Below are 72,089 nucleotides of genomic sequence, written 5' to 3'. Positions count from 1 at the left end.
AGCCATGGCAATAGACCAGTTATATCTGGTAGCATCTTTGGAGACGGAGTCTAATGATCCGATGCTATATACTTTCCTTACTCTGTACACTACTGGTTGTTAAATGAAGTACTAAGTCGACCCACTCCTTCCTTGCAATGACATTCTTACCCAGCAGTTTGTTCCTTTTGTTCACGTGGCTGTTCAAATTGATCATGAGCTTCTACAGCTCCATGATTGGCGACTAATATAGTGTCTTGCATAGTTGCGATTTACTAAATCTTCCAAATAGCACACCATGCATGGCCAAAAAGGCTCGGTATGCTCCTAATAATTGGCACGTTTTGACTAGACATTCATGACCTCGTGCTTCTCTCCAATAAGCTGACACTCTGAAATATAGATCAATTGGAATGTGATGAGGTGCTCATTCTTAAGCAATGCTCAGGCCCCGTAGTTTTAGTGTTGCACCCTTAACCTCCAAGAGATCTTGAGTTCTCTTTACGTGCATGACATAATGTATTCAAGCTTTTGTCAGTGCACTATAGCTCACGGTTGACGAGACACTATGGTATATACTGTTGTCATAAATTTGGGCCAACTACGTTTGGCACTCGTCTACATAAGGTAGAACTTTGCCTCTATGTGATTCCATAAAATTACAATTGTATGGATAGATTTCCCAACCCAAATCACAGCGCAGTGCAACGTCTACTAGATGTATAGCTGTAGCTCTATTCTAGACATCTCTGGCTGAGTGACATTAGAAGAGACATATTAGCAACTATAGTATTGATTATGATGGCGGACCAATACACCAATTGGTGTTGAACAACTTTAGGTCTGGCATCTTTCCTAAAATTTCTCGGAGACCTAATTTGTTTTAAAATAGTTTCGATTTCGAATTCTTAAAGGACAATGGTTATTCGTAAAGAAATATTTGGATCATAAATATTTTCTAGTGCCTTGCCTAGTCTGGGTATTTAAAAAAATCATGGATAACCGGCTAGTTACCTGTAGAGCCACTTTTCAACTTTGCATAACCAAACAACCATGGATTGGAATGTGGTAGAGTTGCTTGTGTCATGGCAATTCAACACTATTGGCCCCGTGTTTAAACGATGAATTTTTGGGGGTAGGAATATATATATATATATATATATATTCCCTACCTCTTCGATGAGTTTGGAGGAATTTATCACAACCACCTTTCTAAGATGAAAATGGATATAGATGTCATGACCTTTTTGAAAACCCTTCAATTAGAAAATAGAGTTATAAGGACCTTGCCTAACTTGTCATTACAACTATATATATGAGGGAACAACTTGTGTAAGCTTGTTCCTTGTGTTCACGTGGCTGTTCAAATTGATCATGAGCTTCTACAGCTCCATGATTGGCGACTAATATAGTGTCTTGCATAGTTGCAATTTACTAAATCTTCCAAATAGCACACCATGCATGGCCAAAAAGGCTTGGTATGCTCCTAATAATTGGCACGTTTTGACTAGACATTCATGACCTCGTGCTTCTCTCCAATAGGCTGACACTCTGAAATATAGATCAATTGGAATGTGATGAGGTGCTCATTCTTAAGCAATGCTCAGGCCCCGTAGTTTTAGTGTTGCACCCTTAACCTCCAAGAGATCTTGAGTTCTCTTTACGTGCATGACATAATGTATTCAAGCTTTTGTCAGTGCGCTATAGCTCACGGTTGACGAGACACTATGGTATATACTGTTATCATAAATTTGGGCCAACTACGTTTGGCACTCGTCTACATAAGGTAGAACTTTGCCTCTATGTGATTCCATAAAATTACAATTGTATGGATAGATTTGCCAACCCAAATCACAGCGCAGTGCAACGTCTACTAGATGTATAGCTGTAGCTCTATTCTAGACATCTCTTGCTGAGTGACATTAGAAGAGACATATTAGCAACTATAGTATTGATTATGATGGCGGACCAATACACCAACTGGTGTTGAACAACTTTAGGTCTGGCATCTTTCCTAAAATTTCTCGGAGACCTAATTTGTTTTAAAATAGTTTCGATTTCAAATTCTTAAAGGACAATGGTTATTCGTAAAGAAATATTTGGATCATAAATATTTTCTAGTGCCTTGCCTAGTCTGGGTATTAAAAAAAATCATGGATAACCGGCTAGTTACCTGTAGAGCCACTTTTCAACTTTGCATAACCAAACAACCATGGATTGGAATGTGGTAGAGTTACTTGTGTCATGGCAATTCAACACTATTGGCCCCGTGTTTAAACGATGAATTTTTGGGGGTAGGAATATATATATATATATATATATATTTCCCTACCTCTTCGATGAGTTTGGAGGAATTTATCACAACCACCTTTCTAAGATGAAAATGGATATAGATGTCATGACCTTTTTGAAAACCCTTCAATTAGAAAATAGAGTTATAAGGACCTTGCCTAACTTGTCATTACAACTATATATATGAGGGAACAACTTGTGTAAGCTTGAATAATTCAAAAATTGGATGGGGCACGTTAATATATCATAAGGATGTAGAAGAAAAGTTTTTTAAAGAACGTGATTACCCTCAACCTTATTATTTTGGATTATCCCTAGACTCCCCTTTGTAGGAGTACTTCTTTAAGAATGATCTCCATTGCTTAGATTAGTCACTAAATAGAGAGATTAGCATTTGGGAACTCTCCCTTGGGGTAATATAATGTCTTAAGGGCAAATGAGTTAGATCGCATATATGAAAAACAATTCTTGAATCCCCTTATAATCCCCTTGTTACTTTTCCATTAATATGTGTTTAACTTTGCCTAACCGTGTATGCCAAACCTTTATATATTATTTAAAACATAAGAATGCCAAGGTTTGGCATAAGCACATCTAGAGTTTATATCATCTATTATATTATTCTTTTAATGAGGTGGATTAAGGGAATGATACGATTTATTACACTTTGTCACTATGTATAAGGTTATGACTTGGCACGATGTTAGAAATATACATGAGGCCATAGCTTGGCTTGATGCAGATAATTGTCCAGGGAGATTCATTATTTGGACTCCCAAGGGCAATGGTTTGACAAAAAAGATAGTAAGATAGAATATTTTATTTTGGAACTTGTCTTTAAATTTGCGCAAGGAAATTGCAGACACGAGGAGAAGGAGCAATGCCTTTGATGGTTATTACTATTCGAGGATTTCTTTAGCTGAGTCATGACATATTCTACCCGTTGATCTATATGTAGGTTTCTATGCATCATTTTTTGTGTGTAGGCCTAACATGATTCAACATCATGATGGGTTGAGAATTGATTAACGGACAACAAGGCCTTTAATTAATCTATATGACCCCTTTGGAATTTGCCCTAACATTTTATAAACATTTCATTAACCGTCTACATGCCAACCTCCGATTATTTTCCAATACGAGAATGCCAGGATTCAATTATGCTAGTCTAGATAGAGTAACATGGATAACAACTATGTGCCAGCATTGAAGCCTCTTGGCTACCATAGCTTGAATTAATTGTTTTAATTTTCATTTGGTTGTGATGGTGCTAGGTGACTCGGCATAGCTCTCCATCGGATTAGCATTAGAGAATCGTTGGCATGCTTTGATGGACATTAAGTATGACGTTGGCAACTTCAAGCAGTACCGTTGTGGCGGATTATCTCCATCTATTGTAATGTGGGAACAAATTACTTCTTAGAGATTACTTTTGACTCTTTTTGTCTTTTAGACATTGTAATAATATGAACATGGATACTTATGATGAATCCCACTTTGATACTTTGTATGAAAAAGTTGAATATTAATGGATTACTCTCACTTGTCGTTTGAAAAGGCCAAAGGCATATGTTTGCATTTGGATTACTCTAACATTGCAAAATTGGTCCATTAGTGTAGTAGGCTAGATTTTTTTGTAGGAAACACACACACTGATATACCCATTGTAAGATAACAAAAATCTTACAAGTAAATAGTATACTTGATTTGTTTAAGTTTCAGGTCTGATTATGGCACGGGGACCTCAAGACCAGCTCCTTTTCTTGGTTGCTAGGCTGCGATGCTTATACCGACATCAAGTTGTTGGATGGAAACATTGCCCATGGGATGAAAAGTTTATGAGAGGATCCATATCCTTTTTAGACATTTGATTTTTGAGAAAAGTCTCCACAAACCAAGGATAATTGGTTATATGCTCAAAGTTTTAATTCTATTATTAAGGATGTTCTTTTGATACTTTGTACTGATAACCCCAAAAAATTGGTGGTCGGTGGAAAACAACACACACACATACACATCCCCTTGGGGACCCTTGTAGTCCTTGAGGTTTATGAACACTTTAATGATAATGATAACCATTACTCACAGTGCAAGATCTATCTAGATGATGGATGGTGCGGTAACTGGTACCAATCTCTCCCCTTGAGTTTCATTGTATTAATTGAATGTGTTGATAATTTGGCACCCTTTAAGACACTAATGGCAATTGTTTAAAAACTCCCCAAGGGAGATAAGGTATATATTTTTATTAATGTTTGCCACCATAAAAATGTGAGTTGGGAGGACCATTATGGCTACTTCGTTATTGGAAGAATGGGAGCACCTAATCGATGATTGATGCCTCTATGTCCTAGCGTGAGTATCAAAGGAGAAAGGGATGCCATGAAGTGGAGTGAAATTTCTAACATTATGGTCTAGCCATTTTTATTTGGCCGTATAGCTTGGGGTTCCCTGTCGGGATTAATATTGATTGGGAATCCATGACTTATATATTGATGCAACGAATTTCACACCCCTAACCACGGTAAGGTGAACCATAATGGGTTGGATTTAATTGGTTTATGTTTTATTCAAGAAACTGAAACACGCACACACATACACACACAAGTACCTCCTTGGGATCTTGTGAAGGGTCTGTCCCCAATAGTATCCTGCCTTGGTACTAGGGGGCATTTATTGTATGGGTGTAGTATGGGATTCCAATAAGATTGTGTAAGGGATATCACTAAATATACCATGAAAAAAGGTTTGGGTGGATAGGGACATACTTCGTAGTTGATTGTGTAAGGGATATCACTAAATATGCCATGAAAAAAGGTTTTGGTAGATAGGGACACAGTTGGTAGTGGATCATTCTACAACTAAATGCGCCCACTTGATGCGAATTCTATTCATAATATCCAAATTAGGTTGTGTCTTTTCCCAGTTTTCTCAACATGATGTTGGGGGAGTACTTATGTGCATTATATTCTTAGAAGTGGAGAATTTATTAAGGGAAAAGGATGGAAACTACCGAACTTCTTCTGGAACGTATGGAGCAGGCTTCTCCCACTAGACATTGGAGTCCGCGTGGATCAAGGAAATTCTTGGAAAGATAGGAGAGCTTGCCTGAAGTTCGAGCCCGAGTCTCCAAATGACCCAGCAAGCAGGAGGTTGGTTGAGGGACACATAGTTTGAAGGGATGGAGGAGCACTTGGCACGCACGAGCGAGGCTCTCAAGTGAGTCCATAACAGTGTCCTTGCATGCTGTTACCATTCCTTTCTCCTGACGTTTAATCAAATAAAACTTCATGGGAGAAACGCATTTCGACGAACGTCACCTGAATTCACCTAATTTGAAGTTCCCTATGTGAGCGTGGATGACATTCAGGTGACAGGTACTCGCTGGTCTGAGATCAGGTCTTAAATCACGACTCACGACCTGTATCCAGAAAAGCTTCATTGCAGTCGTGAGGCCCGGCCTTCCACCCTTCATGTGCGCTTAGGGACGACAATAGACAAGGTCATGATGGTTTCTGGCTAGAGCCATGCATACTTCTACTTATATTGGTACTCAACAAGACGAATGGAGGCAAGCCAGGTTCCTCTTGTGTTCGACGGCTCTGGCTATTTGTGAGACGTTCTCTACACACTTCTGGAACCTTGGCAATACTACGTTTGCTTCACAAGATCTATTTCCTCTACTTCTATCAAACTGGCTGGGGGTCAAGAGTAGTCTTCTCAATCACTTTGTTCGCTTTGGGCTAGTTTTTGGTTACCTCAGTCTTGGAGCGTATGCTGGATTTTTGGTTGTAGCTCTGTGCTAGAGATCTTTGGCTTCTGGGGATACAGAACTACGCTAGAAATCTCTGGCTCAGTAGGGAAGCATGTAAAATGCAAATATGGTTGACAACGGCCAGTATTGGTCCCCTATTGTGTGATTGTTTGTGGGTGTGTGTGTTCATTGGTGTGTGTTTGTTTGTTTTCATGTGAGGCGTCTTTGTTTGTATTTGGGTGTACGTGGTGTCGAGCAGCAGCAGAAGTATTTAACTTTGGCTCTTGAGCTGCAACTCCTTTTTTTTAAAAAGCCAAATGGGAATCCCCTATATTGGTTTTTTTTTTTTTTAAAGTACAAAACTTGACCTCTAGTTGGGCCGGAGCCCTAGGCCCATGCTAAGAAGCGGATGGGAACCTACTCGGTGGTAGAACTTAGAAACTGTTCGTCACAGCTGTCAGTGCCTGGCTCACAACTGGATCTGATAGCTCTAGCACTTTGGCTGTGTCTGTTACAAGCTGTTTCACCCATCTTCGCAGGGCATCATCCCTAAACCCTACCATCCCTAAACCTTACCATCCCTTTCCTCCCAAAGACAATCTGGTTGCGAAAATTCCATACCCCCAACAAGACTGAGACCCGAATGTATGGCCCGCACGCACTGACAGTGGATGTGACTCTTGTCAAGTCACCCAAAAGACCCATTCTCCAATTTTGACCCAAATGAAACCTCCCCATCAGGCCACTCTTTCTCACGGCTGCTTCTATTCGTATCCAAACACGGCGAACCAGAGTACATCTCCACATTTGATGGACTACCGATTCTATTGCTCTATTGCATAGTGGGCATACAGAATTAACTTCAAACCTTTTGGCCAATGTAGTGTGCACGGGAACCCATTGCTGTAGAACTTTCCATGCCATAAAACTGACTTTACCAAGCCTGCGCCCCTTCCAGATCTCTTTGAGTCTTTTTTTCCACCAACCGACTGTACGACGGAGGTGCCATTTTCTGTTTAACTCTAGGTATAGTGGTTGTTGGGTTTGCAGATTTCTGTAGATTACTCCTGCTGCAAGCTTTTTTACGCAAGTTTTACCCATATACCACTGGGAAGACCTCCGTCTTTTCTACTCTATGCAATTTGATGGCCAGCATTTTGGAATCTCCTTGAGAATCCTGTGCATCAGGGTAGTCTCTTGGACAGAAAGAGAGAAGGAGCAGCTGATCTCTCCTAGAGGCATCCAACCCCCCTGTGACCAGTATCTCAACCCTTTTCTGCATCCTCTTCCCCAAGTTCCAAAGGTCGGTGACGAGCCCTTCCAGTAACCATATCTATTTCTAGGGATGTGGATCCCGAAGGCAACCGAACTTCATCACTTGACCAATCTTGAATGGCCCTTGCTGACCGTAACCATGGTCTACCGAGAAGTAGAGGATAAGTCTGCTCACCCTTTGTCATATCAAGTACGATAAAATTCGACAGGAATGTAACTCTCCCAATCTTCATGTGAACACCTTTCACAGCCCCCATAGGCTTCACCTTGCATTGATTCGCCATGCGCACTTGAAAATGAATGTCAGTTGTCAATTTCAAACCCAGTTGTTGAAGCATACCTCTCGGCATGATGTTCACTGCTGCCCCACCATCCAAGAAAACATCTTTCAGCTCCACCCCTTTGATTTCCACCACGATCTTGGGACTTTGTTCACACATGAGGGCAGCATAGGCTGAGCAGTGGTCTGGCATCAACCCGTCTTAAGAACCGGTACTATTTCTAATATTGGCCTGCCTTGAATAGATTCAAGAATGCAATAGTCTGATGCTTGATTTGTGGAGACAATAGACAGAGTGGTCATAGGGTGATGTTAGGCTTGAATTCCATCAAATCTTCAATCAAAGAATAGGGCTGTCTAGTAGCAGCCTTTTGTGCCCTCATCTGCCGAGCTTGTGGCCGGGGGTCGAAGCTCACGCGAGGGAGAGGAGGTACCTCTGAATTCTCAATCAATGTCTCCTATGGTGACTTTTCCATCACCTATTTCCCCTTTTCTTGTGCACCACTGGGCTTCACTCCCATCTCCTTCTCTTTGTTGGATGGGCTTCCTAGGGGGAAAGTAGATGGGCCTGCTTGTGACTCCTTCTCACACTTTTGTCCTAAAGTCGTCACCTCCATCACAAACCTCATTGTTTCGGACTTACAGGAGAGAAACTGAGGTGTGCTGCCTTCATCTTCAGAACTGGATTGAAGATCTTTGGTGACACTCCTAACCACCTCCTCATACCTTGAAGGCATAGATTGCTCACTTGGAAATGAGGTACTTTTAGAGATAGTGATAGGTCTTGATGGCTGTGAAGCCCTTCTAGTTCTTTCTAATCCACTAACAGGAGAAGACAAGGGTGATGCACTCCTATGCCCACTGTCCACCTTGGAGGAAGGAGGTGGGGTTGCTCCTCTAGTGACTAAGTTGGTACTAGCTGGTGATGAGGCCCCTGATATTGATGTTGAGTCATCCTTACTACTATCACCTTTCGTTTGTGACCTTGTCACAGCTACCAACATGGCACCAATCAAATGGAGTTTGTCACCCTCCCCCGCCACTACGAGGTCAACCATGTTGACTTGGGATGTTGATTCCCCTCTGCCATTGGGACAATCTCTGGTGTAGTGGTTGTTTGTGTTGCACTGTGTACAAGAGGATCCCCTGAACGGTGGTGTACAATCATCTTGGTCGTGGTCGTACTCACCACATCTATAGCACATGATGGATCTACGAAAGTTGGTACCTCTACCTCCACATCCACGTCCACCTCGGAACCCACCCCATCGACCGTGTTGATAAGGGGATCCATATCCACCCCCTGACATAGGTGGTTGATACTGTGCATAGTAGGGCGGAGGATAGAAGTATGGAGCCCCAATCTGATTGGGGACAGGAGCTTGGAGAAAAGGAGGATTAGGAAGAAGTGGAGGTGGAATGGTAGGAGGGGTAGGTGGTTCAGGTTCCTTCATAGGGGCTGAAACTAAGGGTAGTGGCCCCGAAGTGGTTGGCGCAGCTTTGTTGACTGTAGCCACCAAAGGTTCCGAATTGGATACTCTGGTAGAAGCTTCCTCAACCCCCTACGATACCTACACTCGGAGGCATCATGTCCATGAATTTCACAAAATGTGCAAAAGGAGGTCGGAGTGGGTACCTTACGCTTCGATGGACATTCCCAGTAACCATGGCCAAAACCCTTGCAGTCGGTGCACCAGAGACCACTTCTTATCTAAGCTTCAAAGGGTGACTGCCATCCCCCCTTGTTCTATCTTTCAGACCTTCTTTGATTTCTTAAAACTCCTTTTTGAGTTGCTGCTAAGCCTAGGAGCCCTCTTCTCTCGGAAGTTGGGCGGTCTGAGTGTGTGTTGAGGTGAAACTTAACTCGGACCGTTCCATCTTCACCGCTTTCCTCAGGAAGTATTGTAGTGAGGCATGCTCAGGGAGTTTGTCAACCAGACTTATAGCAATGGTGGAAGGTAAAGCCTTCAAAAACCACCCCTTCATGACGACGTCATTGGGTGGCACAGATATCTTCGTGGCCAGGACCCTCATCCTTGTGTACATCTCCGAGATACTTTCGTCAGGCTTCATGGTATCAGTGGATAACTCCTGGACAATCATGTGCTTGAATTTTTTCAACTTGAAAGTGCGTAAGAATTCCTCCCTTAGGTCTGTCCACGTCTGGAAGCGATCAGGGGAAAATTGAATGTACCATACATCTGTGGCATCCTCCAATGATGAGGGAAAGATGTGAAGGAACACATGCTCATTCTCCACACCTTTAGCTCTACATGCTGAGGAATTTCCTCACTTGAGCTTCCACATCCTCATGGAGGTGGCCTTTCAACTTTTGAGTCTTCACATGGACCTTGTTGAGTAGCTCGAGAAGTCTAGCTATGTCTGCAGGACTGAGAACGGCCATCCCCACCCGAGAGTCTGAAGCAGATGCAAGAGTTGGAGGGAGTCCCAATGGAGCCGTAATGAGTGTGGGTGCTCTAGAGGAAGAGACAACACCGACAACACCTCTTGTAGAGGACCACAGTGGGGAAGTCACTACTGATGTAGCTGTAGAGGAAGTGTACAAAGATGGTACTACATACGTAGAGGGCCTCGTTGTTGCAGAGGGAAAGGGTGAGAACATAGAAGATGTGGGGGTTAAAGAGGATGGGAGAGCATTTGGGAAAGAGAGGGACGGAGTTGAAGTCATGGATGAGTAGGTAGTAGGGAAGGAAGGAGGTGGTGGAAAAAGCCGCACAGGTGTGGATGGAAAGGGAGATGAAACCTTCATGGCACATAAAGGCATGGCCATAGCAAAAGTACCCCCAAGTGGGATAGATGTGAAAGAAAGATTTGCTAGGATCCCGGAGCTATGCATAATAGATGAGGTGGCAGTCTGTCCAACAAAGGTCGAGTTGGGAGCAGAGGGAGTCACCACTCCTGCAGAAGTGGTGGTTGATGAAGACATCGTTGCAAGAGGAGGAGAGGGGCTGCCTTGACCTTGATGAGTCCCTAAGGAGCCTTCGTCCTTTCTTCCGCAGATTCATGAGTGTCTTCTTCAATACCGTCACTGTGCTCAGCCCGTTCCTGTATAGCATCCTCTTCCTCTGTTGTTACCCATGGTCTTTTTCCTGGTATGAGACATCCATGTCGTGTGTCTCCATTGTTGCTTCATGGTCTTGTCTTTGAGTCACCCCGCTGACCTCTCCACCACCTTGTCTCGTACTTGTGGTCATAACCTGCTGGTACATGTGGGGATAATTACAAAGACCAAAAGGCATCTGTTCATACATTAGATCAGCCAAACCAGGTGCAGATGCTTCCTGGCTCACCTCTTGCGCTTTCCTTGAAGTTCCAAGATGGGCTTCAGGATCCTCTTATGGGCATAACTCCACCATGTTGATTCAGGGCCCCCATCCAATCCAAGATGACAGCTTCTTCCTCGTCTGGTCTAGCATGTTCCAACAACTACATCAAGCTCTCACCATCATCTCGTGCTGCTGTTGCATATGTTTCATCTTGGAAGGGTGAGTCCTCCACGTAGGCCAGCTCTTCTTTCCATATGGGCAAATCCCCAAGTGCCCATTGCTCCTCCTCCACGCCTTCTTTTCATTACTTAAAATAACTCGTGCTCCTTGCGAGACTTTCTTCATTGCCGTTGAAAACTTTAGAGAGCCACAACAAAGACATTCAAAGCTAGGCGTGTCCAAGATCTACTTTGCAAATGTTGATTGTGTTGAAGACGTGCCTCTCCTTTGATTGCGATTGAGACTTACCGTGTTGTTTGTGACTGGAATACTTTCTGTGGCCATTGGCTATGTGCATAGGGTTGCCTTCCCAAGAGCCACTCGTGAATGTGTCGGTCGGTAGTTGGATTCTTTTGGAGATCCTGTTTGGCAATTGCTTGGCCCAAAGTTGCAAAACAAATTGATGGATATGGAAGTCCCTATAGGCATGACACCATGCAAACTTAGTCTTATGCTTGGTCATGGAGCTGGTGTAAGTTTGGTTGGGTGCATCAGCAATCTTATCTTGTTTAGGTCTACAAAAAAGCGGGATGCAAGTAATTGGTAAACCCTACAAGTTGAAAAGCCCAACATTGTGGGGGTGGAATGGCCCCGAGGGTAGGCTTATTGTTGTTAGCCTATGTTCTTGCTTCTATCATTCCTTCTACTCCTTGCATCTCCCCCTCACCCTCATTACTGAAGCTTTTTTTAGCAAGGTCAAACCAAGAATTGTCCAAATCTACTACATCATCAAGCAAAGCTTTGTACACGCAATGACATCTCGTGACTACTATATCATCAACCAATGCTATTATGCAAGCAACAATTTATGGTGACCTTTTCATTTCTTTGTATGTAGTACTAGAGGCTAGTATAAAGTGCACCACATGCATAGAGATTATTGATTGAATGTCATCATCATCTACTTTTGTACACATGATAGACATTGATTTTCCCATGCAATGAAAATGCCTTAGATATTATTGGTTGAATGGCATTTTATACTCAAGCTCTATGATTAACATAAAATTTATCATGCGATTAACAAAATCGACACCGAACAAAGGTTGGTAGAGGTTCATTTTTTTGTTGGTGCTTGCGGGGCTCCTCATCTTCCCTCCATGTGACTATTTTTGGGATGAATAGTAGCATAGATTAACTCCTTGGTTGTTTTTGTACATCGTTGAGGATAAGGACAACTGAGTTACTCTCCAACATCATGCGTGACTTCTTTATGCTCGAATGGTATATGCTCCCTTTTTAAGGATAAATGAAAAATAATTTTCAGACACTAAACTTGCAATTTGTGATAGACACCATTAAGGTCATGGTTCAAACTTGCAATAGCTTGTGCATTATGTGGAATTGCAGCTGCATAGAGATTGATAGCTTTTTCATAATTTTCAGCTGCTTGCTGAAGCATGCCTTGTTTTGTCAAAATCTGTATAAAGCAAGGATAGGAATAAGCATAATGGTAAAAAGATTCGAATCCTTTTTCACAATTGATAATGGGAAATGTTGATACTTGACACATAGTATCTCTTTCTACAAACAAGCAACTCTCATAGATCATTCTTTACCTTACAATAAGGAAATGCAAACATATATTGACTCAATCATGTACACTTGCTATTATTTTAGTAGCATCAAAATTAAACATGGTATCCAATATGATGCTCTCTCTCTCTCTCTCTCTCTCTCCTGATGGCAGATGCTGAAGCGCTGATCACCAAGATGGGTGTGAACCTCACCTTTGATGTAGCTTGGAGAGTGGTCAAGGCCAATGCACAACAAGTGAAATTCTGGATAGCGGCAAATAGATCCACCTTCATAAGTATGAGGGCAACAGTGAAGGGGAATAGGACATGATGATCTCATGCTTCTATAGCAAGAGGGAGGAGATCATCTAAGCGATAGCAACGAAAGTGGGATGCATATAGAGATGGCAAAGTAATTATCTGAGGAAAAGGATAGTGAGGAGAAAGGGATGTAAATAGCACGTGATGGTGTCAGACCCATGGGACATGGGTACATAACAAATTGGGTATGGCTATATGGGATTGCAATGTACACTTTGGTCTAACCCAAGTGGTTTCTTAGAGACCTACAGTGACAAAGATGTCATCTTCTATATTGAGACACATGAGAGTCCAAAGAGAGGACTACCCATGGCACCTGGGAGTCGACTCACACGAAGGAGATGAGGAGAGACAGTGAGATACAAGGTTCTTGGGGGTGTAGATGTTCTTCCTAAATCCTACTTGAGGCCATTCATGTCTATGATGTGGAAGGAGGAGCATGCACGACACACGTTAATACGAGTTTAGTCACTTGATGCACAAACAATTTTCATTGTTGTGTGCTATTTTCCCGTGGATACATCAACCTATGCACGTGAGGTCACCACAGAGGGTGATAGGCAGGTGGTCCTACTGGATTTTGGATCGAAACCTTCAGAGTACCAAAGATGGATCTAGCAAAGTTTGGGATAGTGAGGCACTTAGAGTAGACACTACATGAGATAGGATATTGGCAGACTTATTGGAGAAGGGAGTAGTAGACGACTAAATCATATATAACGGTCTTTAGAGATGGTTGTTTCATAGAGTTGACTTGTTTTCCTCATGGAGGGGGGACAAGTAAAGAGGACTATTTCATGGGTTCCCTAGCCTTTGTGTCATGAATACATGAATTTATTGTCCCTTCCCCCCCTCCTCCCAACTCGGCGCTAACCACTCTTATCTGGCATTAAGCATCTTGACTACCACACCATCCCCACGGAATGGGATCATTCTACCCCCACTTGTGTCCAAATATACTTTGACCATGCCCTCGATGATGCAAGCGACTTGTCTCATGAGCTATCGACCTCCCTTGGAGATGATGTAAACCTCGCTCAAGCCTCAAACACCCTTGTCTTAGTGGTTCAGGATGCCACCGCTAGGTCATTCCCTACAACTTGGGCCACAGCATGCCCCCCAAGCTAGAAAGATGACCTAGAACCCATACTTTTTGAGTGCCAAGAAATATGACGATGCTCAAGCATAGAAGATATCATGCCCATCACACACGGTCATAAAGCGATGTCATGTATGTGTGCAAGAAATTTGGATCCATAAAGGGGATAGGTGGCTTTCTCAGAGAGGAGCCCTCATGCAAGAGTCGAAACCCCTTCTTCCAGAAAGAGTGGATCACATCATCCAGTATATGTGAAGAGGAAAGTTCACCTCTTATGTCTCAATCTAGGTACCACCTAATATGTCCTCCTTGCCCAAGCTCATCCCATCCATCTTGTTTGTTGAACCAAATCTGCGAGCTGCGTTGCAGTAGCTCCACAGCAGGAGAGCCTAAGACCATGAGGGGCCATGGACCAAGCACTTTGCACATGGACACGAGGTCTTCGCCCTAATCATAGTGTAGATGCTCAATCACGTTGTATGCCACGACTTCCCCTTGCTTAGTACCACCACCATCGTGGCAATTTACAAAGCTGGGGACCCCATGGACACTGGAAACTATTGCACTCTCATGATTGGTAACACAATGACCAAGATCTATGGGTCAGTACTAGAGAGGGAGATCAACTCCTATATAGAGGCACAGGGACAACAAGCTTTGGGAGAATCTTCGTTTTTGAGGTAGCACTTTACTCCTGACCACATCTACACTCTACAAGTCATCATCAAGGAGGCAAGATTGAGATCCTAGAAAGTCTATGCTTTGCTTTGTAGACTTCTGGAAGACCTTCGACACAATCCTTCAATCCCGTATGATTAGGAGACATCAAGAAAGATAGATCCTAGGAGTCATGATTTGGGAGGTTAGCAGCCTATATGAGTCAATCAAAGGGAGAGTACGTCCCACGATCCCATATGATTAGGAGACTTTAAGAAATGCAGATCCCAAGAGCCATGATTTGGGAGGTGATTAGTCTATATGAGCTAGTATGAGGGAGAGTACATGCCCTAGGAGGTCTGTTAGAGTCGATTGAGAGCATGATCGGGTGAAGTAGGGATGCCCCCTCTCACGGACTCTCTTTGGGCCGACCTTCATTAACTGCCTAGGAGGTGAGGGATCAGTGCTAGCTCATTTGATGATACAAATATTGTTATAGGCAGATGATGTAGTCATCATATCCTCTTCAGAAGCAAGCCTACAAAGATACCTAGACGCCCAAGAGGTGCTTTGTAGGGAAAGAGAATTGACAGTCAACTGGCAAGACCAAGCTTATGATTTTCAACACCTCATGGGCAGTACTTCATCGACACAGTTCGACTTATCGAGGGGAGCCAATAGAGATCACTACAGTCCTACACCTATCTACGGGCAATCTTCAAGGGGCCAGTGTTCACAATGACTCATGCATCTAGGACACCGCTTACACGAGGTTAGGGTGCTCTGGCCCCGGCTAGAGTAACTGTGCTTCTAAGCACACTTCCAGGACCCCTTGACGAAGGGATGGCTGTTTGATACACTCGTGTGACGACAACCATACCCTTCTAGGGTAGTGATCTCACAAGAAGAGATTTGAGTGGCTACAAGTGATTATGAGATCGCGGATGATTTGAAGCAAGCCCTCAGTCCCTCATTAGCTAGTATAGGTATAGTTCGCCACCACGATACCAATTCAAATTAATGCTATCTTCCAAATGGTGACATATCTTCATAGGGTTTGGGCTTTTCCTAGCTAGAGACAACCAAGGTTGGCACTAGAGTCATCTTGATGACTAGCAGATAGAGGGGTTAGCACGGCCTAGTATGCACATATATTTAGATGGTTTGCCAGTGAGGGTATTCAAATGGACCGACTTTCTTGGTATAGCTTTGATGCCTCGTCCCCCCTGATCCCATGAGATGAGATCAATCGTATCATACCGTTGGATCTACTACAGCTTCGTATGTCACGGACTTAGGGGAGGAACTACAACTTCCCCACCAAGATCCAATTCTTAAGAGTATCATAGCATGAGTATCATCAAAGCCCAGTACTTGGAGGACCAATTCTTAAGAGTATCATAGCATGAGTGATCATCAAAGCCCAGTACTTGGAGGACAAATGCGTCTCACATGCACTAAGGATCGCCATTGGACAGATGCGGGTCTTGTCCCATGAGCTGAGGATCAAGGTAGGAAGAGCCATATGCATACTTAGAGAGCAGTGGATCTATAGGCTATGCTCATTGGAGGAGGTCCACAGAGGAGCATTTCTATGTACTTGCACATTCTATTATGAGAGCCTGGAATATTATCGCCTCTTTTAGGAGGGGCATGGCTTTGGGCCAATCTCTGGATTGATCCACTTTCATGATGAGGTTTGCGTTGGTCTCTAGTGATTGAGAAGTGATGACATGGAGAGACCACATACTGAGGATCAAACAATAGGGCAAGAGACTGAGATGAATCGAGCACCGTGACATGTCACATACTTCTACGCGTTTCAGTCAGCCCAAGGATATAGTGGAGTGGAGGAGAAGGAGGAGCTAGCTAATATGAGGGCAGAGTGGATCAGTGGGAAGAGATGATGTAGAGCTATGGATCCAGAGACACAAATATCGCACAGGGTACAAAGGTTGACCAGAGCAGGGACGATGGAGGTCCAACCTATCTTAGCTCTCCCCAGAGGGAACCGTTAGAGTCGAGGTGTCACTCTTGATATGGCTCACCGAATATAGAGATCATAGAAACCACGACCTCCATTGCAGTGAGAGACAACCCGATGGATACACATACGAGATATCTTTGCATCCCACCTTAGACATAGATGACACTCGATCACATCTTTTGTCATTCCAAGATTTTTGAGTTTTGTATTTTGAGGACAAGTTTTGAACTTTTGAGCTTTTGAGCTTCTTAGTAGCACTTAGCAAGGGCCCTAGCAAGCCCTTTGCCTCAGCCCATAGTGGCTTGTATGAGTTACTCTTTTTTATAGTACTTTATTCTGTGAGGCCTTTCAAATATATTAATACATCTCTCTCTCTCTCTCTCTCTCTCTCTCTCTCTCTCTCTCAACCCACCCCGCCACCCTCAGCCCAGAGTTCCTACAGAAGAAGCTAGGAGAATCCAAAAAAATGAGCTCTCAAACCTCCATGCCCAAATGCAAGATGACATGAAGAGATGGCAAGGAGAGATGCAAACAAAATGGGCAACGGATATGGCTCAAATTGTGGATGAGAAAACCAGCAATCTTGCTTCTTAAATTGGAACATTGGAAGCCCAAGTTGCTACTCTCAAAGAGGAGAATGAGAAACTGAAGGAAGGTGCACATGGGGAGGAAGGAGAGCTTCAGCCACCCCTAAAAGTGGAGCTGAACATCGTCAAAGAGCAAATGAAGCAACTCAAGGATGCAAAGGGGACTTCAGCAGAGGGATGCAAAATCATAGATGAGCTGATATCTGAGAATGAGCAAATCAAGAAAGAGATGGCAATTTTGCAGAGCACATCACAAAGGGGAAGGCGGATATGGTTGCATGGAAAGATGTACTAAAAAAGGGTACAGCAGCACCCAAAAAGGAGCTCATCTCTGAAACTCTGGAGGCAGAAAAGAGGTGTTGCAGCAAGGCTTTGAATGTGCTGGTTGGAAGCCTAACAGGCAACACCCCCATGTCAGATGCCCAAGCTCTATTTGTCAAGATGGGAGTCAAAATCACCTGTGAATCAGCCTAGAGAGTGGGTAAGGTAGAGGTACCAACAAGGCCCGTGGTAGTGAAATTCTGGACAGCCACAGATAGATCCACCCTCAAGAGCATGAGGGCGACACTGAAGGGCACCAAAATTTTCTTGGATGATGACCTCACCCTCCTACAGCAAGAGCATCGGAAGGAAGGGATGGTACGAGTTATGGAAGCAAGGCAAGAAGGGAAATAGACAGCTAACAGAGACGGGAAGGTGATTGTCAAAGATGGGAAGAAAGAGGAGAGAGGCGAGGAGAAGAGGAGAAGGAAGAAGGGGAATTATGATGGTGTTGAGCGCAGAAGGATAAGTGCACAATGCCAGCTGAGAACGACTGTGTGGAATTGTAATGGTACCCTCTGGTCTAACCTGGGAGGCTTCTGGAAGAGATACACAATTAGAGACATTGTCTTCTACACTGAGACACATGAGAGTCCACAGTGACAGGATACACACGGGAGTCAGCCCATAGGAAGGAATTGAGGAGAGAGAGTGGAGTAGTGTGGCTGGCCTTTTCAAAACACACCTGAGACCACTCATATATGAACCAAAGATAAGGTGGAAGTTGATGGCAAAGGTAAAAAGTATATATGCGCATGCTACAATTATCAAAGTGGTGCTCGAGCATGCATTAAAACTAATGGCGAGGGAAGGGAATGAGCTAATTAGCAGGTAGCTACTACCAAGGACACCTACGAGAGGTTGATGAACTAGTGAAAGGGGGATGGTACGAAAAGAGGAGCATGCACGCCATATGTGGATACGACTCCAACTACCAGATGCCCGACTGATCTTCATTGCGGTGTGCTACCTTCCCCCAGACACGTTATCATATGCACAAGAGGTCATACAGAGGGACACAGCCCATATGAGATGATACATGATGACATTACAGAGTTCTCCAAGCAGGGAGACACTCTCCTTTTGGGGGACTTCGTTGCACGAGCAGGAGATAGACAAGTGGGTCTGCTAGACTTCATATATGAGAAAGAAAGAAAGAAAGAAAGAAAGTTTATTAAAGTCTTCGGAAGACCGACGGGTCTATGAGACTGTGAAAAACCCGGTACAAACGAGCTGTGGTGGTGGAGCTACTAAATGAGCCTCCACACCAATGCAAAATGCAAAATGCAAAATGTAAAAAATGCAGAATGGTAGTACTAAGTCCTAAGTACAACATAGTCATGTCGGTTGCCGACTATATATCAATCTCATCATCATCATCATCATCATCATCATCAGGACATCAGGGTGGATGAGGCAATGGAGACATGAAATTGGCGATAGATTGTTGTCGGCCACTCACATGGTTCCGGAGCTAGATGCAAAAGAGCTCGGGATGTTGAGACACTCCGCAGACGCCTCAGGATATGGGCGACATTTAGTTGAGTTGGGGGCAGTCCGTGAACTCATATCTATAATGGTCTTCAGAGATGGCCATCATCTGGGGGACTCACTTGTTTCCCACATGGCAAAGGGACAAGTATAGTTGACTACGTACTAGGCCCATTAGCCTTTGAATCACAGATACATGACATCATTGTACACCCCCCCCCCACTCAGAGCTGATCACTCATACTTGGCCTTTTGTATTTTTTTCACAATGCCAGCCCCACGAGGAGAGCCCCTCCCACGCTTGCCCGTACCCAGATCCACTTTGACCATGCCCTCGAGCCAGTATATGTGAGTCACTTAGCCAGAGAGCTTCTGGCCCTACTTGGAGATGATATAGACCTTGCCCATGCCCCGGCAGACACCCTAGTCTCAGTGGTACATGACGCTATCATCAGATTCTTCCCCACGACCCGATCCACACGGGCCCGAGATGGGAAGATGCCTCAAAACCATTGTTTTGATGACGAGTGCAGAGAGGCGAGAGCCCACCTCACACGCGAGCAAAAGCCTTGGGCCATTTGATGACATCTGTGGCACAACGGGTCTTCTGACGACTAACACATCGTAAGAGGCGGGCCTTTCTCACACATAGGATGGATGAGATTAACAGATCATTTCGAGGAGTAGACCCGACCATTGGATGGGGGATTCTATCAAACAGAGGGGAAGCCACCTGTTCCCGTCACCACTGATCCCGATGTGTGGCACACTTATGCACACTCTCTATATGATGTTTGGATGCAGGGGGCCCCCGGACATGTCCTCTATGCCTAGGCCCACTACGTGTCACTATGTCATGGGGGCGTGAAAAACTAAGTACTTCAGTGTGCTACAAGACCGTGACCAAAACATTCATCGAAAGTCCAAGCATAAGCTTGGCAAAGAGTAATTAATGAAGTGCAGTGGTACCTAGTGCATTAATTAATTCATTCTCTAGGCCTAAAGTTTAATGTGCATTAAAAGAGTGGGTTCGCCCACTGGTGACGTGGTGGGCACCCAGCCACATGGCAACTTTAGTGGCCACCCTAGAGGGCTAGGTGGTTTGGTGTAGTCCAAAACCACTCTAGGCCATTCTAGACCATTTAAGAGGTGGTTTTTGACTTTTCTAGATGTTTTTGGGTGTTTCTAGTGTTTTTGAAACCTCCTTCTTGCAAAAACTCGAATTTCTCATGCTTTTTCACCCTCCACACAGCTGAGTGACGATTTTTGCCATTGCTCCTCCCACACTTGGATTCCAGGACCTTTGTTCGTTGCTATGGCTTCCCCTCGGGCTTCCCTACACACTCATACCTCTTTCTCATGAGGCGTTTTGTAGAATGAGCTGTTCCGAGCACTTCTTTTGCTGGTCGACTTTTCCAAAAGACACTTTTTGAATCCCCTCTGCTCCCTCAGCCTCCAGGACATCTTCTCTTGCCAAGCGTGACACCTTTGCTGAATTTTGGGGCCTCTTTTTTGCTGGTCAACTGGTTTTTCTCAATTTTGGAGCACATCCCGGCAATGGAACCACTGAAGCCGGCCTCTAATATATTGCGGTAGAACTCAACTAAACACAGCATATATCCAAAAAGTATAGCCAATTATCACCATTTGCAGCCATCATAAATATTCAAAAGCATTTGAAACTGAAATTTTACACCACTTAGCATTCACACTGAGAATTAATTGCAAGCAATGAAAGATGGAGGTTAGAGTGCTTGAAACCGGCCTCTAATCACTCAGAGGGCAGTGGAACTAAACCTTTAATCACTTCAGCACTTATTTACAGCTCACAAAGCATATATCACAACCATTAACCATTGCATGATCACCATTTGGCATTTACCCATTTGTTCACAAACAAAACCACTGAAAAAGGGATGGAGGCTAAAATGCCCCTGCTCAACAGACATAGACAAGTGCACCCGATTGGCCCCAAACACCGTGGCGCCCCTTTCGGTATTTCTTTATATTTCACAGTGAAATGATTACAAGTTACATCTGGGAGACCTTCCCTGCAATCGAGCACGCAGCCCCAATTCACTAAGCCTTCGCAAGGCTTTCAAGCATATAACACCATCACATAAGTGCACTTAACCCGTAGGCTCAACCCAAAGGCATTCTCTTTTCCGAGTGCAATTCCATTGGCTGTCCAGATGCAATCACACTGCACCCCAGCTGCACTCTCTTTGAGTGGTTTCCAGATGGCATTCACAAAGCTTTTCAAAGCTCCAAAATAAAATCAGCAAAGTACCCAACCAAAGAATGACTCATATAGCACTGCCTGGGCACCTGTGAGCCAAGAAAGAGGCGGCACACGAGGCCAACCAATAGCTTATGGCAAAAAGAAATTGCAGTAGCAAAATCACAACTCACCAAGCCCTGAAGACTCGAACCAAGTCCTCAATCGCCAAGAGGACATAGTAGCCAATGCCCAATTGCATTCTCAGCCAAAGAGGAGTGCAAAGGCACGAAGAAAGAGCATTTACAAGAGCCGACCAGCAAGAATTCCAGTGAAAAATGCGAAAAGAAACCTTTCTGTCGCGAAGAAGTGGGAGTTCTTGGGCTCAAAAGAAGCGTGCTTCAGAGAGGAATGCATTGAGAAGGTTTTGGAGAAGTTTCATCGTCGGAAAGTCCTCCAAAACTGAGAAAAACCAGTCAACCAGCGCGTCGAACCACTCGAAATTCAACAGAAAGCTGTAGCTTTGCAAGAGGAGAGGCCCAGGAGGCGGTAGAAGAAAAAAGGTCCAGAAAAAGCCACTTTTGCAAATTCGACCAGCAAAAGAAGTGCTCAGCTCTGCCCGTTCTACCAAACGCACGGAGGGAAAAGCATATCACTACGAAGGGGAGGCAGAGGGGAAGCCATCGGGCCAAACGGAAGTCGAGGAATCCAAACAGGTGAGGAGTTATGAAGAAAAACGGAATTCAGCTGAAGGAGGCTGAAAAACCAGTCCAAAATCTCAACAAAGGGAGAAGATGAGAGAGAAAACCACACATGTGAAGTTTAGAAGGCCCAGGAAGGTCCAGGAATGGCAAAGGAGCATGTAGAAGGCACTAGAGCCACCTGGAACTCTAGGGGGGCCACTGAAGGTACATGGCCCTCTAGGGGGCCCATTAAAAATGCCACGTCATCATTTCCCAACAACCACTCTTTTAATTCCTTGGAATGCCTTTGGGCCTAGGGATTAATTACGCTTATGTGCTAGGCACCATGCCGCGTTTAATTACACATTATTAAGCCCACGCTTGGACTTTTAAAACCAAAGTTGTCACGGTCTTGTAGTATATTAAAGTACCTAGAATTTCACGCCCCCGTGACAATGAAACCAATGAAACCGGCCTCTAATCACTCAAAGGGCAGTGGAACTAAACCTTTAATCACTTCAGCACTTATTTACAGCTCACAAAGCATATATCACAACCATTAACCATTGCATGATCACCATTTGGCATTTACCCATTTGTTTACAAACAAAACCACTGAAAAAGGGATGGAGGCTAAAATGCCCCTACTCAACAGACATAGACAAGTGCACCCGATTGGCCCCAAACACCATGGCGCCCCTTTCGGTATTTCTTTATATTTCACAGTGAAATGATTACAAGTTGCATCTGGGAGACCTTCCCTGCAATCGAGCACGCAGCCCCAATTCACTAAGCCTTCGCAAGGCTTTCAAGCATATAACACCATCACATAAGTGCACTTAACCCGTAGGCTCAACCCAAAGGCATTCTCTTTTCCGAGTGCAATTCCATTGGCTGTCCAGATGCAATCACATTGCACCCCAGCTGCACTCTCTTTGAGTGGTTTCCAGATGGCATTCACAAAGCTTTTCAAAGCTCCAAAATAAAATCAGCGAAGTACCCAACCAAAGAATGACTCATATAGCACTGCCTGGGCACCTGTGAACCAAGAAAGAGGCGGCACACGAGGCCAACCAATAGCTTATGGCAAAAAGAAATTGCAGTAGCAAAATCACAACTCACCAAGCCCTGAAGACTCGAACCAAGTCCTCAATCGCCAAGAGGACATAGTAGCCAATGCCCAATTGCATTCTCAGCCAAAGAGGAGTACAAAGGCACGAAGAAAGAGCATTTACAAGAGCCGACCAGCAAGAATTCCAGTGAAAAATGCGAAAAGAAACACTTCTGTCGCGAAGAAGTGGGAGTTCTTGGGCTCAAAAGAAGCGTGCTTCAGAGAGGAATGCATTGAGAAGGTTTTGGAGAAGTTTCATCGCCGGAAAGTCCTGAGAGTGCTCTCTACGGAAGCAAGAACGGAAGAAGGAGAGAGAGAGATAGAGAGCCACACAAGTTTTGGTGGGTGCAGAACCACCCTAATCTTCTTTTTCATTCATTTATATATGTGTTTGAGTACTGTACATAAATGGGGTTAAGGCACAGTGAACTTTAACCCCACAACCTCCCACTTAAAGGACAATGTGCCTTTAAGGGAGAACAACCAGTGAGCATACTATCCAACGCCCATCAATACACGACAATACTCAAACCGCTGACTAGGTAGACTCTTCGTCAGCATATCTGCAGGGCTATCATCTGTATGAACCTTGACAAGCTCTATGTGCTTGTCCTCAAGTACCTCCCTGATGAAATGGTACCTGACCTCAATGTGTTTGGTCTTTGCATGAAAGACCGGATTCCGTGCTAGCTGAATAGCACTCATGGAATCACTATGCAATGTCGGTACACCTGTATGAATCCCCAAATCTCCCACTAGCCGATCAAGCCATATAGCCTCCTTGCAACCCTCTGTGGCTGCAACATACTCAGCCTCTGTGGTAGACAAAGCAATGCACTTCTGTGCACGAGACATCCACGACACTGCACCACCTGCAAAGGTGAACACATAACCGGAAGTGGATCTCCTACTATCCACATGCCCTGCATAGTCTGAATCTGTGTACCCAAGTACACGCATGTCTCCTTTACCAAAGCAAATGCACATCTCCTTGGTACCCTTCATGTACCTCATGATGCACTTAACTGCCTCCCAATGCCTCTTTCCTGGATTAGCCATATACCGGCTAACAACTCCCACTGCAAATGCAATGTCTGGTCTAGTAGCTATCATAGCATACATAAGACTCCCAACTGCTGATGCATAAGGAACCTTGGCCATCATGGCCCTCTCCTCATCTGATTTGGGACTATCTGTATGACTCAGTTTCACATATGGAGGCAATGGAGTACTCACTGCCTTCCCCCCCTCCATATTGAAACGCTGCAATACTTTTGTAACATACTCTTTTTGTGAAAGCCAAAGGAGTTTCCTACTCCGATCACGCGTGATGCGCATACCAAGAATATGACCTGCAAGTCCCAAATCCTTCATATCAAAGGCCTCATGCAACTTGGCCTTTAATGCATCTAGCTCATAAGTATTCTTGCTAGCCAATAGCATATCATCCACATATAGTGCCAGGATTATCAGGCTATTATCCTTAGCCCTTTTAGTGTAGAGGCAGTGATCAATTTCACTCCTTCTAAAACCCTGGGATCGAATGAAAGCATCAAACTTCTGATACCATTCTCTAGGTGCTTGCTTAAGACCATAGAGACTCTTCTTCAGCTTGCAAACTAAATGCTCTTTGCCCTTTTCTTCAAAGCCTTCCGGCTGAACCATGTAAATTTCCTCATGCAAATCCCCATGCAAGAAAGCTGTCTTGACATCCATCTGCATAAGCTCCATATCCTCTATTGCCACTAGTCCAAGCATGCATCTAAGTGTGGTCATCTTCACAACCGGAGAGAATATCTCATCAAAGTCCACACCCTTCTCTTGCTTGAACCCTTTAGCAACCAATCGGGCCTTGTACCTAGGCACATCATCACCTGTGACCTTCATTTTGTAGACCCATTTACATGGCAATGCTTTCTTTCCATGTGGCAAAGAAACCAAGTCCCAAGTCTTATTCTTCATAAGTGAACTCATCTCTGATTGCATAGCATACTCCCACTTGCGTTGATCCTCACGTATCATAGCCTCTCTATAGCAAGAAGGCTCCCCGCAATCAGTAAGCATCACATAGTCTACCCCTGGAACAAACCTATCAGGCGGTCTAGACACTCTAGATGATCTTCTCAAGGGCATTTCAGCTTGCTGTCCCACTTGCATATCAGCCACATTTGGCTCATCATTTCCACCAATAGATGATCCATCATCTACCCTTGATTGTATACCTGTGGGAGTACTTGGTTGTACCATTTCTTGCACATTTGGTGCATGGACAGCTTGCTGTCTATCAACATATGCAGGTGGATTCACATCCTGGAAAGTGATTCTCCTCATTTCCACATCCCTCATGGGTGCCTTATGCATCTTCTTCTCATTGAAGACCACATCATGGCTGCATATGATCTTCTTTGCTTCTGGATCCCAGAGACGATAGCCCATCTCTCCACTTTCACCATAACCTAGAAAGATGCATTTCTTAGACTTAGGATCTAGCTTCTTTCGAAGCTCTTTTGGCACATGTGCATATGCCTCACACCCAAATATACGCAAATGAGAGTAATAGGGCTTCTTGCCACTCCATGCCTCTTCAGGAATACCACCATCCAAACTCTTACTAGGTGATCTATTGATCACATGCACTGCAGTCTTCATTGCCTCAGCCCAAAAACCACCAGAAAGACTTGCATTGGAAAGCATGCATTGCAACCTTTCTTGAATGGTACGATTCATCTTTTCTGCAACTGGATTTTGCTCTGGAGTACGAGGGGATGTGAGCTCCCTCTTAATCCCACGTGTATCACAGAAATGCTGAAAGTCATGAGAGAGATACTCTCCACCATTGTCAGTCCGTAGGCATTTAAGCGTTCTACCTGACTGATTCTCAACCAAGGCCAGCCATTTCTGAAATACCTGGAACACATCACTCTTCCGAGCTATAGCATAAGCCCACACTTTCCTAGTTGCATCATCAATGAATGTCACATAGTATTCAGCCCCGCCTAATGACCGTGTAGGCATGGGACCACATACGTCTGAATGCACCAAATCAAGCATTTCAAACTCTTTCTTTCCCCTTCTTTTATGGGCTGATTTAGTCTGCTTCCCATAGAGACAGTGCTCACAAAATTCAAAATCAGAGAAACTCAAATGCGGTACATAACCCAAACGGCATAAGAGTTTCATTCCATTCTGGCTCATGTGCCCCAACCTGCAATGCCACAAAGAAGTGCTTGGCTGCTCGGTTATTGCAACAACATGATCAAATACCCCTGATACATGTAAGGGATACAAAGTCCCACACTTGGCACCCCTGGCCAAAAGCATAGAGCCCTTCTGAATTTTCCAACTCTGAAAGCCAAAAGTGGTGTGAAAACCACCATCATCTAGCTGACCCACTGAAATAAGACTCTTGGTCAGCTTAGGCACATGTCTCACATGTTTCAAAACAAATGCAGACCCATTTGCAAAAGAAAACTTTATGTCACCTGCTCCCACTATGTCACATGCATAGTCATTTCCAAGATGCACACAACCTGTCTTTCCACTGTCATAAGTGGAGAACCATTCCCTATGGGGAGTAACATGGAATGAAGCACCAGAATCCAAAATCCAATCCTGGGAATATGCATCATCTGAAGTGGTAAGCAACTCTGCAGATAAACTAGACATGAAGAGAACATCATTGTCACTATCACGTGTGACAGCATTGATCTCCTCGATCTTCACTTTTCCTTTGTCCTCCCTTGGACTCTCTTCCTTTTGATTTGCACCCCAATTTGCATTCTTTTTCTTATCCCTTTGCTCTCTTTTTAGCTTGTAGCAATCCTTTTTCATATGGCCCTCCTTGCCACAGTGGTAACACTCAATGTTCCGTGCCCTGGATTTGCTACGTGACTTCCCTCTTTCTTGGGACTTCCCCCTAAACTGTGATCTGCCCCTTTGCACATTTAAGGCTGCATCCTGCTTGTTGCCATCCATAGACTTCCGTCTAATCTCCTCGGCCAACAAGCTACCCACAACATCATCAAATTTCAGTACTCCACCAGGTGCAGAGTTACTGACAGCTGTACGGAAGGTATCCCATGAGGATGGCAATGAACATAAGAGAAATATTGCCTTAGTCTCCGCATCAAAATTCATTTTCTGAGCCTGAAGCTGGCTGAAAATAATATTGAATTCATTCAAATGAGAAGCAATGGAGACCCGTTCCTTCATCTGCAGCTCAAACAACCTCTTCATGAGGTAAACTTTATTAGAGGCAGTTTCCTTCTCATAAGTGGCACACAGTTTCTTCCACAAATCTTCCGTAGTCTGCTCATTTACTACTGTGAAATAAACTGACTCTGCAAGATGAAGCCTAATAGTAGACTTTGCTAATGCATCCAACTCATTCCAATCATCCTCAGACATATCCGCAGGCTTAGCTTCAATACCTGCCAAGGGTTTAATCTGCTTCTTTTGAATAAGCACATCCCTTATTTGTTCTTTCCACAAAGAAAAGTTTGTCCCATCAAACTTTTTAATGCTGAAAAACTCCTTTTCAGACATGGAAGAGGATGCCATGATGCAAATAAAGCAAAATCCCAAATGCTAGTGCCTGCAAGAGAGAATCACACCAAATACCAGGTGCACCCAAATGTGTATGCCACAATAGACTGAAATATCACAAAAGACTCAAACCTCAAAGCATCAAAAGATGCATCTGACTCATGTGCATATACTATGCATCCATATGAGCAAATCTGGCCCAAAAGAAAATGCCAATAAGTGCCAAATGACTCAAGCATAAACACCGTCCACTGGCATATGCATCAATAATATCTCATCCAAGAGAGCATAGCACTATTAGTGCATCGCCTGCAATGTGTCAAAGTTGTCCCTCAGCATAAAATAGCATCCATGTGCAAAGCGTCCATAAAAAATAGCATCCCACAAGGCAATTTGGGCCTATCAGCGCATCCAACAAGGATCGCAATGCATCCAAATGGCCTATAAATCATCCACTGCAACCCAATGCATACCACGAATGAGCGCACACTGCTCAAACTGCAACCAGAGTGATCTGCATAAGGTATGCTCAAGAAATCATAGTCCCACGGTAATGAGCGCTACTGAAAATAGAACCTGAGATGCTTCAAAACATGGGCGCCATTGCATAATCGGACTCAGCAAGAAAATCTGCAAATATCTCTCTTCTGCCAGAACTCCAAAATCTCAACCGATGAGTGAGAAACGGGAGTCAATACTTATCCACTGCCATGTGGCATAAATCTAAGGTTTCAAAACCTTAGTATGAAAAATGCATAACAGAGAGACGAAATCGAATACACAGAGATTTATAACTCTGAAAATCCTCCACCGAATCGCGCAAGAACTGACAGGTAGGGGTTTTTGGGCGTCCGGAACGCAATGGGACAGACGGTTTTGAAAACCGTGGTCTCAATCACTGGGTCCAACACATGGACTGAAAAACGTTTTTGGAAACAGAGCTATCTGTAAACTCCACCGGAGTGCGAATGATGAGCAACATAGAAGTTTTAGGACCTCCTGAGTCCACCTGAACTGACAGATCTGCAACTGGTTACTCCAAACTTGAGTTCCAACACCCGGGCAAAAAACGCAGGAATTGACACAGTGACTCAGAAATCCAATAAAATGATCCCAGATTCAAGAATGAAGGTGTTTCCAGGCTCCTGAAGTAATGTGGACACCAAAAGCAAGCAATAGTTGCCTCTACAAGTCAATACGGAGTCTCTGTCATCGAACGGAACAGGGAAAAGCTCAAAAACGACTTTTTCTTTGAAAGCTCTTAACAGGCTCTCAAAACCACTTCGTAAAGCCAAAGTGACTTTTCCAAAGGTTCCTCCAAGGTCTCTGCACACTCGGATGCAAGTAAAGTCACCCACAAAGCTTTCCACAAAGCTTCTCCTTCCTCCCACAGAGCTGCTGAGCTTCAAGCATTCACGCACGCTCAGCTAGATCACCCGGGCTCTGATACCAGTTGAGAGTGCTCTCAACGGAAGCAAGAACGGAAGAAGGAGAGAGAGAGATAGAGAGCCACACAAGTTTTGGTGGGTGCAGAACCACCCTAATCTTCTTTTTCATTCATTTATATATGTGTTTGAGTATTGTACATAACTGGGGTTAAGGCACAGTGAACTTTAACCCCACAAGTCCTCCAAAACTGAGAAAAACCAGTCAACCAGCGCGTCGAACCACTCGAAATTCAACAGAAAGCTGTAGCTTTGCAAGAGGAGAGGCCCAAGAGGCGGTAGAAGAAAAAAGGTCCAGAAAAAGCCACTTTTGCAAATTCGACCAGCAAAAGAAGTGCTCAGCTCTGCCCGTTCTACCAAACGCACGGAGGGAAAAGCATATCACTACGAAGGGGAGGCAGAGGGGAAGCCATCGGGCCAAACGGAAGTCGAGGAATCCAAACAGGTGAGGAGTTATGAAGAAAAACGGAATTCAGCTGAAGGAGACTGAAAACCAGTCCAAAATCTCAACAAAGGGAGAAGATGAGAGAGAAAACCACACGTGAAGTTTAGAAGGCCCAGGAAGGTCCAGGAATGGCAAAGGAGCATGTAGAAGGCACTAGAGCCACCTGGAACTCTAGGGGGGCCACTGAAGGTACATGGCCCTCTAGGGGGCCCATTAAAAATGCCACGTCATCATTTCCCAACAACCACTCTTTTAATTCCTTGGAATGCCTTTGGGCCTAGGGATTAATTACGCTTATGTGCTAGGCACCATGCCGCGTTTAATTACACATTATTAAGCCCACGCTTGGACTTTTAAAACCAAAGTTGTCACGGTCTTGTAGTACATTAAAGTACCTAGAATTTCACGCCCCCGTGACAGTGCCTCCTCACAATAGCATACACAATGACATAGATTGGCCCCAATCGCTTTGGCACCCCTTTTGGTATTTATTTATATTGCGAGTGATAAGTTTACACCAGGGACCTCCCTGAACCTCAGCACGCTGCTGGAATCACTCTCTCAAGCCATGCATGCTTCTATTGCATGTGCATACCATTGCATCAATTTATCCATTCTCAAAGCCATCCAAAGCATGTGCATATTCCAGAGAACATATCCATAGCTTCCCCGAAGCTTTCACCAAGTGCTTCTCAGCTGTACTCAATCACTAGCATCCAATTGGCAACCTCAGTGCTCAGAACAAAGTAAAAGCATAACAACCAGCCAAGTACCCATCCAACAGTGACTATCTGACAACTGTAGGGTACGTGTGAGCCAAGAGAATGGCGGCGCTTTGGGCCAGCCAATAGCAAATAGCAAAATAGAGATAGCAAAACCAAAATGTGACTCATTGAGACACCCTAAGAAGAAAATACAGCTCAGAAATGAAGAGTCCCTTCACAGAAGCTCTTCTGCAAGTCCCAAGGAATAGAAGAATCTCCATGAAAATGAGCCAGAAGTAGCCGAATAGCAAAGATTTGGCGAGAAAACTCGAAAAACAGCACTTTTGTCACGAAGAAGTGGGAGCTCTTGGTCTCAAAATGACCGTGCTTCAGAGGAGAATGCGCTCTTGGTCTCAAAATGAACGTGCTTCAAAGGGACTATCCGACAACTGTAGCGTACCTATGAGCCAAGAAAATGGCGGCACTCTGGGCCAGCCAATAGCAAAATACTGAAAGGGGCGCCAAAGCAATTGTTGTCCAATCCAGATGGACAGACTTTGCCCCTTCCAGTAGCCTTCCAGTAGCCAATGGTGCATGTATATCCACATGGTTTGATAGGCATTGTATCCAGATGGACAGACTTTGCCCCTTCCAGTACAACATAGGCCCACCACCTGAGTTGATCCCACGAGATGAGATCAACCGTATCATACGGTTAGACTCTTACGACTGATCCACTTCCATGACCAGGTCTGCATTGGTCTCTATCTTATGGAGATGCACCGACACAGGGAGACACTACTACGACAAATCAGAGAGCATTAGGGGGCGACTAGGCCATAGGACATAGAGGCTGACCGCCGAGCATAGCGATGTGTCACTGACTTCTATACATTTGAGTTAGCTCCAGGACACAGTGGATTAGAGGAGAGAGGAGCTCGCTGATATGAGAGCAGCTTGGATTAGCTGAGAGAGCTGACCCAGTGCCATCGAGAGAGGGACGCAGAGACTGCAAGTGAGATAGAGAGTGTCCAGAGCACATTCTATTGAGGTCTGCCGACCTATCACAGCTTTCGTCAAGGGAGACCGATAGAGGGGAGGGGTCATTCTGGACATAGCTCAGCATGTTCAAAGATTGAGGAGGCCGCATCACCCGCCACAGTGTGGGACATCTAAACAGATGTAGATCCGAGATATCTTCACAACTCACCGAAGAGCCACCACTATGCCGGGCTTCAATTTCTGAGTCCCAGATCTCAACTTGCTTTAGCTTGAGTTTCAATTTGCTTCAATTCGTATTTGATTTTTGCTTTCGCTTGAGCTTTTATCAGCATAGATTAGTACTCATCAAGGGCCCTAGCGCGCCCTTTTCTCCAGCCCACTATGGCTTGTATGAGTCTCCTCTTTGTGCACTTTGTCCCACAGGCCCGCGGGGCCTCTTGCAAATGTTAATGCATCTGTCTCTCTCTCTCTCTCTCTCTCTCTCTCTCTCTCTCTCGTAATAGCTGCTTCTACTCCTCCATATTATGTCCTGCCCAAGACACAATCACAAAGATAAGTTTCTTTGAAACTGGACGTTTTAAAAATCATGACGTTTCTCTGTTAAAAAAGCACGGCAAAAATTCCCTATACTTCGAAATGAGTCATGTTCATCCTTTTTGAGTTGCTTTCACCTATTTTCTTCATGTCTGGGAGCCTTTCTTGCATCATGTCATGAAAATTGATAGTGAAACTTCAACTTTGAATGTTTACACTTTATTGAATAGTTTACATTGAAATGTGAGCTTGGAAACTAGGACCTAGGGACCAAGGACAAGACCCAAGTAACAACTATGTTGAAAGCTTTCTTTTATAACATGTATGTACTCCCTTAGGCCTTATTATGCATTTCCTAAACCTATGGAGTATAAGGAGAATATTAGCCATTTTTTTTTGTACTGTGGTCCCCAATGAAATTCTAGGTCTTCAAAACTGGGGCCCATTTTTTGGAATGTTTCGAAACATTTCAAGTTTCAAAATGTTCTACCAAAGACATGGGGTCAATTCCCTAGCCATGAAGCCCATAACTAAAGAATAATTGTCGCCATAGCCTTGCTTTGCTCCACCTGTGGAGCTTTGATCTCTCGTTGTCTAGAGCTTGCACTGCATCATCAATGGACTTTTGTTTGTATGCACACAACCGCATGTGCAAACCTACACTAGAAGATAGTATGTTGCTACTACATCAAATTGCTTTCAAGTCTGTGGACTTGCCACCTATACAAACCCTCCACCAAAAGATGGAAGTTTGTTGCTACACAGCCACTTGTGTTTGAAGAAACTCAAATTCGAACCACACTGCAGAAGAAAATTACAAAGATTTGATTTTTTAGGTGGAGAAGGAGCTAAAAATGGTTATTTTGGACTTTTCTGGGGTGTAGAAAGCAGTTTTAACAGTCTATGGGATTATGTCATGGAAAAGAGAAAGACTCTCTCTCTCTCTCTCTCTCTCTCTCTCTCTCTCTCTCTCTTGCAGGGAGAATAGCTTTTAATAGAAATTGGAAAATATGCAATACCTGTGATGCCATTTGAACCGCAGACAAAGACACTAATTTCAGTTATCAGAATCAATTGAGGTACTAAATAATTCGGTGAATGCCATAACCACAAAGACAACAGTTCAGACTCACAAGGTGAATCAGCAAATGCTGAGGCAAAGACATCACAGTTAATTTGAGTTGTTAAATTGAAGAAACAGACAAGATCTTGCAAGAGGAATACACTGAGGAGAAATGGGAGTTGCTTATCTAGGACCATTGCAAAAATGTCATCTGAGAAAATGTTCACCCCCAAAAGATCCCCTCTAAGGATTATGTCTCCACATCATAATCTCTACAGGACCACAAAAGGAAAATGTATGAGGCAATGGCTAAAATACAAGGAAAAAATACCTTGTTAATTCAGGAGGTCACACAGTTAAAAGAAATTGTGAATCACACATTGGCCAGTATTTGGATAGTTACAATACACACTTTGGTGGCCATCTGGGGGAGCATGGAGGGATCTTCACGGATAGCCTCCACTAGAAAGACTGTTTTGTTCAAGGAGTGGAGTGGCTCCCTGTCCTTCTTGGAGTCCCCCATGGGATTGAGGTGAATCAGCCTCAACCTTGGATTTTTTCTAGCTCTTTTATAGGAGTTTGATTTGGTCCTTTTAGGGTATTTGTTTTTTTCATGCCTCGCATGATGTACTGTCTTTGCTCTCAGGGTTTCCTTCATATTTAATAGAAGTATTTTCTTTGAAAAAAAAAAGAAATTACAAATGGTCTGTCAAAGAAAATAAATTATGAATGGGCTATCTTAAAAGATACCAACAATGGACAATAAAATAGAGACACGTTTTGCCAAATGTAGAAACAAGAATGGACAAGAGTTGTGAACACAAGAGAACAAGAATTGAACACAAGTGAACTCCCAGTGAAACGTTCAACCAAATGAAGTACAAGTACTTGGTATATATAGTCCAATTACTAGAGCACACAAAAACTCTAAAATAGACTAAGTCCTAGTCTATCCTACACCACCATATCATGGTATATATCTCTACAAGCCCCCCCTCAATGATATGCATAGTTGAATGCTATGGAATGATCTCTAAAGCACCTACAGTATCTAAAGTACCATGGTTGCACAAATTCATCCATATGTGGATATAGCAACCTATGGGAATACAAAAGAAAACAATGTCATTTTACAACCCCCCTTGACATTGTTTGAATGTCTCGTATCCCCAAGCCATGTGGATGTTGTGTGAAGAGAGGCGATGACAGGGTTTTAGTGAAGATATCTGCCACATTGTCCTCAATGGAACAATATGTGAGATCAATGAAGCCATCTGTGATACAATCCCGCACATAATGATAGTGATTTCAAGCGAGCATGAAATACATGATTGTTTCCAATAGCAATGCAACTCTGGCTGTCACATAAGATCTCAGTTGTGTCACCATCCTGAGCATTATGCAAATGCAGAAGCTTCCTTAACCACATACATTCCATAGTGGCTGAATTTGCAACTTTGTATTCTGCTTCACTGGAGGAGAGAGACACAGTCTTGCTTCTTACTGAGCCATGATATGTACACTGAGCCTAAAAGATCATAGTGGTAGGGAGAGAAGCAAGCTAACACCAGGAATGGAAAGGAATGATAACAATCATAATGGAAATGCAATGGAAAGAAAATGAAAGCAATAGACAAGTACTCACATGACACCAAAGAGCTTGATGTTGACTGATGTGATATACAATAACAAGAACAACACTATATAGTGTGCCACTAGACTCTAGAAAGTCACAATGTCTATGGGATATCTCCCAATATGACACGTGGAATGTCTAGGACTCACTAGACTATAAAACCACACCTAGACCACCTAGAACACTCATTTTAGACTCACTTTGGCTTCATATTCCAACACCCCCCCATGAAGGCAAGGTGATAGACTACTGGAATGGAACCAAGAACAGTACATGACAATGACAGTCATCAAACTATGCACCCTATGTAACTCAGAGGCTAAATTTTGAGCGTGTTCAAAGGTTGATTCAAGCATTCTCATGGCTTGAGACTCAACATGCTCAGAGGCTCACGTTATAGCATGGCTACATGACCAGCTCATAGGTCTAGGAATACACCATCCTAGAACTCGGCCAAGCCTGATAACGAGACCTATCAAGGCCATACATATGGCTCCCACAGTACATCCCCCCTTGGCTTCATAATAGGGCATGTTAGGAAGCCACATACCAAAATAGGAAAACCAATACATGATTTTGGGAGGACTATCCAAGGCAGAGGACCTTTAGACTCAATGAAAACCAAACACTCAATACATATCATTTTAGGGGGACTACCCATGGCAGAGGACCCCAAAATACATCAAGCTATAGGAATAATAGATCAGAAACAAAAGTCCCAATCATCAGGTACATAGACCTCTGAATAGAGAGAGATCTCTGATGTCGGCAGTAAGAGCATGAGTCGGTGTCGAAGCGTATCTTCTTCTTTGTCTTCACTTGTTGCAGCCCCAACCAAGTTGACATGATCCTTGTGTTGTTGCTTGGCAAGCTTCTGGAAGCAGCGATCCTCGGTGTGACCAAGCTTCCCACAGTGATTGCATTTGAAAGGCTTGAATTTGCCTTTGCCCTTGGAGTATAATACAGTGGAGTCCGAAGTGTCTACATACCGTCTGTTGAAACGAACACTTTCTAAACTCTCAGCTTGTCGTTGATTCACTAGCTAATCCAAAATCACAGCTGGCATCCCGAATATCCACCCAGCCTATCTCATGGATCACACGTACAAAAGATACGTAATTCGATTTCTTTTCATGCATATCCACAAGCCCTCAGTTCCCTAGATGGTTCCTTCTGCCACATGTCATCATTCTAGACCTTTAGCTTGGTACACCATTTACCCCTCTCTTGGGGCACAATTAAAACATTTGCCCCTTGGCATTATTACACATTTAGGTGCACCTAGGCCTGAGCACTCAGAACCACCTAGTCGATGCCAATACACCCTCACCTAGGACCTTGGCAGTTACTTCCCTTGACCATTTTATTTACGCACATAAAATATTACAAAAGTCGGTCATCTAAGAGAAAAAGCCCACCGACCTTTCCGAGGTCATGCTATCTCGGCTAGAGGATAACATTCCTTCCCTCTTCAAGCATCAACGTCCTCGATGATGGAATCTGGGAACACTCTCCGTAACTGGTATACGGATTCCCAGGTAGCTTCTGATAGAAGTAGACCATGCCATGCAACCAACACCGTGAGTATCTTCCGATTGCGCACTTGCATTGTTTTTCGGTCCAGGATTCCTGTTGGTTTGCGTCTTGCATTATCCTCTATCTCCTGAAACAAAACAACGCCTTCGATTAGTGAGTCACCTGTATGCAAAAATTTCTTTAAACGAGAAACATGAAACACTGGGTACACCTTACATTCCTGTGGTAATTCTAATTTATAGGCTACCTTGCCTATTCTTTTTAGAATTAACCCACAATATCGAGGTGATAACTTAGCACACTCTCCTGCAGTCAAAGACTTAGAGTGCGAAGGAACTCTAAGAAAAACTTTTTCTCCTTCCTTAAATTCTCTAGCGGATCGATTTTCATCCGCATGCGCCTTAGCTCTATCCATAGCTTGGCGAATGTTAGCTCTCGCAAGTGCTAGCATCTCCCGCATCTGAACCACAAAGTTTGCGGCACTAGGCACTTTCTGAGGTATTCCAACTATTGTTGGATTCGCTGGCCTATAACCATAGTTCAGTTCAAACGGACTGAACCTTGTAGAGGAATGTTTTCTATCATTGTAGGCAAACTCCAACAATGGCAACCACTTGTCCCATGTATGTTGCCTCAATGACACATATGCTCTAAGCATATCCTCTAAAATTTGGTTGATTCTTTTCGTCTGATCATCCGTTTCTGGATGATCCCCACTACTCATTCCCAACTCAGTCCTTAGTGTCTCAAATACTGCAGTCCAAAAATGACCGGTAAATTTGACATCTCTGTCTACCACTATGGATCTGGGTAATCCATGCAGACAATATATATGTCTAATAAACAAATCCGCCACTTGTGGGGCACTAACAGACTCTCTAGTTGGAATGAAGTGAGCCATCTTGGTAAGACGATCAACCACCACAAGGATAGAATCATATCCACCTTGTGTCGTAGGCAGCCTTACAATAAAGTCCACGGAAATGCTCTCCCACTTACTTAGTGGTATCTCCAAGGGCTGTAAAAGGCTAGGTGGCTTCACCGGTTCTGCCTTACTTACCTGCCACGAAAAACAACGTGTCACATATTCATGCATATGCTTTTTCATCTTTGGCCAAAAGAAATCTCGCTTCACGAGATCATATGTCTTCTCGACTCCTGGATGTCCCGCACATGGGCTATCATGGCACTGTCGAATGACTCTCTGCCTGAGATTATTCTGATTAGGTACTACTACCTTGACATTTCTTTTCAGCATACCATCCCTTATGGTATATCTTGCATAAGTTTGGCCTTTTCTGGATGCCACGTCATCCTTTTCGTTTTTCCTGGGTTTTAACATATGAGCCTTAGGCCATAGACTCTGGACAAACTCGTCCACCTTTTGAGTTTCTCTGAACTTAGCCATTAGAGCACTCTCTAACACCGTGAAACTCATGTTATGCATAATGCGTGACAACGCATCAGCAACTTTATTATCTTTTCCTCTTCGGTATTGAATCGTCAAATTAAACTCCTGCATGAGTTCTGCCCACCTAGCTTGGCGGCCTCTCAAGTCAGGCTGTTTACAAAAATATTTCAGAGTATCATGATCAACATCCACATAAAACTCTGATCCATACAAATAATATCTCCATGTTTTCAAAGCATGGACAACAACATACAACTCTAATATATGAGTTGGTCAATTTCGTTGAGAGGGAGAAAGCTTCTTGCTTTCAAAGGCTACTGGCCTTCCCTCTTGGAGGAGAACTGCTCCTACCGCAATGCCACTTGCATCGGTTTCCAGGAACAATGCAAGTGCGCAATCGGAAGATACCCACGGTGTTGGTTGCATGGCATGGTCTACCTCTATCAGAAGCTACCTGGGAATCCGTATACCAGTTACGGAGAGTGTTCCCAGATTTCATCATGGAGGACGTTGATGCTTGAAGAGGGAAGGAATGTTATGCTCTAGCCAAGATAGCATGACCTCGGAAAGGTTGGTGGGCATTTCTAGATGGTCTAGCCGACAAGGCTTGCACCATTTCCCTAATTTCATTTTGACCAGCGTTCACTTGAAGCTGCTGGTTCATGATATGGTGTAAAGCATCTTCTAATACAGAAATCCTATCCACCAGAGTAGGTGTTGTGTGATGGGACATTTCTTGCGTAGATCGCGCTCTAGATTCACTAGGATTTACCCTGGAATCTTGTCCCTCTGCCTCCATTCTTTCAAAAAGGGAAAATAGTTTTTTTTTTTCACTTCGAATTTTCTTCTGCTGTACAGGAGTAAATCGACTGCAAACTTTGCTGTACAGGAACAAATCGACTGCAAACTGGAAACTAAAATTTATATCACAGAAAAAAATAATGCTCCCTGGAAGCTCCACGTAATTCGAGTTCCCGTCAATCTATTTCTCCCATCCGTCGAAGCCTGCTCTTTGTTTCGGATTGATCAGCCGCTCGTCTGGCTCCAAGCTAACCGTAAACCAACGGGTTCACGAAGATAGCTCTTAGAGCGCGATGTGTGGCCGTGTGGAGGTCTTTGTTCAGTGGACAATCTTTCAACTAATGTCGCTGAAGGCAGCCGAAGCACAATCCTTCTTTTCTAGCTTTCTCTTTTTGCTCCGGGGTCAACGAGGACTTTGACCAAGCCCGGGTTGACATTGGAGTTACTTTCCTTTTCACCCCAACGGTGGTACTTGTCTTTGCTCGTCCCTCAACCGGTTTCACCTGCTTGGTTTGGCCACTTGGCTGCGAGACACTTGTCTTTGAAGTCCATTTCCTCTGAAATCCCCCTTTTCTCGGGTACTCATACTGAGTCCCTGCCTGCACAAACCCACTAGGTCTGCCTCTGGCATCCTCATAGTTCAGGGCTACTGCAATAGATTCATCTAATGTAGTCACATATTTAGCCCGAACTTCCATTTTAATCTTGTCGTTCAGTCCATAGATATAGTCTTTCAACTGAACCGACATAGGGAGAGGGTCTGTTATTTTCATAACACATTCCCTGAATTTGTCAGTGTACTCTGCCACCGACAAATTCCTCTGGCGAAGGTTTCTATAAGCATCCCAAGCTCGGGACTCTTCGTCGGGTGGAAGAAAGTGTTTCTTAAATTCAGCTTTAAACCCTTTCCAGGTGGTAGGGGCAACTTGATCTTTTTGTTGCTTAATCCACCATCTATCTGCTGCTTCAATAAACAGGTGAGTGGTCTCGCGGATTTTCTTTAGATCAGATCTGATTTCACAAATGGCGAAGGCTTCTTCCCACTTGTGTAACCAAACCTCGATCACATCAGAACTGCGCTCGGTCATTCGACCAGCATACTTCTCCGGTCTATAGTTGGCAATATTAGGTACCTTAACCTTCGCACGTTCTGATGAGTGTATACTGGGTGGAGGTGGCGTCCTTGACCTTGCTCTTCATCAATTCACGGGCTAGTTCACTATTTTTTTCGCAGATCTTTCACCCAGCTCCATGTATCGCCTCTGGATTTTCGTTGATACGCTCCTCAACTAACTTTTTCGTCAATCTGCCTTACGGGAACCCTCCGCTCCTGCGACAGCTTGTAAGCCTGGAGCTTGGCTGTTTTGTCGTCACGTATCTCGCGCTCCCTTCATATGTAATCTCCTCGTCCACCTGAGCTCTGATACCAAATGAAACGAACACTTTCTAAACCCTCAGCTTGTCGTTGATTCACTAGCTAATCCAAAATCACAGGCGCTGGCATCCCGAATATCCACCCATCCTATCTCATTGATCACACATACAAAATATACGTAATTCAATTTCTTTTCATGCATATCCACAAGCCCTCAGTTCCCTAGATGGTTCCTTCTGCCACATGTCATCATTCTAGACCTTTAGCTTGGTATACCATTTACCCCTCTCTTGGAGCACAATTAAAACATTTGCCCCTTGGCATTATTACACATTTAGGTGCACCTAGGCTTGAGCACTCAGAACCACCTAGTCGATGCCAATACACCCTCACCTAGGACCTTGGCAGTTACTTCCCTTGACCATTTTATTTACGCACATAAAATATTACAAAAGTTGGTCATATAAGAGAAAATGCCCACCGACCTTTCCGAGGTCATGCTATCTCGACTAGAGCATAACATCTGTCATGATCAATAAGCATAGCAACCATATCATGATAACCCATTTGTGTCACACGCAATGCTAGTATGATCTCCCAGTACTTAGAATTTTCCTCAATGCTCGAGAGGAGCACAACAACTTGATCATCTTCCCCTACAGGGGCCTTCAGACTAGCAAGCTGAGTGACAAGGGATTCCATATGATTCAAGTGAGCAAGAAGAGAGTCTTCATGCTTCATTTGCAACTTGAAGAATTCCTGTTTGAGTAATACCTTTGAATTGATGATTTTGTTCCCGAACAATTCTTTAAACTTAGCCCATAAGTCGTGAGCAGTGGAATCAAAATCAAAATGATGAATAACGTCATCACCCGTCCCCAAACCAATGAGAGAAAGAGCTTTGTCATTCAGATTCTCCCAGTGTGCAATTTTCTTTTCATCTGATTGTGACTTTTTCTCCTTGCCACGCACAACATTCCACACTCCATCTTTCATAAGTACAAGATGCATCTTTGTTTGCCATGTAGGGAAATTCTTACCATTAAACTTCTCGAACGAAATGGTAGTTGATTTGGAAGACTCCATGGTTGCGGGCAGCAGCTCCAAGAGAATGACGGGTAGAACAAGCAAATGTGGAGCTGCAATCGAGGTTGGAGCAACTATTGTTGGTGGCAGTCCCAAGGCAACATGGCGAGGGCAGAGGCGCCTGCTAGTGACACTTCAATCGAGGGCAGGAGCAGCTGGAGTTGGCACGCATTTCGAGGCTGTACGGGCAGGTGAGACTGTACAAAAATAGTCCAAACAGTCCGTACGGACTGTACAACCTGTACGGCCTGCTTACAGCAGGCTGTATGGCCTTGCTTCAGCCCATACAAGGCTTTCCTAAGCTGCAAACCTTGTGCTCTTGTCCTTGAACAACAAACCCCTAGGGCTGATGCATATATACCTCCTCGTTGAGATCCCCATTGCATACCTTGTGCTCTTGTCCCTAAACAACAAACCCCTAGGGCTGATGCACATAGACCTCCTCGTTGAGATCCCCATTGAGAAAGGCGGTCTTGACATCCATCTAGTACATAGATCAACCATAAAATGCAGCAAAAGAGATGACAGAGCGAATGGTAGTCATCTTGGCCACCAGAGCAAAAGTCTCCTCATAATCTATCCCCTCTTCTTATGCATACCCCTGACAAGTAAACGGGCTTTGTACTTCTCAATTGTACCATCTGCATGATACTTTATTTTGTTGGTGCCAACCACATTCTTACCAATGGGCGCATCAACCATGTTCCATGTAGCATTGTTTTGAATGGATCTAATCTCAGCTTCCATGGCTTTCTGCCACGCCGGATTACCCTGAGCATCCTCAAAGCACTGAGGCTCAGTTTCAGCTTTCATCACTTGGGTCATGAGAGCAAAATTCACCTGCTTCTTATCATTTTGAGTGCTGGTCCTGGTTCTCCTCAATATAGGCTGATCTTTAGCATCTGCACTTGTTAACCTAGCCCATCTAGGAACTGAATTTTCAAATGTCCCGCTGGGAATAGCATATAGAAGTGCATCTGGAGTAACATCCTTTGCATGGTGCTGATAATGCTTTCAAATATTGGGATGTTCCTCTCCATGAGCTGGCTGCAACTCTGAAACATTTGAGAGAAAAGAACCCTCAACATGTGGCAACCTTGCTAGAGTCTGAGAGGTAGAGGGAACATCAATTGGAGAACCCAAACCAAAAACTAAGGATGTCCAGAGGTGTGACATCATATGGAGGCAACTCCTCATTGATGGGCTGAATGCTATCATGCTCTACAAACAAAACATACCTTCTTATGATTACTTTCCTTGTGGCTGGATCATAAAGCCTAAAGCCTCGGCTTTAAGTGCTATACCCCACAAAGATGCATTTAATGCTTTATCATCAAGCTTGGATCGATTCTCAGTTGGTACCAAGCATATGCAACAGACAAAAACACTATGAAGTGATTCACCTTGGGCTTATATCCATAAAATTCCTCAAAGGCGTCCTGTCAACGAATGCTTGTGTAGGGCAGCGATTCTTAATATATGTGGTTGTAACAATTGCTTCACCCCAAAATGCTTTTGGCATTCTCTTAAATTTCAGCATACACCGTGTCATTTCCATGAGAGTCCTGTTCTTCCTCTCTGCAATGGGATTATGCTGAGGCGTGTATCGCACTGTTTTGTGATGCTTTATCCCATGCTCCTTCAGGTATCCCTCAAAAGCATGTGAAGTATACTCTCCCCCATTGTCATAATTAAGTAGAATTGGTTTGGTTCTCAGCCAATGCTTTAAACACTTCATATTTGCTTTTCATGAGAAAGAGCCAAGTGAACCTAGAATAATCATCAATGAATGTGACAAATATCGATACCCTCTATGGGTTGTCACATTCATTGGTCTCCACAAACATCACTATGCACAATCTGCAAGACCCTTTGTGCTCTTACTGAACCTAGTCCATCCTTTAGGCCATGCAACTTTCCAAGAGCACAAGCTTCACACACCTCTTTAGCGGGCTGCTGTAATTTTGGCAATCCTTGAACCATATTATGATTATGCAAATATGCCAAAGCTCTGTGACGTGCATGACCAAACTTGGCATGCCATAAATCACCTTGAGTAGGAGAAGAGATAGCCATAGCATGCTGATTATAGGGCTGAGCATCAAGCTTGTAAAGACCCATACTGGCCTCATAAGAACCTGTAGCCGCAATCTCATACCCTTTCTTTGGATCTTGATCCTGCATTGATCATCCTCGAATTCCACAAGCATGTGCTGATCATGGGCCATGGATGGAACTGAAATAATATTTTTCCTCAAGTCAAGAACATACCAGACCTCACAAATATACTTTTTCTTTCCTAATTCCAGAAGGATGGGAACATCTTCCACTCCCGTGATGTCCTGAGTGGCATCATTGGCACAAGTAACCTGTTTGCCATGAACAGTGAGTCGTGTTCTTCGATGCACCACTATCTACATACCAACTATCTATGGCACCAAATGAAGAATCCCCAGACGAAGCAAGAGAAGTATCACATGCAACTAAATCCCCCCTGGTACCAAAGCTGTCCTGAAATGCAGTAAATACATAATCCTTTGCCTCTTGTGCAAAGTTTGCATGAGATGGTGAAGCATTGGCATTTTCAGCCGGTGCCACATAATTACTACTTGGCCTTGCCTCTTTTTCTCATTGGCAATACTTTTCTGGCATCTGCAATGTAATGACCATGCTTCTTGCAATAATTGCATCTGCCTTTCTTCACCTTTGCACCTTTATCTGCATTCCCCACAATTGTGTTTGCATTCTCGTCCTTCTTGGGCTGATAGCCATGGCTGGTCTTTTTCTGAAATTTACCCTTTCCATGAGTGGCAAGTGCTTGCTCGCTCTGACTAGAGGAACGGGCTGAATTGGAAGTCTATGTTTCTTCCTGTAAGAGCAAGCCAACTAACTCCTCAAAATTGAGTGGAGCAGCCTTGAGTATAATGGTCAAGGAAGTAACAAACGTATCATATGAGAGTGCCAGACTATTGAGGGTGATAGAGACCAATTTCTTGTCTTCTATATCCTCAATAGCTGTGAGCTTATCCTGAATGTCAGTAATCTTTGCAACATGAGCTGAAATAGTTTGACCTTCCTGCATGGACAAGTCATCAAGCTTATTGTACAAGGCAATGCTTCTTGCTTCATTCTTCACATTTCACATACTTTTCACTCTATCCCAATCTGTTTTTGAAGTCTTGCAACACTTGATAGTGGACTTAATGTGTGCCCCTCCCCCGCCCTTCCCCTCTGCCCTCCATCGCCCCTCCTCGCCTTCTCCCCCGCCCCCCCACCCACCTTCCTCCCACCCCCCATTCCGCCTCTACCCCCGTCCTTACCCGCCCCCTTTCCTCCCCTTCCCCGCCCCCCCTTTCCGCTCCCCATCCCTCCCCTTCCCCGCCCCCTTCCACCCCCCTCGCATACCCTACCCCCGCCCCCCATCCCGCCTCTACCCCCGCCTCCTTCTCGCCCCCCTTCCTGTCTCTACCCCCCCTCCCTCTTACCCTTCCCCGCCTCCTTTCCCGTCCTCCTCCTGCCTCCCGCCTACTCTGTATCATGCCTCCTGCCTGCTCCTTATTCAACATCGCCTGCCTTCCTCGTGCGCAAGAAGAGCGGATGGAGTTTCATCGTGTTCGAGTTGGCCTTCTCATTCAAATTGACGATGTCTCAGCCCTCAATCAATCCTCGACCACTTCCACCGGCCGCGAAAACTATCACGTTTTCAAAAGATGAGTTGCAGCAGCTCAGGAAAGACACCGGGTCCACTTCACTCTTCGCTTGCATCCACAGGTACCCCTCTAGGTTACAACCTAGGGACTGGATGCTTGCCGCATTACCTAGAAACCTCGCGAAGCACCTCACGGATGTTCGTCTGCTTGGTCGAGGTTTTTCTCAGGTTGTTTTTGACTCCCCGGATGCAGTAGGTATAGTGCTTCGGGCTAGTCATTTAGCATTGAGCTCCAGGAGGATCTTTTTGACGCCTTTCTCATTAGCGTTTGACCGTGTGGAGCAGGACAACCAAATGACTTCACTTTTCATCAGACTCCCGGCCCTCTTAAAGTGTACCATAGACTCCTACACTCCGTTGGAGCCGCTTTCGGGTTGGTCACTAAGATTCCCCCTCCCTGGGATGCTGTCTTCGGTAGGAGAGGTAGTCAAGTTGGATGGGGTACCACGGGTGTCTCTGACCCTAATATCATGGATGATCACATCATGCTTCAACGTCCGGATGGCTCTTTCTTCAGACAGAGAGTTGAGATTGCAGGGAGACAAGATTAGTGCACGATTTGCAGGACCCCTGGGCACTTCGCCAGAGATTGCCCAAGGAAGAAGAAAAGGCCTAAAGGGTCCACAGGTGTAGCGCCCCATGGACCTACCTCACGACCCACTACACATCCTGCTTCCCACGCTGTTGGACCTTCTACTTCACACCCAGGACCCTCGGCTTCTCGTCCTAGTCCTCCTTCAACGCGTCCAGGACCTTCAGTATGTCCTACTCCAGTTGTCCCTCGCTGGGTGCCAGTCAGAGTTGGTGAGCCAGTTACCATGACTACTGTTGGCGCCACGGACACCCGGCTACAGGTAGGAGATATTCATGTCCTTGTTTCTCGTGCTGATGAGGTTTCTCCTATCCCCCCAGATGTTAGCGGGAAGGAATTGATGAGGTTGCTCCTATCCCCCCAGCTGTTAGTGGGAAGGAGATTGATCAGATCATTGCCGAATCTCGTGCCATACTTGCTGAAAATGCTAGAGTTTGTGCTTTGGTTCCACCAGCAGCCCTCTTCCTTCTCTACTTTCCCTTCCACATCTATTGACAGAGGCAAGGGGGTTGTTGCTCCCACTCCGCCGTCTGCAGGGGTCTTACGTACTCTTGCGCCAGATGCATCACATAGGAATTCCTTTGTAGTTTTGGCTGACATGGCAGAGTTTGAGATAGAGGAGGAATTTGTACCCTCTACGTTTGGGGAGCAGGTCGTTGAGGTTACAGTGGATAGATCTTCCCCTGCTGTAAGTGTGGGACTGCTTTCTCCAGTTGATTTTCCTCCACTTGAGAGGAAGATTTTTTCCCAAAAGAGGGTTGTCTCCGCTACCAGGTCAGGTAGGGTTTTTCATCCGTCCTTCTCCTCTAGCCAATGAGGATTATTAGTTGGAACATTCAGGGCCTCGGAGGTGTACCTTACTGCCGCTGTAGGTAGCTGATTCGTGACCAGCTTCATCCAGATGTTACTGGGGGATCCACTATGATGTGGCACTGACACGTGGCAGACATGTGGCTAAGTCGTGGTTAGTGCAATTCTGGCTAGTTAACCCTGATCAGAGGTCCAGTTAGTTGGCCCAACCAAACCAGACTGGTTAGTGAAACCAGGTTTGACCAACTAACTCTGGGTGTAGTTAACCAGACTATAGCTGGTTAACCAAACCACAGTGGGTTCAGGCCCAGTTGGGAGCCAACCAAACCAGACCAGAACAGAACCAGTCTGGTCAGTTTGACCATACAGTAACCATCCTGTCACAGACTAACCAGACCAGAGCCAGTTAGTCTGGTTAGTGTCACCAGTCGGTTACCCATCCAGTTACTGTCTCAAAAAAAAAAAGGAAAGAACAGTTGCAGAGACAGTTCTGGCCATCAATTTTCACCTATTTGTCAAACTTTTACTGTCAGAAAAGCAGCAGAAAAGCAGAGAAATCGGAGATTTGCAGAAAAGAGAAAATGCATGCCTTTGTGCCCTGGAAAGATGAATTAATGCTTTGAGTTGACAGCCCATTATTGACACAAGTTGTGAATGCAAGACACCTCTTGTTGAGGTACTTTCTCTTTGAAAAGCAAAGGCTGAGTGCATCAGTTGCTTACACAGTGTGTGTGAGAGACTTACAGATCTCAGACAAGTTGCAGAGATGGCTTCACAGCAGCATGCCCAATCATCCCATGAGGGAATGGCAGAGTCTAACCAGGTACAGCAAGCTGAAGCTTTATAGATAAACAAAGAGAATGCCTATAGAGAGTTGATTACTCAGTTGGGAGAGGCAACAAGCGATCCCTTGTTTCGCAGGATGGTACAACCTCTTTTTGAGGGGAAGCCATAGAAGCCTCCCTCTGGAGCAGATCAGGAAGAAGTGGTGGTGGGCAAAAAGAGGAAAAGTGTAGGTCCTCTTCCCAAGAAGAAAAGGCGAAGCATCATCACAGTTCGTCTTCATCTTCTAGCTCTACCTCTTCATCCTCGACATCACCTCCTTCTTCGGGGTCTTCAGAGTCAAAGAAGAAGAAAAAGAAGAAGAAGAAGAAGTCAAGCAGGAAGGCAGAGACTAAAGAATTCAAGGACGGTGGGAAGTCAGTAAGATTTGCCACTTACAATGGCCAGTATGGCCAAGCTGAAAAGGCTATGCAGTTCATAAGGCAGTTTGATGCTGCCTTTAGCCTAGAAAAGTTCAATGAGTCCTCAAAGCTTCGTATGTTGGTTTACACTTGACTGGTACACCCAGTGCATGGTGGATGTGGCTGCCTAGTGCCCAGAAAAGCCTTCAACTTCGAAGGGAAAAGAGGCAGAGAAGCCACGGGAACCGCAAAAGCCAATGGCAGGAGACATACTGGGTCATGTTTCAAACCCAAAAGAACGAGAATTGCTGCTATCATGGGGCAAAGTCAGAGACCAACAAGCGCTGATTTTATTTGATCCAAGGGCTACTGATAACTTTATATCAGAGGATCTAGCCCTGAGGCTGGGAATAAAGACGGAGGAGTTGGGCAGGGCTTTGGATGCCGATCAGATGTTCTGTGGGAACCTTGTGCCAGTTACTCCCTTGATATGGAAGCTCCGTCTTCATGTACAAAGTTATGTGGATCAGGAAGACTTCTTCATTTCTCTACTGAAACATCATGATGTAGTCTTGGGTATGCCTTGGTTTCATTGCAAGGCAGTGAAGTTGACTCTTCCTGAAAGAGGGCTGGAGTTTGTACATAGGGGCAAAGTACACCGTGTGGTTGCTAGGAATAGAGGGGAAACTATTCCCATTGTATCAAATAGTTCTGTTGGAAAAGAAATAAAGTCTGCAGTTTCGGCTTACATGATTTTTGTAAAAGAGAGATGTGTGGAAATGCATGCTGAAATAAGTGAGGCAGATCAGAATATACCCCCTGAGAGACCTAAGGATCATGGCATAGAACTCATTCCTGGCAGCGAGCAACCCAATAGGCCCCCATACAGAGTTAGTGCAACTTAGTGAGAAGAGATTATGACTCAGGTGCAGGACTTGTTGTCCAAGGAGCTGATTCAACCCAGTTCTTCTCCTTTTTGTTCCCCTGTATTGCTAGCACAGAAGAAAGATGGTTCATTCCGTATGTGCGTCGATTACCGCGCATTGAACAAAATGACCATCAAGAATAGATTCCCTACTCCGCGCATTGATGGTGTGCTGGATCAGTTAAATGGAGCTTCGATTTTCAGCAAGATAGAATTAAAGAGTGGCTATCACCAAGTGAGGATACAGCCTCAGGATGTGCACAAGACAGCGTTCCGCACTACTTTTGGGTTGTATGAATATTTGGTGATGCCTTTTGGATTGACAAATGCCCCAGCTACTTTCAATAGGATGATGGATCGTATCTTCTGACCCTACAGACAGTTCATTGATACCTTCTTCGATGACATAATTGTCTTTTCTAAGTCCGAAGAAGAGCACAAGGAACATCTTGCTATAGTGTTTCAAGAGCTGAGAAATCATTAGCTCTATGCAAACAGCAAGAAAAGTGAATTCTTCCTGGAAGAAATCCATTACTTGGGGCATATAATATCCAAAGATGGGATACGGATGAATCCGGCAAAGATCCGTGCCATTTAGGAATGGCCAGAGCTGAAAACTGTGCATGAAGTTCGAAGTTTCCTAGGCTTGTGTTCTTACTACAGAAGATTTATCATGCATTTTGCGGATATAGCCGCTCCTTTTCATGGTCTTACTAAGAAAAATGCTGCTTTCAGATGGGGAATTTCTCAAAAGACAGCCTTCACCACACTCAAAGAGAGGCTGACTACAGAGCCAATCTCAGATTTGTATCAACCATTTGATGTGGATTGTGATGCTTGTGGGGAATGTGTTGGGGCTGCATTGCATCAGAATGGTCATGTAGTGGCCTATGAGAGTAGGAGACTCCGGGATGCAGAGAGATATCTAGGAATCTATGAGAAAGAGTTATTGGCTGTAATTCATGCCATCCATACATGGAAGCATTATCTTTTGGGTGCAGATTTTACAGTTAAGACAGATCACCAAAGTTTGAGATACTTTTTGACTTAGACAAAGCTTTTCGAGAAGCATATGAAATAGGCAAATATGCTCCCACGTCAACAATGTGACTATTGCTTATCATCAGGACCTGGAAGATATGAGAGAGCAATATGCTAATGATGCAGATTTTGGTGAGATTTTACAGCAAATGCAAGATGGACAGTCCACTGGTCACTATTCCCTGAAAGATGGGTATTTAATGAAAGATGACTGCCTGTGCATCACCCAAGAGATGAGGAAAAAGATTTTGGAGGAATGCCATGCACCTCCCTATGCTGGACATAGAGGAATTACAGCAACAACTCAAGCACTAGAGAGGTATTTCTTTTGGCCAGGGATGCGGAAAGATATACATCAGTTTGTTACTGAATGCCTTACGTGTCAGAAAGTGAAGTATGATAGACGAAAGGCACCTGGCCTACTTATGCCTCTTCCCGTGTCTCAGGCACCGTGGAAAAGTATTGCAATGGACTTCATTTTTGATTTGCCAAGATCAAAGTCAGGGAATGACAGGATTTGGACTATCATTGATAGATTCAACAAGCAAGCTCATTTCATTCCGGTTCGCAAAACCATAAAGGCAGATCATATGGCTAAGCTTTTCATGGCACAGATCTTTAAGCACCATGGTATGCCTAAGTCCATTGTCAGTGATCGAGATCCCAGAATGACCAATCTATTCTGGAGAGCTTTATTTGATAATATGGGGACGAATCTGAATTTTTCTTCTTCTTTCCATCCCCAGACAGATGGTCAAAGTGAAGTAGCAAATTCTACCGCATTGGATATGCTGAAATGTTACGTGGGTAACCAAGGTTCAGACTACAATAATACAATACACAACTCTACAGGGAAAGCCCCCTTTGAGGTCATTTATGGGAAGGTGATTCTGCCACCTCTATCCTGAGGACCAAGGATGAGATATTTGCAGCTGATCAGTTTGTGAGAGACCTCCAGACAGCTTACAGACAAGTCCAGACAGCAATTGAAAGGTCTCAAGAGAAGCATAAAAGAGCTGCAGACAAGCATAGGAGACAGTTGGATCTCAAGGAAGGGGATTGGGTACTTTTAAAGTTTGAGAAAGCTAGGCTCCGTAAGTTTAAAGGCAAACAGAAAGTGTATGCAAAGTTATCTTCCAGGTACTATGGCCCTTTCAGGGTTACAGAAAAAATAAATGAAGTTGCATACATGTTGGCATTGCCAGAGCATTGGAGGATTCACAATGCATTCCATGTGAGTCTTCTAAAGAAATTCCAGGGGCCAGAGCCTACAGAGCTAGTATCAGAGGATCCTCTAGAAGTGGATGAGCTGGAGGAGGTCCTTCAGCCAGAGCAGATCATGTACCATACTGTACGCAAAGGCCCTTAGGGCAAGGAATTTTACAGGTACCTTGTAAAATTCAAGAATTATACGGCATTGGATGCCAAGTGGATGGATGAAGACATGTTGTCCGATCATCCATAGCTTTTGGATGTTTACAAGGAAGCTTTTCAGTTGAGGTCAATTGAATAGAAGCCGAGGGGATGTCACCACAATGTAAATATCCTAAGTCAAAGTACAGTTGACCATTTATCTGATCATAATTAAAGAGTTTTCATATGTATTCATTATGGTTAAAGAATTGACTACGGTCAAAGATACTTGACTCTGGTCAAGCAAGCCTGATTTCAGTCGGGGAGACTTGGTTTATTACCAAGAGGGTTAACTGCGGTTAACCAAAGAACCACAGAGCTGACTACAGTCAGAGAGTGTTGACATCGGTCAACGAGACTTGCATGCGCCAAGAGGATTAACTACGGTTAACCAAGATGTGCCAATTTCGGTTGGAGAGACTTGATTATAATTAAGGCGCCTCGACCCTTGATCAAAGCCCCTTAATTATCATCAAGAGTGTTGACTCTGGTCAACCAGAAAGAAAAAAAAAATATATATATATATATATATATATTTTTTTTGTTATATGTGCACATGTGTTTAATGGGGACGCCCACCGTGACTAGAATTAGTCCACAGTGTGTTATGTTTTAAATGAGCTTGAAGCTCTTGTAACATGGATTTACGTTTTGGATTTTTAGAGACAGCTCATGTTGAACTCTTGTAATAAACTTCTCTCTTCATGAATAAAAACCTTCGGGGGGGTCCAGCCCGACAATTGTCCTGGGCCCTAGTGTATCTGTAGAGAGAGGGAGAGAGGGAGAGCAAGAGAGAGTATTTGCAGCAGCTTGATTCCTGTGATTTCAGCAAGTAGGAAGGGTGTAAAATGGAAGGACGTTTCAAGGAAGGAGATTGCACAGATCTCTCGCTCGGAGATCTCGCTCGGAGAAGGAGGATGCCTCGCACAAGGAGGGCTTGATGCCTTAACAAGGGCTTGGGAGCACCTAGTGCTCTGATACCATGATAAGGTGGGGAGTGTGTGTGTGTGTGTGTGACAGGGTTTTTGACCCTGTGATTCAGAAATTTCGGGTGCCCGCCTTATTAAGAAGAATCACAAGGGCAAAAAACAGCTTGTTTTTATTGATGGTGTGGTTTCTACACTGCATCAGTTTTTACAAAGCAATAATCTGAAGCTGGAGGATGTTGTGTTTGATCCTCCTCCAGCTTGATATGTAACTTTGTACTTGGCTGCCTCATGATTTTTGCTCTGAGGCTTTACTTGTAAAATTTTCCTTTGTACTTATTGGTGGGTTTTTACCTCTTTTTTGGGGTTTCCCACACAAAAATATAAGATTTCACAAAAAAAAAGTGTGTGTGTGTGTGTGTGTGTGTGAGAGAGAGAGAGAGAGAGAGAGAGAGAGAGAGAGAGAAGTGCATACAACATAGCTACCTGTACACTATGTTGTATTGAACATGAACATGAATATATACATGAGTACCCCTTAGGGTTAGGGTTAGGGTTAGAGTTTGCCCCTAATGCCCTATCTAGATGGTACAATTTACACCATCCTTAATAAATCTTTCCTGGTGTCTTTAAAAAAATCATGCATAATCTCAAAAACCAAGTGTGCCTCATGCGAAACACATAAACAGGGTCATCCTGACACATCTCATACTTCTGCTTGTTATTTTGAGATTCTCTTGCTCTGGTATAAGTCTTATCAATCTGATTGCAGCCATCTTGACACAGAAAAACCCTTCAGGCAAAGCTATCTATCTCACACCCACAACTGTCAACACTAGCCGATAAACTCAGAAATTTGGAGAGGATAAAAGGCCAGTAAAACAGCAAGGGATAAAAAGGGACAAGCTGTATTAACAATAGTATTTGGAGAGATTAGAGGGTAAACAGCCTAGGATTATGGATGCTAGAAAACCAGCAGCAAGAGAAGCTGTATAGAACAGAGAAATTCACAAGCTTAGGGCAGATGAACAGCAGACGACAGAGCAGCAAAACAGCAGAAATTCAACCCAAAAATACCACTCACATATGCACACAAGAATGCAGTGGGCTACTGCAAAAGACAGCAAATAAGGATGACAAAAGGTGCAAAATGAGGTCACTGGGCAGGAAATGAGCCGTGGAGAGGCACACGACAAGGGATAAGCCGGGAGAAAGGCTGCACGCAGAGAGCAGGTGCTCCAAAGTGGTTGTTTGACAGCACATAGCAAGCCCTTTGAGGCTGTGTGACATTGGCAAGACCTGATGGGGATATACCCCAAGAGAGGTGCAAGAAGGTTAGCTCGACCTTTCCTCTCTCTCTCTCTCTTTCTCAACCTGCCTGCACACAAACACAGTAAAAAACAGAGAGAGAGAGAGAGAGAGAGAGAGAGAGAGAGAGAGAGAGGTGATATGATGTGATTGTCTTATATTCCTCTTGAGACCCTTCAGGAACTATGGGACTGGTGATCACTATCAACAAATAGTGATCTTTTACATCCGGTGAAAGAAAATATAATAGACTTCCTATGTAGCTAGTACTTGTTGAGCTAGCTTGTGTGCTAGTCCAAGTACCTTGTTGCCGCAGTGTTCCAAAACTTCTTTTAGATAACTTCCAAGCTTTGTAGCTGGCTGCTCTAATAGATTTGTCAGGTTGCCTCTGTTGTCATCATATCCTTCTCTTATATGTGCATAGGCCCGGAGTACATGCTGCATATTCTTTCTTCTCTTGGGACCCTAAGCATTGCCCACCTTCCCTTCTCCACCTCTAGATAATGTAAGCTAGTTCTCATTTTGCATATTATAGATAGAGAGAGAGAGAGAGAGAGAGAGAGAAGTACCTGACCTATTTTTGTAGACACACACGCATACATAGAGAAAGAAATGTACCTGAGCTATTTTTGTATAGATAACCGCTTTACATTTTTGTAAGGATCCTCGCTCACAAGGCTTGTCCAAATCCTCTGTGCTTTGTGCATTGTGGGTAAGTTGCCATGCCTATTACAATAAAGCGCATTCCTCATATCATTGCCCAAATAATTTAAAGAACACTAGATATTCTTTATTTACACCCATTGACCTCCACGCCCCCTCTTTCCCCCTTATTCTCCCTCAATAAAAAAGGACAAGAAGGGGAAAAAAATAAAGATAACAACGTTTAAAGGATGTTGTTAAAGGACATGACAATGAAGAAGAACACGAGTAACAACATGCTTTCTTTTTACTTCCAAAATGTGGAGTACATAAAACGAATGAGCAAAATGATGAAATCTTCACTAATAATCAATGATAAGATGAAGAAGCTTGCCAACTTTGCATGTGATATAATTCTAATGCAGTTTTCCTCTAACAAAGAGCCTTCTATAGTATGCTTGAAAATCCATACAAGATATGCTATTTGTGAGGACACTAACGAGAAAGATAGACTGATTATTTTGTAGCTTACTCCTCAAAGTTCTAGTTCATTGCCTAAGCTAGCCGTGGCGTAGGTACCTACAGCCTATGGAGTGGACTATACAATGAACAATCTTGTATCTTGGAGCAAATATTTTTTGGACCAAAGTGAAAGAGCCTGACTACCTCAAAGAAACCTATGTCACATAGCTTCAGTGGCATTGGGCTATGCATCATCCTCTTCCTCGATAGAATCCATGATATTGCACAAGTTTTTGTACTTCTCTTTGTAGTGATAGTATCCACATTTGTATTTGTCATTCTTCGCTGTCATGAGAGAGAGTTTCAGTTGAATGGGTAGCACCTCTGCCAATAGAGCCTCATGGGATGTGTCCATATCTTTATATTTAATTTGGGCATTTGTGAGCTTTGCCAAATGGTCATGGAACACGTGTCAAAGAGATTGAATGGTTGATAGGTGCAAGAGGGGTAAGAATGTACAGAGAAATAAAGTCAAGTAGAGAGGTTGTTGAAGTTAGGTTACATGTCATCACATCTCTAGTACATGGTCTATTTTGATTAAAGACCTTAGGTCATTGCTTATACAAGGTTTCCTATGATCTCGTAGAGAGATTGTTGAAGTAGAGAGGTTGCTTGGTTGACTAGAGAGGTTGTTGAAGTTATCCTTGTACCATAGGTCATCTTCCATGAAGTATCCACAGGGGCATGAGCGGGTCTATATGGAGAGCCAAGATTATCCAGAGAGCATGACTCAACCAAACATCATTGAATCGGAAGTGTAGGAACAAGAATGGAGAAGAGTTGTGAACACAAGAGAACAAGAAGTGAACACAAGGAACTCCAACTGAAAGGTTCAAATGAAACAATACAAGTACTTGGTATAATAGTACCCAAGTACTGGTCAACCATATAGTTGACTTATGGCCTACAACACCATATCAGTGTAGATGTCTCTACAAATCTCCCCTCTATGATATGGCTGAAGTACTCTAGAGTCTAGTCTTAGTAGTACCTAAAGTACCATGGTTGCACAAATTCATCCACATGTAGATATAGCAACCTATGGGAGTACAAAAGAAAACAATGTCATTTTACAACCCCCCTTGACATTGTTTGTATGTCTCGTATCCCCAAGCCATGTCGATGTCGTGTGAAAAGAGGCGCTAACATGCTTTTAGTGAAGATATCGGCCACATTGTTCTCAGTGGAACAATATGTGAGGTCGATGAAGCCATCTGTAATACAATCCCACACATAATAGCAATACAACAATATGTGAGGTCGATGAAGCCATCTGTAATACAATCCCGCACATGATGATAGTGATTCTCAATGACAGGATTGTTTCCAATAGCAATGTGTTTCATGCGAGCATGAAATACAAGATTGCTTCCAATAGCAATGCAACTCTGGCTATCATAGAAGATCTGAGTTGCCTCACCATCCTGAGCATGATGCAAGTCATGCAGAAGCTGCTTCCCCAACCACATACATTCCATAGTGACTGAATTCGCAGCTTTGTACTCTACTTCAGTACTAGAGAGAGACACTCGATCTTGCTTCTTACTGAGCCATGAGATACATGCTGAGCCCAATAAGAAGCAATAGCCAAAAGTGGACCTACGATCATCCATGTCCCTTGACCAATCTGAGTCTGTAAAGTCACTCAGAGAAATGTTACCATCTGGAGCATAATGCAGCCCATAGGTAAGTGTACCATGTACATAACGGAGTACCCTCTTCACTGCATTCCAATGCGTGACTGTGGGACAATGCATGAACTGAGATAGAAGCCCTGTGGCATAGGCAATACCTAACCCATCTTACTATTCTCCATCTTAAATTTTTGCAACTACCCCTTCGCATATTTGGTCTGTGACATAGAAATCCCCCTTTGGGTTTGCCAAAATTCAATGCCAAGACAGTGGCTCTCCCCAATATAGGCTGATCTTTAGCATTTACAATAGCCCATCTAGGAACTGAATTCTCAGCTGTCCCGCTGGGAATAGCATCTAGAAGTGCATCTGGAGTAACATCCTTTGGACGGTGCTGATAATGCTTCCAAATATTGGGCTCTCCCTCCCCATGAGTTGGTTGCGAATCTGAAACATTGGAGGGAAAAGAACCCTCAACATGTGGCAACCCTGCTGGAGTCTGAGAGATAGAGGGAACATCAACTGGAGAACCCATATCAGCATCCTCCTAAAACTAAAGGATGTCCATAGGTGTATCATCATATGGAGGCAACTCCTCACTGATGGGCTGCATGATATCATGCTCTACAAAAAAAACATCCCTGCTTATGATTACTTTCCTTGTGGCTGGATCATAAAGCCTAAAGTCTCATCTTTCAGTGCTATACCCCACAAAAATGCATTTAATGCTTTAATCATCAAGCTTGGACCAATTTTCAGCCGGTACCAAAGCATATGCAACAGACCCAAACACTTTGAAGTGATTCACCTACCTCAAAAGGTGTCCTATCAACCAATGCTTGTGTAGGGCAGCGATTCTGAATATATGTGGCTGTAACAATTGCTTCACCCCAAAATGCTTTTGACATTCTCTTAAATTTCAGCATACACCGTGTCATGTCCATGAGAGTCCTGTTCTTCCTCTCTGCAATGGGAATATGCTGAGGCATGTATGGCATTGTTTTGTGATGCTTTATCAATACACTTCAAAAGCATGTGAAGTATATTGTCCCCCATTGTCAGAATTAAGTGTTCCAATTCTAGATTTGGTTTGGTTCTAAGCCAATGCTTTGAACTCCTTAAACCAATTGAACACTTCATATTTGCTTTTCATGAGGAGGAGCCAAGTGAACCTTGAATAATCATCAATGAATGTGACAAAGTACCGATACCCTCTATGGGTTGCAACATTTATTGGTCCACAAACATCACTATGCACAATCTGCAAGACCCTTTGTGCTCTTACTGAACCTGGACCATCCTTTTGGAACGGTAGGCGATGTAACTTTCCAAGAGCATAAGCTTCACACACCTCTTGAGTGGGCTGCTATAATTTTAGCAATCCATGAGCCATATTATGATTATGCAGATATGCCAAAGCTCTGTGATGTGCATGACCAAACCTGGCATGCCATAAATCACCTTGAGTAGGAGAAGAGACAGCCATAGCATGTTGATTATAGGGCTGAGTATCAAGCTTGTAAAGACCCATACTGGCCTCATAAGAACCTGTAGCCGCAATCTCATACCCTTTCTTTGGATCTTGATCTTGCATTGATCATCCTGGAATTCCACAAGCATGTGCTGATCATGGGTCATGGATGGAACTGAAATAATAATTTTCCTCAAGTCAGGAACATACCAGACATCACGGATATACTTTCATGAATCCATAAGGATGGGAACATCTCCCACTCCTGTGATGTCCTGAGTTACATCATTAGCACAAGTAACCTGTCTGCCATGAACAGGTTTGATTTCTTCAAACCACTCTTTCCTGTGAGTCATGTGCTTCGATGCACCGCTATCTAGATACCAAGTATCTATGGCAGGAAATGAAGAATCCCATGATGAAGCAAGAGAAGCATCATGTGCAACTAAATCCCCCCTGGCACCAAAGCTGTCCTGAAATGCAATAAACACATAATCCTTTTCCTCTTGTGCAAAGTTTGCATGAGATGGTGAAGCATTGGCATTTTCAGCTGGTGCCACATAATTACTACTTGTGCCTTGCCTCTTTTTCTCATTGGCAATCCTTTTCTGGCACTCTGCAATGTAATGAATAGACTTCTTGCAACAATTGCATTTGCCTTTCTTCACCCCTATTTGTGTTTGCATTCCCCTCTTTCTTGGGCTGATAAGCATGGCTGGTCTTTTTCTGAAATTTACCCTTTCCATGAGTGGCAAGTGCTTGCTCACTCAAATGGGCTGAATTGAAAGTCCGCATTTCTTCCTCTAAGAACAAGCCAACTAAACTGAGTGGAGCAGTCCTGATCATAATAGTCAAGAAGTAACAACGCTTCAGTTATGGTACCAAAATTCTCATTGAGAGACATGATTTCAAGCTCAAGAATAAAGGCAAGTGTACTTGCAAAGGAAAATACAGCAAATGGACAACTGAAAGACCATTGACTGCTATGCAATCACTGCAATGGCATTCACTGACAGTGGTAGCTCTAAAATAGCAGTAAATCTGCCCCAAAAATTCTGCTCAAACATCAATCCCTTCCGGATTACAATATGTAATCAAGCATTATATTCCTGCCCCAAAAAAGTTATCCTCAACCACAGCCAAACACTAGCTCAAAAGCAATGTGCTTCTGCCCCAAAAAATCATCTTGTATCTCAGCCAAACAATGGCTCACAATGTGATAGCAGACTCTTGCTCAGTAGGCATCCAAAAGTGCATCAACTTACAGCCAACACTTGGCTTCAAATATGCACAACACCTGAGCAATGATTTGCATTCAATGTGTAGCCAAAAAACTGTCCCAAATGCACTGATACCTGTGCAATGCAATCTGCAAGACAGATGCACAATGCTATCTCCAAGAACCAACTGGGAGAGGCTGAAAATAAGTTGAAGCAAGGATCTCGAGCTGGAGCTGGAGCAAAAGTCAAACCACCAAGATGAATCTGGAGCTGGAGATGCAAGCGGCAATCTAGAGAGGCACCCAGCAAGTGGGCAAGTCAAATGGAGAGGTGGAGAGGCGAACTGTACGAAAATCAGTAAAAATCAGCAAAACGTAAATGATATTGCTAATATCTTCTGATGCTCACAATGAAATTCCGATAGTACGAACAGCTCTGAAAGGGAGGTAAAACACTAGTACAACTACTCAAAACTCTTTCGGGTTGCCCGACGCAGCTACACAACTTCCGATATCCGAAATTGCCTGAAAAAACAGCACGCGGCGCAAAACGAAGTCGCCCAGCTGAGGAATGCAACCTGGTACAAAATCTCGCAACAAAGCTAAAGCTCAAGATCCCGCAAAGTTCATGGGACCTCAAGACAGCCAAAAGAGAAGTCGACCAGCAAGAACTAACTTCTCTACGATAGAAGTGCAACAGGAGCATGCGGGAAAGCGGGGAAGCAAGTGACAAGGCTGGAAGGACTAGCTCTGACACCACATGTAGGGACAAGAATGGAGAAGATTTGAGAACACAAGAGAACAAGAAGTGAACATAAGTGAACTCCAACTGAAATGTTCAAATGAAACAATACAAGTACTTGGTATATATAGTACCCAAGTACTGGTCAAACATATAGTTGACTTATGGCCTACAACATCATATCATTGTAGATATCTCTATAGAAAGAGCCCAGGAAGAGTCATGTCTCTCGTATAACACTCGAGTTCCTGAAAGAGAGAGCCAAGCTACCAAGCCCTAAGTCATGAAAAAAGGAGAACGTCATCGAACCGAAAGAGCCCAGGAAGAGTCATGTCTCTCATATAACACGGGAGTCCCTAAAAGAGAGAGACAAGCTACCAAGCCCTTGGTCACATGAAAAAAAGAGACAGCATAAAGGTGCTCAATTATCTAGAAATCGGTTCCAGATGATCATCGGCTATCTGTAGGCCCATAAGCAATGCCGAATAGACTTCTTAGCAGAAAGTCAATGAATATATGTGGAATCTACCCCAAGCATTGGTTCACTACAATCATAGAAAGACAAAAGAAAAGAGTGCTTTTTCTACTTCTGAGGGATTTCTAGAGTCTCTTCCATTTTTGCAAATCAACAGAAACATGAAAATTCTTCCAAAGAGGAGCTCTAGTGAAGTCTCAAGCTAAGCTGAGAAAATATGTATAGAAAGGAGAAGAGGCTCTTCTCTCAGTGCCCTTCATCAATCCATTGCCATTCTCCAAGATCCCACTATACAAGTACTTTACGGGGACACCTCCATAGGGCCAAAGCCTCCATGAACCCAAGGGGATGTGATCTAGGTTAGGGTCTAGATACCATCCTAGAGCCAAGAAACACTGCTCCACATGACCTACAACACTGACAGGCTGAAATGGAAAATGCATAAGTATATTTTTCGTAGACTTGGATAGTGTGCCCCCAGAATGGACATCAAATACTAAGGCATTCCCATCTGGCCCTCGAAATCCTATGACCTGAAATGGGATTCCTGATTGTGTAAAGGCCCCTAGCCAGGTAGAGCAAGGACAAGGCTTGCCACCCAGAAGAACCCAATCCAAGGTTATGGCTACATCAATCTGTTGATTCTCGTTGCACTCACGCTGAGGTGACTTCCTAATTGGATTCTGCAATCATCTGAAAGCCTTTTGAATACCTTCCAAGAAACCATAGAGGAAGCAAGACCTCTTTCCAATCTAGACCACTGCATATAGTGGAAGTACCAAGTGGTCTGCCATGCAAATCAAGCATATTGGCATTCCACATGATAGGCTGTCTATCAATCTCTTCCAAAGAGAAAGGTAAACTCTCCAATGAGTACTCCTAAAGCTAGCCCAAGCTTTCAAGATAGCAGTCCTAAGAGAGGAAGGAGGGAGCCTTGAGATGTGGACTGAGGTAAAATATCCACCTGGTACTATCTATCCAATCTTCACCTGCGGGCGGAAGGAGAGCAGGATTGCATCTAATAGAAAAATCCTTCCAAGGTGCCTGTCTTGGCAAGAGTTCTCTAGCCACAATCTTGCATAATAAATTCTAGATCTATTATATCGAGGCCATGAGTAGGATCAAAGTCTCCCAAGCCACCCTAGCACTAGTGTCTATTGAACCATCTAGAGCACTCCAAATGAAATTCCTTATTGGCCGTTTGAGCTGAGTGATGCAGTCCCTTGAATGGCACCAACAAAGCAAATAGACCATGCCATATTGACCATCACCACCCTAGAAGCAAGATCAAGTTTGGCTGAGCTCCAAAGAAGGAGTATTTTGGCACTTTGCTACGAAGAAGAGATGCCCATACCGACTTGGCAACACAAATATCTAACAGAAACACCCCTTTGAACCCAATTAAATCTAGTCAGTAATCCAAAATCCATTGGATTTATTCCAATTAATATGTGCAACTACTGCCAAACAAAATAAATCCAAGAAAGAAATGAGGCTAAATGAAGTGGCATCCAAAAAAAAGCAGTATCCACAAATAAATACTAGAAGGGGGAAATAGGGCATCCTTGGCAAACTAATCTAGAAATTTGATACCTCTCTCGTCTTTCTCCCCTAATAAGCATTTGGCCATGGGCTGATCGTATAGGAGGATAATCCTCTAATCCAAGCATCTCAGAATTCAAAGAGTCATAGAGTACCCTCCAGAAAACCCCAATCTACTCTATCGTAAGCTTTCTCAAAATCCAAGAGTTGAATGGCAAGCCTTTGGCCACTTTGCATAGCCCAATGTGAAGCCTCCCAATATGCAAATATATTACCAACGATGCTTTGAATCCTGTCTGTGTATCATAGATGAGGTCTTGAAGGATGGCTTGCAAGCATACATTAATGGCTTTGGCCAAGATATTATGAAAAGTGTCCAAGAGAGTACTTGGTCTCCGTTGACAAATTAAAATTTTGCAACCTCCTATTGAGATAAGATGAATGAGACCCTTTGTAAATGAATTAAGCATGATACCAAAGTCCTAAATGGGCTGAGGTAACTTAGCTCCCAATCATATCGTTTAAAAAAATAAAAAATATGGGTGTCAACCCATCTAAACCCCGGCACTTGTCCTTGGGGAGGGCAAGAAGTGCAATCCTAAATTCTAGATTGGTGAAAGGTGCATCAAGTGAAGCTCTCATATTTGGTTTCACCAAAGCTAGATATCCTACCAAAATCTACATCTAGTATCATCTCTAGTAGGTGTGTCGGGATTTGCTAAGAATCTCTGGCATCTAGCTTGTGTTCTTGGATAAAAAGAACATCAACAGAACCCCCAATGACATCTAGATGAAGTTCATTACAAATCAACTACCTTCGGCTTATGCTTTGGTACACCTCCAAGACCCTATATATTCCAGCTAATGGCGGGAGGAAGTAGATGAATACTAGATCTAGCAGGCAAAAATAATTTCCTTCTAAGAGAAGATCTCCTAGAGTAATGCAGAGGAGGGAGAGGGGCCGGGATCCACTAGGTGACGCCCTATGGATAGGAATACCAAGAACTGTGTAAGCAAATGTAGAAGACACAAAATCTTCCTCATCATAATCTACTAAAGAAGAGAGAGTTCCTCTGAAACAGGCTTGGTGGCAGAGTGTGTAAGATCCCTACACTCAAACAAGGTGAAGAAGTACAAGTCACATACTTCCCTCGATCAATGAACGGAGACTAAAGAGAAGAAGAGGAAGGGAGCACTTCTGGGATGAAGGGGTTGGGTCTCGGAGATGATCTACATGAGAAGCAACTGTGGCGCTAAACCCAGGGTAATGCTGGCCGCAACCTGAGAAGGGTCACGGGTGTCAATAGCCACAACTAGAACTAGAATAACAATGGCCCCACTGGGGGTTCTCGGGTAAGAGAATGCCCCTCCTAATCTACCGGGGGTGAAGGAGCAACGACTCCAAGTGCTAGCGTGGGGTAACAGGTGCAAGACATGCAGTGGGTACCAAATGAGAAGGGGCTACCACAGGAACCCTCTGTCGAGGATAAGGGGCTGCACCGGAAGCTTTCTTGAGTCTCTTCTTCTTCTTTGGGCAATCTCTATCAAAATGCCCAAATGTCCTATAAAGCCAACACTGGTCTTGCTTGCCCTTGCCCGCAATCTCAACTCTGTTAAAAAAGAGATCAATCAAGGCAATGGAGCATGATCTGGTCATCCGAATGTCAGGGTTAGAAGTAGGAGCACCATCCGATCTGATAGCCTTTGCCGTAAACAAGGGTAAATAAGGGAGAGAGGGGATCTCACTGACTAGCCCAAAAGTAGCTCCAATCCTGATTAGGAGTCAATGGTACACTTTGGCCAGACCTTGAATTTGATGAAAAGAGAAGTCGTCTACCTGTCTCCTCTAAAGGATCAATTTCGAAGGGATTAAAAAAAAATCTTCCCGGAGCCAAGTGCTACAAGGCTAGCTTTGAGCATTGTACTCACAGCAGGAGAATCAAAGCCTTCTGGAAAAGTCGAATATCAGGGAGATGCTAGGTGAGGTCCGAAGGTAAATTTGCAAGCATCCAGTCCCTAGCCTGTGACCTAAAAGAGTGGGACCATAGATGCGTGCTAAGAGGGTGGTGGAGCTTCACATCCTTTTGTAACTGCAGCAGCTCGTCTTATGAAAAGATACACGTTCTCGCGGTGGATGGGTCGCCATTCATCAATAAAAGGTGGAAGGCCGATTCAAACCATTGAAAAATCCGTTAGTCATTTGGAGAGGGAGGAAGAGGAAAGACTAGGAACCTTAAGAAAGCTAAAGGAAAGGGAAGGAGCTAGGAAAGGTTGAGAGAAGGGGAGAGAGGGGCTGAGATAGAGCTGAGAAGGGGAGAGGTAGAGTCGATGTCAAGGCTGAGGGGGGAGGCTGAGGGGAGAGGTAAAGACTGAAGGTAGAGGCTGAGGGGGGAGGCTGATGGGAGAGTTAGAGGCTGAAGCGAGAGGCTGAGGGGAGAGGTAAAGGCTGAAGAGAGAGGCTGACAGGTGAGGCTGAGGGATTGGGTAGAGGCTGAAGGCAGAGGCTGAGGGGAAAGGATGAGGAGAGTGGAGAAGGGGCTCGGCTTCTAGCTTCGAATAGACGTTCTGAAAGGAGCTGCTTGTGGAGCTGTCAATGGCACAAGATTGGACTGATAAGGAGCTGTTGATTGAGCAGATAATGGAGCTTCCGCTAAGTACGAATTTCAGCTTGCTGTAAGTAAAACTTGCTGCTGTTGAGCTGCCAACCTTGAAGCCAGACTTGCAGCAAGTCCTGACAAAAATCCAGCCTGGAATGAAGCTTGTACTTGAGCTGATAATTGCAGCGAACCCTAAAGAAAAACAGGCAGAAATGAAGCTTAAGGGCAGCTTGTACTAGCGTGATTTAGTGAGCAGCTTGAGGGCACATTTTCCAGCTCGAGATAGGCAGCAGAATGGTCATCGCGAGCAGAGACACCTTGCTAAACGAAGAAGTAAGTCAAGGTTGGGAAGAGAAGCAGAAAGGGAGGGAAGCTAGAGGAGCCGAGGGAGAGCTGAAGGGAGCTAGGAAGTACGGAGGGAGGAAGCACAATGGGGAGCTGCTCCTTTCTCACATCTTTAGGCTTTTGCTCGAGTACTGCTCGTTCCATCCAACCTCCTATCGTCACCAAGTCTCTCGAGAATTGGCATACGGAAGGCCATTTACAAGATCTTGAGAAATTTTAGAGAGAGAGAGAGAGATGGTATGATATGATTGTATTCAAGTCCTCTTGAAACAGTTCAGGATCTATGGGATTGGTGACCACTACAGTCTTTCACACCCAGTGAAAGAAATCTTTACAAACCATACTATGGTGTGAGCACTTGCTTAGCTAACTTGTGTGCTACCATGATAACTTTGCTACGGTGGTCCAAAACTTCTTACAGGTGATGTCCCAAAATCTTGGCTGGCTGTCCCAATAAGATTTGCAGGCTGCCCCTGCTGTCCCTATTATTTTCTTTGATGTGTGCATAGGCTCAGCATTTTCTGACTACATGTTGCACCTCACTATGGGGCAAATTTTGCAGATTCTTGCATCTCTCAAGATCCTTGGCCTTACCCACTTGCCCCTCTCCACCTCTAGTTCGTGTGAGCTAGTCTTTATTTTGCAGATTAAATGCCTTTTGAACATTGATATATCCTCCTCTAGATATTGATAATTTCCTGCTTGTAAAACTGCATTTTTGTCCCCGGCCGGCCGGGTCTTGCCATTTATTCTGTCGCATTTTCTGTCACTAAATTTCTGATTTCTCCTGTATCTTCTTGTGTATCAACAGCTGTTATGCCCCCTAACTACTTCAATTTCACTCCCTCTCTATGCCATCCAGTGGTCCTTATAGTTTCCACTGCTTTGTGTGGTATCCTGTTTGCATCCGTCTTCTCAAGCTTGTTGAGAGAGAGAGAGAGAGAGAGAGAGATTCAAATATAATACACTGCTTTCTGAAATCAGAAAAATCAAAGCGCCTTATTGAATCGGAGTCATGTTCTTCCTAGAGGAACTCCTTACAAGAGTATTGACATCGGCTTTGATATCATGTTAGAGGAAAGGACCACTGCACCTCATGCAGTGGAACGATCACTTAGCTCTCACTCAATGGTGCACAAACAAGGTCAAGAATGAACCCACCACAAACTGAACTACTCATGAAGAGAATCAGGCAAAAGGAACTTGGTAAACAAGCAAAAGGGCTGGGAGTACTACAGCCATAAAAGGCGCTGAATTGTCAAAGATCTATGGGCTGCAAAGGTCTGCTCCTCATGGAAAGACTTCAATGGGATGAATGAGTAGCCAAAATCCTCCTTTTATAGGCCCAGATAGACCACCCAGAACCAACCAGCAAGGGGCCAGATCTCGCCAACTGTGTGCTAGGGCATGGCTGACCAGGGCCAACCAGGGGCAATGACCTGATCTGTCAAATCTGCCACAACTGACCCCCCCACAGACCCAACTTGAGTCAGGGGTTGGGGCCACCTGCTGGCCCCCAAAACATGCTGCCACTGAGTCTACATCCCTATGGGGCTCACAGGTGGGCAGTGAAATTTAACAATTGCTCCGTTCCCGCACATACTGTGTATACTAAGATGTGAACTTACCATTTGCTCTCCCATCCCTTGTGATTTATCTTCTTAGTCACAAATAAGCATGGGGAATTCATTGTCCACAATACCGGTTTCCATCCGAACTTCTTACGGTGAATTGATCATTGTACCATCTTACTGTACATTGCAAAAGAATGTGACTATAGCTGACTGCATTCTAGAAGGCATGCAAGATATTCTTGCAAAGTCTGGAAAAATACATGAGGGCAATATCATGATACTGAAGATCTCATTCTAGAAGGTATTTGCAAAGTCTGAAATCATTACCATACATGCAGACAATATTACAAGACAGTGCGTGGAAAATAAAAATACATGAAAATGCTACTTTGCTTCTTTGTGGCATTCCACATTGCCATTTGTCTTCTCAATCCTTCTTCTTTCATGTTGAGGTCTTTTTTGCATTATTGAAAGTCTGGCGAATTGAAGCTACCACTAGCCTCTTCACAGGTAATCTGTAACTTTACATTCAAAAGAGAATCCTATCAAAGAAGTCATGCAGTGTTTGCTGCCCCATGTTGTTTTATGATTATGTTTTATACATTACACGTCATCACTTGTGTACTGATTCTGCATTTCCAGTTCAACATATAGTGAGATCAAGAGAGCATCAAGACTTCAAATACATTCTTTGAAACATGTGGTTGATTTTAACGGTTGCACTAGTTCCACACCTTTTGGAGTTCCCCTATAGCCTTTGTGTAGTTGTCACTCTGACTTAAATCCATTTCCTTTACGTCAGTGAGTTCCTCTGCATCTACTATTTCCACCATTCCAGATTCACAATTTCGTTTGGCCTGCAGGCTTTCTTCCAAGTGAACATAATAGTCTGAGAACGAGAGATGCAAAGGTGTATTTGATACATCCTGCATACAAAAAGTTTGTTGGAAGGCAGGCCATAAAATTTCATATCTGCCAAATATGGTATCTTGAGCAGCTGAGAGCCGCTAGCACTACATTAAATTTCATCAGATTTTCCAAAGACCAGGGTATACATATAGCTTATATTATGTCAAACTCTGCGATCTATAGATATATGATGCCTTGACTACAAACGTCTTGTCCTTTACTGTTCCATTCCACTAAGAGCACCCATTCCAAAAAAAAAGAACAGATTCCCACCAGCTGATACAGATCCTATTTATTCCTGTTCAGGTTATAATCAGTGACATTGGCGTGGTTATTTTGTTACAGGTAATAGGCAAAGCATTCATTAGAACTCTCGCTCTGATCAGCACGTCCATATTAAATTGATTTGTTAGCAAACTGCGCACGGAAAACAATTAAGAGCGGAATGCAGATGTGCCTCTTCGCCATGAAGATTGTGATTCAGCGAAAGAGCCTTGTGCAGATAATATGGCACGCAATCGAATTCTCCTTCTGCCCAAGAGTACAAAGGAAAACAGTAGACCACATCACGATCCACCTACACTAGCTGAGCTCGTTACATTTAAACCAAATGAGAATGTCTTCTCGTTTTATTTTACAATACAAGCAAAGCCTCTTAAATTATCTTTAAAAACAAATAAATGCGCATGTATTTTTCCGCTTTTGTTTTTAAGATTTAATCTGCATGCACGAGGAAAAACACGTACTTAGAATCAATCCTTTAGCCATATAATGATAAGCAGATACCAAGGCATCAATCAAGTCTCTTTCACTTCTAGCTGGGTCGCAAAGTTCGATTGCCTGCAAATGCATAATTGCACGTGGATCAGTCTGATTCAGATGAGTTTAGTTTTTAGTCACTCCTTAAGTGAACCGTAAAAGGCGTACCTTCCGAGCATGCCAAGAGACCTGCTCTGCAAATCCCTGCAGAACAGCATTGGAACGGAGATTTTCATGTCAGCAGTGTTGTGGCTCCTTCGTCACCCGACGTGTAATCTACACAATGATTTTGTCGTTTTCTACGTGGGTCCGAGTCTTCTTTTAGATTTTTTGAACTCCAAAAACAGATTGACGAGGATCGAGAAAAACCAAGTGATGATAATTTTCACACAAACGTAAGTGGGCCTCCGCCACCACTTCCGACGATTCCACCGAGGCTGCTGTAGGATCAGTTAGACACAGCTGCGCAAGAGCTACGCCCTGGAAGCACGAGAGACTCTAGTTTAGCCTGTGACGATCCTCGCCGTTGATTTCGGAGAGAGGGGTGGAAGGATGCATACTTGCATACGAAGGTGAAGAGCTTTCAGATATTGGCCCGTGTCCATCAACTGACGGGCTTCTTGCTCCACAGAACGGAGGCGATGGGCGGGCTCTTTAAGGACTGTTGTTGCAGCACCGTCTCCCACAAATGCCGAATCTCGCTTGCCCATGTTAACATGCCTGCTCGACCCGCCAACGATTGTGCCTTGTAACTGCAACCACTATACCACTAGTGTTTCCAATGACTTTTAAATGTTATGTTAATTTACTCCTCCGTTCGATGAAAGCTTCGTTAAAGCACGACCATAGTAGTTTTGCCACCTTTTTGGCCTGCCCTCGGAGGGAAGGCTTTAGTAAAATCTAGAGGCCCTTGTAGTCCGGCTATCCCTTGGATTTTGGCCTTGCTTTCCGGTGACACAGGGACTTTGGCGTTTCATTCCTGGTACCTCCCCTCCAAGGATACCATCTTTGCTGGCGCAGACGTCGGTATAAGGTAACTATTCGGCTTCTGGACATGGACTTCTGTCGGAAGGCCCTGCTGCTCTCCGCATTTCTCTCGTTCCCTTTAGTCTCGGCGTGCAAGACTTTGGCGGTGCTGCCTAGTGCTTTCTCTCGATTTCCCTGTATGTTATTGGCTGAAAGACCTGTTCTGCGCAAGTCCTGGAGGCATACTCTATCGCGGCGGTGGTCTCCAATGGATTTACGGTTGCAAGTATGGTTCTCAAAGCCCGTATTTCAGAGTGGATCTCGTTGGCGGTGTGCCGGAACGCTCCTTGCCTTGCACGAATAAATGCGCTTCGCTCTCTGGCAGCCCTCGCGGCGGATGTACGTGTCGCCTTCAGATGGATGTTTGCAAAGCTTCTATGGTCAGTTTTTTCCTTGCCTTCCGTTTCATTGGAGGCGCTTCGCTGGTCCGACGTGTTCGTGACCTTTCCAATATGCGGCAGACTGGCTTTTCAACGAGAAGTGCCGGTGCACCGTCTGTGTGGCCTTTGGATCGTCTTTCCCACCATGTTCATACCCGTAAGATGGGTGCCACAGATTATCTACTATAAAAGCATGCTACAGACGTAGACCAGCATCGACTACTGTCTGTTGCTAATCTTCCTCCTCTTTCAACCTTCCGCTGCTCTCTTCGTCATCTACTTTGCTACCTCAGCTATGGCCTCTCCGTCCCACGTCTCTACCTCTGAATCGATGGGATCTGCTGATGGAAGTGATACGTTTGAAAGAGGTTCTGCTCCGTCTGGTGTTCCAGCGATCTAGTTTTCTACTTGCTTCCTTCCTTCCTTTGATTTCTTAGCGCTTCCTTCGATTCCTTAACATTTATTTTCATTGACAAACATTGCATGGCCGTATTTTTCAGAGTTGGAACGCTTTGCAAGCACCGATGTTGATTCTGTCACCGAAAAAAGAGAAGGTTCATCGTGTTTTTGTTTCTTACTGTAATTCAATCGACACCTACTTGCAACTAGTAGTGATGACTGCTTGTTCTTCATTCCAGAGATTGGAACTGTCCATAAACTTCTCAGCGTGAAGGAAGAAGCAGAGGAGTCTAACTAGAGTATGGAAGGTATTGGTCCCACTTGCCCATCTTTGAAAGTCATCATGCTGCATCAACCTTCTCTCTAGCATGATAAGCATTTTTTTTTCCATCTGTGAAAGTATCCAATAAGCTGATTTTCTGCAGTGGGTGACTCAGGAAATAACAGAATCAGCGTGGAGATACCCTGCCAAAAAGTGTACACAGGATCTCTTCTAGACGTGAAGGAGGAAACAAATGAATCTGACTTTGTAATGCAAGACAGCAGTCATGTTCTTGAGCCCGGCAGAGCGAACGTGAGGGTGGTGGTAGTACGCTATAAAGTTTTTTTTTTGGGTTTCTCATGTCTGTTTTTTTTTCCCATTCTTCGTGACTCTACTGTTCATGCTGCATTGCAGCTGGTAATGTGTTGGACCTCCTCTCTCTTATTTCATTGTTGCTTCTCTTGGACAGTTTTTATGGACATTGTTTTCATATGTTACAGGGTCTACTGTGGGTGCTACACCTAATGCTTTGAAGGGTCATGTTGGCTACTCCCGTGATGCGCCCCAGTCTAGTATAGTGAAACCTTTGGCTGTTGCAAGCACCGGGAAGAAGTCTCTTAAGAGGGTGTTTCATGCTGCAGCCAAATATGCATATGAGGAAGGTATGTTCCTTACGAGCAGCATTCCAAGCATTTTGATAATGTCGATGCTTTCCACAAACTGTATTGCAGGATATTTTTTTAGGAACCCCCGGTTGTTCACATATTGCAGCACCTACTGTGGTTGTGCATGGACGCTGTCTCTCTAGCTTACTGCACTAGGATGCAAGCTATACATGTTGAAGATGAAGCTTTTTATTGTGGTGTGCATCTGTAGGTGTAGTGAAGGTTACTTTTCTTTTATGTAGAGATATCCACAGAGAGTAAGCTTCCGTTTTTGGCAGAGCTATCTCCTGATAGCTGTAGCTATGTGAGTGATTGCAAACAGTTCATATACACTTTTCCAAATTCATTGCTGTTGTTGTCCTTGAAATCTATGAGAAATCAGTTCATCTCACTAGCTGCAAACAGTCCATCAATTATACCCTTTCCATAACTCATTGGTGCTTGTTTGTCATTACTGCTATTGTGCCCAAATACTATGCGAAAACACTACTGAGACGCACTCTATTTTTTTTTTACATGTTATCAACTGTGCTGACTTTATTTCATGTACTGTGTGATTGTGATGATTTAAACAGTGCCATAAATTCAAATTTGCATTTACATGGAAGGCAAACATATTTGACTCGACATTATATGCTTAGAAAATAAATTTGCGTTTCATATAATTTTCCATATTGATTTATTCTTGCTCCGTTTCCAGCGACAAGACAGACCTCACATCCATACACTAGCCTAAAAGGTGTCAATCCTATGGCTACCTTGTGAGCTATCCTTAGTGCCCAAAGTATTGAGTCTAAATGCTGATTCCAATCCTCTGGATGATCAATAATGGTTCTTCTGTAAACCTTTTTCATTAACTTGTTTGTACTCTCAGCCAAAACATTTGCTTGTGGGTAATATGCTGTAGACTTTTTGTGCATCATGTGCATTTTTGTCATCTTTCTCATTGTTTTGTTTATGAAATGAGTCCCTCTATCAGATACAATCTCAATTGGAACACCAAATCTGGTAACAATATTATGGTATAGAAAATGTGCAACTGTTCTAGCTTTACATGTTTTGAGTGCAACAGCCTCTACCCATTCTGTGCAATAATCTATAGCACCAAGTATATATTGATTATTGGAATATTTTGCTGGAGGCTTGATTGGATGGGTTGGTGTGGCATCCTGTCACTATCCACCATTGGTCCATCTCTTTGGCAAGGTAGGCATGATTTTGCATATTTGTGGGCATTCTTTAACACTGTGGGCCACCATAATCCAGCTTGCAAGATTTCCTTGCTTGTGATATCTCCTGAGAAGTGACCTCCTACTGTTCCTCCATGTGCTTTTGTTAATACAGCTTTTTGCTCATGGTCTCGGACACATCTCCTAATGACCTAATCAATGCCCCTTCTATACAGCACTCCAGCAATGATAAGAAAAGGTTTGCTTTGCAAGACTAACTTCTTTCTTTAATCTTGATTCATTGTTTCTGGGATTAGTCCATCAGTGAGAAAAAATAACATTTTATCATACCAGTTTGGTTGCTCATCAATTCGTACCATGAACAAATTTGCATTAGGAAGTTCATCTGGTATACCTGTTGAATGCTAGCCTGCTCAGATAATCTGCAATTGCATGCTATTTCCCTAGTCTATGGACAATTTTGTAGTCAAACTCTTGCAACAATAGCATCCATCTTGCTAATCTTCCTGTTAGATGTTGTTTGTTGACCAAGTAAATTAAAGCCTGGTGATCAACATGAAAATGTACTTTGTTAGCCAAAAGATAATATTTGAATTTATTCAAATACCAAGCGCTTCTCTTTCTGTTGTTGCATAGTTCTTTTCATGTTTTGTTAGGATTCTGCTTGCATAATATATAGATCTTGAGAGTGCTCTTTTCAATTGTGGCATCTTCTAATTAAACTTTCAACTATGAAGCAAGTTCTTTTTGCAATATGTCAAATTGCATTGAAGATCCTACAACAGAGGCAAAAATAAATACAGTTCTCTGCATGATTCTGTAAATACAACAGAATATTTTCACTCTGTTTCAACATTTCAGGTTACCAACGTACCAAGCATCTCCAAAGTACATACTCTATGTATATCACATAGCCAAGGACCTACAGATGAACGTCACTTACAAGGATTTAAGAGATTACAAGTGTTCAGTCTACAGCAAATCAAAGCAAAACTATCTCTAGTGACAAATGAAGAAAATAATGCAATATCAAAATTATTTCACACCGACAGATGGAAGAAATTAAGAGCAACAACTAAAGAGCACTATGCGAGGCAGCAGCAACAACAAATATTACTACAAAAGCAGCAGCAGCAACAACAGACATCTCTCTGCCACCCTGATAGA

The 72,089-nt window shown here is 43.8% G+C and overlaps 1 protein-coding gene and 1 long non-coding RNA gene across 2 annotated transcripts; one reads left to right on the top strand and one right to left on the bottom strand.

Moving 5' to 3' along the window:
- Positions 1–12,356: 12,356 nt before the first annotated feature.
- On the bottom strand, positions 12,357–67,752 carry LOC147885373 (uncharacterized). Its single transcript, XM_087397016.1, has 6 exons — positions 67,561–67,752; positions 67,370–67,480; positions 67,169–67,204; positions 66,988–67,081; positions 66,699–66,772; positions 12,357–12,506 (listed from the first exon to the last, which is right to left on the bottom strand). Exons 1-6 carry the CDS (start codon positions 67,708–67,710, stop codon positions 12,357–12,359), a joined length of 615 nt encoding a protein of 204 aa, XP_087253142.1. The 5' UTR covers positions 67,711–67,752.
- Positions 67,753–67,828: 76 nt separating this feature from the next.
- LOC147885372 (uncharacterized) lies at positions 67,829–69,388 on the top strand. The gene is made up of 4 exons (XR_015543472.1): positions 67,829–68,774; positions 68,907–68,960; positions 69,045–69,113; positions 69,243–69,388. It is a non-coding gene; the product is annotated as an uncharacterized LOC147885372 (long non-coding RNA).
- Positions 69,389–72,089: the final 2,701 nt, after the last annotated feature.

Source organism: Dipteris shenzhenensis, chromosome 25 (genome assembly GCF_047967505.1).
Source record: "Dipteris shenzhenensis isolate YYH24624 ecotype China chromosome 25, Dip_SZ_1.0, whole genome shotgun sequence".
NCBI classification, from domain to species: domain Eukaryota; kingdom Viridiplantae; phylum Streptophyta; class Polypodiopsida; order Gleicheniales; family Dipteridaceae; genus Dipteris; species Dipteris shenzhenensis.
The sequence above is the reverse complement of the archived record's forward strand: the minus strand, read 5'-3'. Positions and strand labels throughout refer to the sequence as shown.

What these genes read in the sequence shown, in the direction of transcription:
- LOC147885373 (XM_087397016.1), bottom strand. Translation starts at nt 67,710, where the DNA reads ATGGGCAAGCGAGATTCGGCATTTGTGGGAGACGGTGCTGCAACAACA. An exon ending in CTCTTCACCTTCGTATGCAA is followed by an intron (nt 67,481 to 67,560) that starts GTATGCATCCTT and finishes TCGTGCTTCCAG; the next exon opens with GGCGTAGCTCTTGCGCAGCT. An exon ending in GTGAAAATTATCATCACTTG is followed by an intron (nt 67,205 to 67,369) that starts GTTTTTCTCGAT and finishes GCTGTTCTGCAG; the next exon opens with GGATTTGCAGAGCAGGTCTC.